This window comes from Ictidomys tridecemlineatus, chromosome 6, assembly GCF_052094955.1.
Source record: "Ictidomys tridecemlineatus isolate mIctTri1 chromosome 6, mIctTri1.hap1, whole genome shotgun sequence".
NCBI lineage: Eukaryota > Metazoa > Chordata > Mammalia > Rodentia > Sciuridae > Ictidomys > Ictidomys tridecemlineatus.
In genome coordinates, this window is record NC_135482.1 from 97,462,481 (window position 1) to 97,534,569 (window position 72,089).

The 72,089-nt window shown below is 34.9% G+C and overlaps 3 protein-coding genes across 3 annotated transcripts; 2 read left to right on the forward strand and 1 right to left on the reverse strand.

Annotated features, from left to right (window-relative positions):
- The first annotated feature begins 1,838 nt into the window (after positions 1-1,838).
- Clec12b (C-type lectin domain family 12 member B) lies at positions 1,839-9,878 on the forward strand. Its single transcript, XM_005341810.3, has 6 exons — positions 1,839-2,034; positions 3,749-3,847; positions 5,269-5,487; positions 5,963-6,117; positions 6,321-6,436; positions 9,149-9,878. The coding sequence occupies exons 1-6, from the start codon at positions 1,944-1,946 to the stop codon at positions 9,297-9,299; spliced, it is 831 nt and encodes a 276-aa protein (XP_005341867.1). The 5' UTR covers positions 1,839-1,943; the 3' UTR covers positions 9,300-9,878.
- Positions 9,879-21,777: 11,899 nt separating this feature from the next.
- Clec12a (C-type lectin domain family 12 member A) lies at positions 21,778-37,295 on the reverse strand. Its single transcript, XM_005341811.5, has 6 exons — positions 37,040-37,295; positions 33,837-33,935; positions 33,360-33,548; positions 32,314-32,465; positions 30,959-31,065; positions 21,778-24,956 (listed from the first exon to the last, which is right to left on the reverse strand). Exons 1-6 carry the CDS (start codon positions 37,128-37,130, stop codon positions 24,785-24,787), a joined length of 810 nt encoding a protein of 269 aa, XP_005341868.1. The 5' UTR covers positions 37,131-37,295; the 3' UTR covers positions 21,778-24,784.
- A 22,782-nt stretch (positions 37,296-60,077) lies between these two features.
- On the forward strand, positions 60,078-68,088 carry Clec2a (C-type lectin domain family 2 member A). The gene is made up of 4 exons (XM_005341815.2): positions 60,078-60,102; positions 64,980-65,140; positions 66,630-66,733; positions 67,977-68,088. The coding sequence occupies exons 1-4, from the start codon at positions 60,078-60,080 to the stop codon at positions 68,086-68,088; spliced, it is 402 nt and encodes a 133-aa protein (XP_005341872.2).
- Positions 68,089-72,089: the final 4,001 nt, after the last annotated feature.

Below are 72,089 nucleotides of genomic sequence, written 5' to 3' on the forward strand. Positions count from 1 at the left end.
TTGTATGAAAAATTGTGGTGAGATTAGAAATAGATGCAGTCATTCAAAAAGACCCCTGTGAGTCTTATGGCTGTTGTGACTAAATAACCCAAGACATGTCCATTGTGCTATCTTTTCTTGCTTTCTTCCAAATTACAGTCACAACACCTTCTATAAGATTTCTCAACTCATTATCATTCATGTCATGTTGTTGAAATATTTAGTATTGCAGTATAAATTCTTATGTAGAGATTTTAATTCAATTTTACTGGGAACATGGTTTTCAGCAATTTTAGACTTAAGAAATAGAAAATAAAAGTAGGTTATTTTATCAAATATTTTTAAATGAAATATAGGTAAATCGTAGCTCAATAGGCTTCAAAGCCCAAAACACTCTTGACATTTCCCATAGTAAGTGTTCCATATGGGTATCCAGTTATTCTAGCAGTATTTATGGGTGTAGTTGCCCCAAGCTCCATTTTCTGATATTTCAAATCCAAAAGACAGAATGTATTTTATAAGAGTTTTAGCTGCAGACTGCCATCGTACTGAAAAAAAAAATCATACTGAATGAAATAAGCCAGACTCAGAAAGTCCAAAATCAATTGCTTTCTCCCATATTTGGAAACTAGAAAAAAATAAGAAGAGTGGGAAGGAAAACAAGGGAGATCTGTAGAGTAGAGGAAGGAGATTGACAGGGAGTGAGGAGGGATGGGACAAGAAAGGAACCATGGAATGAAACTGACCAAATATTACAAGGTACATTATATGAATATATCACAGTGAATAAAGCAACAGTTAAAAAAAAAACAATAACTAAATAGAAGGAAGACCAGTAGAGGAAGAGGAATAGGGGGAGGGAGGCAAGAGGAAAAGGGGCAGCCCTGGGGACTGAATTGGAGAAAATTGTATTTCATGCATGTATCATTGTGTCAAAAGGAACTCCATTATTATGTGTAACTATAATGTACTAATAAAAATATTAAGAAAAGACAATAGAACAAATTAAAAAATAAAAACACTTTACCATGTACCAGTCTGCTTTCTGGAACCTGCCAGCTTTTTTCACTCTCCTGAAAATTCAGGTAGTTATTTCAACAATCTTGTTCTAGAGAATTGGTTACCTGCAGGAAGATTTTTCTAGATTATACTGTTAAAGATCATTCCAGAAGGAATAATTAATTTTTAAGAATATGCACTCCATATTTTATTCATGTCCAATTTTAATAGCTATTAATTTCACATATATAATATATATTATACATAATTGACACATTAATTATACAGGTTAATGAGTTACACTGTGACATTTCCATACACGTATATTTTGTGCCTTGATCATGTTCACCAATAGCTATTAATCTCCTTCTATGTCACATAACCCCTATTACCGAAACCATCTCTCTCTCCCTCCCTCTTTTCTTTGTCTCCCATGTGAGCAGGCATGTGCGCACGTGTGGGACACACACACACACACACACACACACACACACACACACACACACACACGTTTGGATTACTTATAACAGTAGATAGGTATGCATGTGACATGGCCCTTCTGGTTTAGTATGTGTACCTTTGCTTGCTATGTTATATGGTCTCCATACAGGATGAGCTAGCCTTAGATGTCTGTAAATTAGAAAACTTGGATATTTTTTCAAATATTCAGAGCAGCCTCAGGATGAAACCACCATTCCTGCTCTGCCTCCAGGCATCTCCTTTTGTGTTTCCAACAAAGAACAATGGTGCTACAGTTTGCAATCTGTAACATTTCAATGTCTAAGGAGAATATTTGACTTCTCTCAATTTTACTGCAGAGAAACTGTTATTCTGTTCTAACAAAGGGCCAGTAGGGTCAGTTGAGTGTCTATGGAGAAGTTTCCAGCTTTGAAAAGAACACTCTGTCACAGACCTGAAGATATTGAAACATTAGTTACATAATTGGGGTAGTGCTTTCTTCTATAATGTCCGACGAAGTGACCTACGCGACACTCACATTTCAGGATTCTTCTGGAGCAAGAAATAATCAAGATGGAAATAACCTGAGAAAAAGAGGTAGGAGTTTAAGAAAAAGCAAGCTGAGACCGTGGAATGACAGGTGTTAAAAGCTTTGAGGTGCTGATTTTGACATGGGCAGTGGCATCTTCAGGATGGAAACAGTCATGGAATTGATTCATGGAGTGAGTGTTCCTAATGTTGAAGAGAAAATATGTGCCTTTAGGGAACTGTTTTAAGTTGTGTGATAACTGTATGTGTCAAGAAGCTGTACCTCTTAGAGAGACGTTTTTGTTGGATGTTTCAGAGATAGATATTGGAAACGGAGACGTTTCTATTTTATAAATGTCCTTGATAATTATACTTTATAAGGTTGCTGGAAGAATATTCTTTTAAAAGTCAAATCGGAGGCTTCTAAACAGAGAACATGGCATTTTTCTTACATGGTGTAAGTAACTGAAGGCGAAAAGTAGAGGACGGCCAGATCAGGCATGAGCAAGTGTTAGTTTCACATTTATAAGTTTTTTTTTCAATTAAGATAGTTGAAATCCCAAGTATAATTAGTAGTACTGAATCATTAATAACAATACTTGTATAGTATTATATATTCATCATCATATTTTTATTGAGATATAATTATAAAGTAAACAAAATGATATTACTGGTTTCAGACAGGAGGAAACTGAGACTGAAATAAATTAAATGTCTGAACAAAGTCCATACAATTGCTAAGGAGAAAGCCCAGTCTCAGTTCTGGTCTTCAGCTTATTCCCTTGTAACCAACTGGAGGAAATGGAAGTTTCTGGTTAATGTATAAGGCGACATCCCTATCCCTTAACTTCAGGAGGTCTTCTCACTGTTCACGCCATTGTCTTAAATCATTTGAATCTTATGAATTACTTTCTCATGCACTAATTTAGACTTATTTTTAGTTTATGAATATGTGTACGTGTGTGAGTGAGGTTTGAGGGGAGGATATACCAAAAAGATGATTATAATGGGCTTTTTACATGTGTGAAATGAAGGTGATTATATGTTTTTGGCTTTTTTAAAATTTACTCTAATGCTTGAGGGAAAAGGAGGTCTGGATATAGTGCATGTGATAGTGCATCTGGAGATTGTATCAATCTATCAAAACATTGGACTTGACACCTTAGGACCTGAATCAAAGAGAAGGTGAGAGAAATAGGAGAACATTTTCATTAAAAAATAAAGATAAGATGCTGAAATTTGAAGAACTAGACACAGACTTCCTGGCCTATTCTGCTGTTTGCAGTTTAAACTGTGCATTATTTTTTTCTATATTAATTCATAATTTACTGGGTGATAAATAGCATGGATAATATATAAACATTATATTTTAGTAGATAAAAGTTGCTTTTAAAAGTAGAATTCATTTTTATATGAAGTAGAGAATAACCTGCCTTTTGAAGATTTGTAATCCTACTGTCAGCATCAGTCCAGGAAAAATTTTCATAGTATGTTATTTGTGAAATCAGTGAACTTAAAGATTAAAGGTGGATGATGATATTAAAACAAAAACTAAGAATTAGGAGGCATTTACTCTTGGAGGAAAGATAGTGGTGAATCAATGGAAGAGAACTGGTGATGGACCCTTAGTAGGCTTCATGGTAGAAATTTTCTAAATAATGTCATTGAAGAAACAAGAGAGAAATTTTAGTACCTGCAAGATTCTTAAGTCGGAAGAATAAACAACCGAAGTGTACAACCCACATAGCAGTTCTACTTGCTCACTCCTCTGTTGACTTTACAGGGCATCCAGCTCCATCCCCCATATGGCGTCAGGCTGCCCAAGGTCTGCTAACTCTTTGCCTGATGCTGTTGATTGGGCTGGTGACCTTGGGGATTATGTGTAAGTATATTTGCGTAAAACACAAGAAAGGTAATTAAGTATAACTTTTAAACTATGTAAATTCAATTTGTGGACAGGTGCCAGCATTCTGAATCCTTTAATAACTTTGCCATCTCATAAGTGTCCCATCTTCATGTTGTCAAAACAAATTATTTTGGGACATACTTTCATATGGAGGTTTAGTCCCAACTCATTATTTTCTCTTGACTAGCAAAATAGACTTATTTTTATAATTGTTAGAGCAAGGAGCCCTTGTTTCCAGATACACATCCACTTACTATGCCAGTGGTAACAAAAAGGAATCAGGGGATTGTGTTTAAGAAATGGCATGCTGTTCATTTACCTTGAAGACTAGCTCCCTCTGTTTACCCAAGACCTTTCTAGTGTAGAGAAAACATCTAAGTGGCAGTACAAGCAAGGAGGGAGTGCTCTACTACACCACACCCAGCAGACAGAATTGAGCCATCTCTGCAGGACAGTGGAAGCTCTGCTCCCCAGCACCAGAGCCAAAAAGGAATATTTTCTTGATTCTGACCTATTATTGTAATCTTAGAAAGTTGGGGTCGCTTTTATCCTCCATTGGGAGTGGGAATTCAGGACTAATAAAGTGGAAAAACATCCTGAGAATATGTATTTTATAGAATGTTGTTCAGTACGTGGAATAAAGTAGTGATTTGGTACAGCATTGAGTTTCAGGGAACTTAAAGTAAAAAACTGTTATTTGTTGAATGATACTAACATCTCTATTTTTAAAATTCCTATCTATATATTTAAAACCTAATGGATAATTAGGATTTCTACACATCTATTTGGACAAACAAATAAAGGATAATTATGTAGCTTGCTCTTTTGTAAAGAAATGTTCTAGCAGAGATAACATATTCAGTAGCTCAATATTGTGAGAATTAGAAGCTAATCTTCTGCAATGATGTACTCTTTGAAAATGAATAAACTTGCCATGATACATGCTCAATTATTTACCATAAAAGGGCAGTTAGCATACTATACTTTGAGATATCCCTTGTCTCAAAGAATTTCATTTCTATTAAACTATAATTCTATCCAAAAACTCCAATTAGAAAAAAAATACCAAAATAAGGGGCAAAATTACTGACACCAATTTTGGTGAAATAACAGATATATAATCATTAATTCATTATTTTAACACAAGTACTATAATACTTAATTCATTATTTAACACAAGTACAATAGTCAAAACATGAATAAAATTATAAAGGTAAACTCTAAACAATTTGGGGTTGAAAAGTATCTGGTATGTTTCTTTCATGAAATCTCAATTATTAGGAGTTACTAATAAATATTAAGCAATAAGAAATGTTTCTGAATCAAGAGAATTATGGATGGCTATTATGAGAATGGAAGGATATTTGAGTTTGTCTCCTGTCATGTTATTCTTGGAGTTTTGCAGATGTCTAACAAAATTAACTCAGATTCAGAGACATTGAATCGACTTCAGAAAATTATCCACCACCAGCAGGAAAATTTATCCCAGCAACTGAGCAACCACAGGAACTTACCCATGGAAGAAGAATTTCTCAAATCACAGATATCTAATCTACTAAAGAGACAGGGGCAAATAGCTATCAAACTCTGCAGAGAACTAATCATTCACACTTCAGGTAATTAGATCTGCTGACCAGTCACAATATATCAGTTGCTCTGATTTAAGCTGACCGTGTGTGGCACCTCAGAGTATGAGACAGTTATGTCATTCAATGATGTTTTGAGGATGTCACTCTAAATTTAGGAAAAGATAGAATTTAGGAAAAGATATAGATTTATTTAATAATTTTGAAGATGCAGAAGTAAGTATGGGAATCATTTTAGAATATCAATTGGAAACTTTATCTCCTTGTTTTATTAACTATTTGTAAGCGATCCCATTATTATATGAAGTTAAAAGCATAGCTATAAATTCTGAGACCAGAACACCAAACCCTGAAAAGAGTATCTCCAGTGTTGCAAACCATAACCAGAGTGACGTCATTTTCAAAGGCTCCCAAAAAAGCATGTTTTCAGGGTGTTGGACCTCACATTCTATTGTCCAATGTAGTTTTCATTGTTCCTGCTGTTGAGTATAATTTCCTTTTTCAGATCATAAATGTAATCCTTGTCCTAAGACATGGCAGTGGTACCAAGAAAGTTGCTATTATTTCACAATAAATAAAGAGAAAACCTGGAGTAACAGTAGAGAGGACTGCATAGAAAAGAACTCCACGTTGCTGAAGATTGACAGCTTGGAAGAAAAGGTATGACTGAATCTCCTTCCTTGGTTATAGAAATTATCCCATACAAGGAAAGGCATATGAATGAAATTTCTGATTCACATGATAGAAATTCAGTGGATTCTGAATAAGAACCAGCAGATGAATTTAGTAAATTTTTCTGTCTTATTTCTGTAACCCAGAATGTGACTTTCTCTTAAAGATTTCCCCTCTGTTTTTTCCCTCAGAATTTTCTAACGTCACAGCCATTACCCATGATTTCTTTTTTTTGGCTGGGATTATCATGGCACCCATCTGATGGAAATTGGCTATGGGAAGATGGCTCAGTTCCCTCTCCATACTTGTAAGTCTATTGGGAACGGAAAACCAAGATTTCCTTAGAATCCTGAGAGTGAATTATGAGAATTATAAATCTAGATTTTAAAAAGGAGTACAAAGTACAAAGAAAAGAGTAGCAAATATTGTTTGGTGGTATATCTAATTTCATCTGCATGATCAAGTCAGGGCAAGTCACTAGACTTTGCCTATTAAACTTTTTTTTTAATTTAACATATAAATATAATGCTTAGTATCTTCAGAGAACTCTATATAAATACAAACCCTTGTATGGAGCATTGTTATATTCCCATTTTATAGATAAATATTGTCAAAAAGAGACTAAATTAAAGATGAATCAGCTCAAATGTGATCAGGACTTTAGTGCTTTTGTGTGTTTAGTCACTTAGCTATTCTGCTCTCCAGCACTTAGAATCCAGGATGGTGTTTGTCACAAGAACACAAATTAACATATCTATTTGGATCAAATAATAGTCAGTCACTTTCTAACAGAAAGTAATTTTGAAATAATTTCATGATGAAGACTTTCCAATTAGGTTATATGGCAAACGTCTTTCATAAACTAAACTGAGCTAAATCTGCCATTGCAAAATTTTGATGAAAATATTTAAAGTACATTTAGGATACAGCAATTGAAAATTACATTTATTCAACTATCTAAAGTTATGGAAAAAAATAGATGTCTGCCATTTTCTGTATCTACTGTGAGAAAACCTTGGAAAGAGACTCCATCTCCATGCAATTCCCCTTTTCTCTCCCTTTCCTCTCCTAGTACCTGGAAGTCCAGGTGCTGCTTCTGATCATCAGTATGGGGCCAAAAATAGGCAGCCACTTGGAAGCAGGGGTGTGCTGGTGTTTGTTCTATCTGTAGGACATGTCACAGATGAAAGTTTCTTCAGAAAAATATTTTTTAAAAAATGTCTGTGTAAGACCAGTTGGCGCACACCTGTAATCCCAGTGGCTCCGGAGGCTGAGATAGGAGGATTATTCTTTCAAAGCTAGCCTCAGCAATGGCGAAGTGCTAAGCAACTCAGTGAGACACTGTCTCTACATAAAATACAAAATAGGGCTAGAGATGTGGCTCAGTGGTTGAGTGCCCCTGAGTTTGATCCAGAGTACCAAAAAAAAAAAAAAATGTGTAAGGGAGCACATAGCTTTGAAAGATTCTAACAAATACAAAACCCCAAAATTTTGGTGAACATTTCATTCATAACTATGTTTAAATGGCATAATGTTTTTCATATTTTAAATGTAATATATAGTATTTTTTGTATTAGATGAAATTGAAGATCATTGACATCAGTTTGGGTATAGTTTTTTCTCCACAGCCCTCTCCCAACAAGTACCTAATGCATCCAACTTACTCCTATTTTACTCATTGAAGCATGTTGTCAAAGTTTTCTTAAACTGACTTATGCTATTCATTTTTTTGTCAAAGATGTTGTGCTTCAGCTCTTATACATCAAACTCCTTGAACAACAATATGCCTATTGTTTTCTTCCCAGAGACACTTTATTTTCATTCATTCCCTCAAGTTTTGCCATGGCTATTTCTACTCAAATACCAATCTCTAATACTCTCTAATCACCATTACCAGTCATATTAAATTGATTAGTCTGGTTTCACATAAGCAATAATGGCAAAAAGCATGTGCTGAATAACACATTAGCAAACAAAATTACAGCAACTTTTTGGTACCTGGAGTAATATTGGTCACGCACTGATTAAAATTAATCTGGGGCACGTATTGCTACTAGACTAAGAATTTCTAAGAGGTGGTGCCAGGACGTCATGTAAATGCAATTCAGCTTTCATTTTGGAATCTAAGATGTTTCCCTCACCCAAAGGGATTTTAATCATCCTTAGTCCCTCCTTTAACTCCTAATCAAAATATGGAAGAGGGTCCCAGAGCAGGGTTCAGAGCCTGCAGACACTGACCCCAGAGAACATGCAGCTTCAGGTAAACCACTCATCATACTCAAGTTAGAGTAATCTTCGGGATTACATAGCCATTTCCTTGGCTCCCGAGGCCTTAACTGCTGAGCTAGTGTTTAGCTAAGACTAAGATTTAAGAAGCCTACCCTGAAGCAAGAAAAGAACATGGTAGTAGTAATGCAGGTCATTTGAACAAGAGCAATACTGATCACATAGAGTATTTAGTTGTCAAGCTTAATTTTATGATGACATTATTTGGGAGTTATCATCAATTTCCTAGAAGAGAAATTGAGAATTATTATCAGAACCACATCTATATTTTAATTCATTTCTTTTCTTAACCTCAGCCGTGTTCTCTTGTTAACCCCACATATAAGTAAACACAAGTAAAATTAGGCTTTTGCATAGTAGAATGTAATGAAATTTTGTAGAGAATGTGATTCATTTTTCTTTTACTTTTCTTTTTACAGTCCCAAAGTACAATTATTCTAGCACTTCTAATTTAATCTGGATCAAGGGAATTCCATCAGTGGAATCCCATACTAGAGAAGGAAATACAAATTCTCGGCATAGAATTGAAGAGTTCTTAAATAATAATTCTACCTAGAAAAACAATTAACTAGAAATAAAGAATTTGGATGTGTCAGGTTAAGGATTTTGATACTATAAGGCGAAAGTATCAGAATATTCCAGTTGTTGACTGCAAAGGTACCTAGGAATACTGAATGGTGATCAAATTCCAAATACAGTATTTATTACTAATTTTAAATCAATTAATTTTCAGATTTAGTAATAATGAACTTTCCCAGATCAATGGATCCAAAGGATGTGCTTATTTTCAAAGAGGAAATATTTATGTTTCCCGCTGTAGTGCTGAAATTTCTTGGATATGTGAGAAGACAGCTAAACTAGTGAAGATTGAAGATTTATATTAATATGTTTCTTTCAAATTCACCAAGAAACAAGGGACTTGCAATTGCAAGCTCATGTGATGAAGAAAAAAGCTACAGTCGTAGAGTCATAAAAAGATTAAAAAAGTGACTGTATCTAAACTCTCAGGCAAATGAACTTGCTTCACAGAACAGTCTCCACTTCTTGTCTGATGCCTTCTGATCTGATGTTCTAATTATTCAGGTCTTAAAATTATCCTTTGGACCCAGGAGAATACTTTTCTATGCTTCTATCTCAGCATTCTCTCACTGATTTTTTTCTCTCTCAAATAAAAGACTCTTTTCTTGCTTTATTATAACATATTTAGATGTGCACTCTGGTGATATTTAAATACGAATAACCAGAAGGGACAAAGGTCAGGACTGGAACAAGTTTAAGGAAACTCCTGTTGTGAAGGTTACTAAATCACATGAAGGTCTGAGAGATCCCAAGATAAGGGTCCTGGTAGGTGGAGCAGTAGCAATGTACCAGCTTAGCAAATGTTTGTCTGTACTACTGTCTACCATAGCCTTCATGTGCATAACCACTCTTCCTCCATTTTCCTATGAAAATATATTCTTATTAATCTTTAAAATTTAGACAATTCATAATCTAGTGATATAGCATAATAACTTCACTTTTACAACTTTATCATTGATTCAAATTAATAATATTGAAGTTATTGTTTTGGTAATCTAGGCATTAGTATATTTAGAAAACTTTAGTCTTTTAAAATTCATATTTTATTTCCTTCAGAAACATTCTAATAAATTGTTTGAAGATATTAAGATATAAGAATCCTTACTTTTTACACCTTTCTTAAAACAGTTTGTCAGTATTGGCACACTCAAAGCTAAAAGCAAATGATTTCAAGACTTTTTCCAGAACAAAATTGCTGATTGCAGAATTTTTTCAAAAGATAAAGATTTCATCTTCTCCCTCATATAACTGCATTGTTATGTATAGTCTAAAAACTAAAGTAACCTGTGATATTAATTTTACTAGGACAGTGATCTATAATTTACTGGGAAATGGATATGATTCAAGTTCAAAGCCAGTTGCATTGTGGAATACTTTAATAGTTCTTTGAAACAACTTTATGTATACTATCTAGTAGTTTATTATTCTTTAAAGATTTAAAACTATCAGCTAATTGATTTTCCTCTATATATGGAAAGAAACTTTAGAACTAAGGAATAATGTTCAACATAAATATTTAGTAAAATTTATAAACAAAACATATTTAAACACACATTTTTAAATGTAGATCATTTTTTAAATCATAGCATAGGTGAGCAGAGTTTACTGTTTCTCATCCAGGACTGAAACACAAGTTACATATACATGGATTAAAAGAGAAATTTTATTCTTTCATTTCTCTTTAGTTGTTTATTGTCACTTCCACTCTCACATAAATAAATTTATTTATTAAAAATTAAAAACTCTGCACCAGACTCCCACACATTTGGTTTTCTCTGTTCCTAAAGGAAAAATAATCTCTTCTATTATTTATTTATTTCTAACCAAAGAATGATGTACTATTTGTAACTTAACTGTCTTTGTTATCTTTTTCCTGTAAAGAGGTTACAGTTTTTCTTCCCCTGGTATTCTGAATTCTTTTGTTCTTATCTTTTACTCTCATTAGAAGGGATTTCTGCATCTGACCTTGACCTCATTGTGGCTCTGGGTTTGGATCAGCTACTATTGTTCATAGCCCCCTCCCTGCTGTCCTGCTGTCATCACAGCTTCACGCTGTTCCCAGCAGCCTCTGAAGTTGGCAAGGAAATCCAAAGTTCTTTTGTTTGTCTAAAAACTTCACTCTTTGTGGCTTTCTCTTAGCTTGGTTTATGTGACAGGGTTAGATCCCAGAACTTCAGTTTTCTTTTCTCTCTCTTTCCCAATCTCTCCAATCAAAATCCTGGAAGACATTTTATACTTAGATGGATATATGGATAAAATGAACTTTAAGAAAAGCTGAGTCTCTAAGAAGGGCCCCAAATAAAATCTGGTAGCCAGTTGCTGAGTTGGGGGTCACACATGTACTCTTCCTGGAAGAACCATAAATTAAAATTTTGTGGCCCTTGCCCAAACCTGTTCTTGTTCTAGCTGCCAAGATAAATAGCTCCCAGAAAGCCCCATTTTGCCACTTGGTTTTACCAATGAATTCTAACCTGCAGTTCATCAGGACTGAGCAGGTTGCAGGCTGACATCTTTTTTTTTTTTTTGTATAAAGGAACAGAGTAGGAACCTGGACCTGCATTTTTTTCTGACTCCTCAGTTACATTTTCATATTTTACTGAAGATTACAACCCTCCACTTTGAAAACTGCTGTTTGTTTTCAAATAAAGCCTTCCATTTATCTTAAATCCTTTCCTAGTGAATTTCAACTGATGATAGACAGTAGACACATAGATAAATAGATAGATAGAAAGATAGATAGATAGATAGATTCATAGATAGATAGATATTATACACACACACTACATATACTTTCAACATTCCTGGGGAAAGATCACTGTTATGGTTTGAATGTGAGGTATCCCCCCAAAAGCTCATGTGTAGAGACAATGCAAGAAGGTTTGGAGGAGAAATGATTGGATTATAGCTTCAGCCTAACCTGTGATTTAATCCATGATGGGATTAACTGAGTTAAGGTAACTGGAGGCAGGTGGATGTGGCTGAAGGAAGTGGCTCATTTGGGGGCATGGCTATGGGGTATATATTTGTATCTGGTGAGAGAGGCCTCTTTCTCTGCTTCCATCATCATGTGAGCTGTTTCCCCTCTGCCACACTCTTCTGCCATGATATCCTACCTCACCTGGAGCCCTGAGGAATGGAGTCATCTGTCTATGGATTGAGACCTCTAAAACCATGAGCCCCTAAATAAACCTTTCCTCCTCTACAGTTGTTCTGGTCAGGTTTTTTTAGTCACAGCAGTGAAAAAGCTGACAAAAACAACCTTGTTTAGTATTTATTTTAGATAACTTGTTTTCCATCAAGGGTGGTTTCCAAACCTGTATTCACAACAGATTTAAAGCACAGAGTTTGGGGCTAAGTCTAAGATATACATAATCAGAAAAACTTAAGGGCAAAACTGGAAATTCTCAAGTTTCAGAAACTCTGCAGTGATTTTTAGTAACTTAGTGTAAGTATTTGGCAATGTTTGGAAAATGACCTTAATACCAGCTTCCTGAGCAAACAGGCCCAGAGACAAATGTGCTTGAAGCAACCTCCAGTTGGACAGACTCCTATTGTAACATTAGCAAAAAAATAGTTTGAGTTTTTGTAGGGATGTAGTGTGACATGAAAACAGCTACCTTAGTCATAACCAGCATCTTGGCTGTCATGTGACCCTTGCATTACAATCCTTAAATTGCTAAACAAAGTCTTTGAGATAAGAAGCCAAACTTTTCCTGCTGGCCACTAACGCCCAGACTGTTTCTTAACTGATGTTTAATATGTTCATAGTTTATGAGCAGTCACAAGTATATTCTAGTTGGTTAAGACCTGTCTTGGTCTATCTTACCATAAATTCCTTCCTTCTGCCTTGGGGTGCAGAGATTCTCCTATCTTACTGTAGCCTAAGATGTATCCATAAGTCCCAAATAAATTGTACTTTGTGCAATCCTGGGTCTGTTAGCTTCTGTCTCTGATTTCATGACACTCTCCAACTTTAGCGGTGGATTCTTGTATAATGAACTTTTCCCTGAATCAGACCAAGTTAGGTCAGGGCAAGTAAAAATTAGGACAGAAATAATGACAATGCTCAGCAATTTCTTTGCTGTAAACTTGGACAGAAATGACTGACTTACGAAAGCTATTGAAATGGTCAGGATAGACAGGTAATAGGTAATTAGATCTATGTCACTTTTTGAAAATAATTTTGTGAAACTTTGAAATTTTATTGGGGAGCTGTGAATAAATTCTGTTGTCTGAGATTGTTTCATACGTTAAGATTATGAATTAATTGATCTGAATATGACTGGACTGTTAAAAAAAATTAGTTTCCCATGTGATGATAATATGCAGCTAAGATTAAAAAATCATGGTACTGAGGTCACTCTGCTGCCAATTTTATCAGTAAAATAACCAAACCTCTATTACATATCAAGAAAGCAGGTAAACTAGTTCCATTGGTAAGAATTCCATGTGATTGACAGGGTTAGAAGATTGACTATTATCTGAATCTAGGGCTAATTGTATATCCCAGACTGCATATAAGCGTGTTCATTTGTGTTTGTACATATTTGTGTGGGCATATAGAAAAGTATGACACATCACTGATACTATTTTACTTGGGATAAGTATGATGGGAGAAAAACTGGACAAGAAGAGGAGATAATAAACTTTTTGAGTTGAGAATCCATTTTGAATCTAAAAATTGAAAGTGAGAGTCAGATGATCAGAATTAACAAGGTGGTCCTGAACAAACAAATATAAACTTCTTAGTTATGTTCATTTTACTAAACACTTAAAAAAAGTGTGTGTGTGTGTGTGTGTGTATATACATATATATATTATATATATGTATATACATATATATAATGTTTCAAGCATTCAGAAATGCCTCAGCCTTTTTTTTTTGGTAGTAGTATAAATTGATACTTAAGACAATTAATTATATGTGTGTGTGTGTGTGTTGCTGGGGATCATACTTAGGGCCTGTGTATGCTAAGGAAATGTTTTTCTATTGTGTTACACCCTAACCATATCTTTTTTTTAAAGAGAGAGAGAGAGAGAGAGAGAGAGAGAGAGAGAGAGAGAGAGAGAGAGAGAGAGAGAATTTTAATATTTATTTTTTAGTTTTCGCTGCTGAGGATTGAACCCGGGCCGCATGCATGCCAGGCGAGCTTGAGCCACATCCCCAGCCCACCTAACCATAATTTTTTGAGTTAAGACAGCCATGGGTTAAGAGCTGTGTGTTTTAGATAATGTCTCATCCATTCTGTGCTGTTAAAACAGAATATGGAGACTGAATAATTTATCAGAAGAATTGTATTTGTTCACATTCTGGAGGCTGGAAAGCTTAATGTGGAAGGTTTGGTGACTGGTAAAGTCAATCTCTTTTTTCGAGATGGCAACTCATGTGCTATGTCCTTTTTAAGAAGGAAGGCTGGATATTCTAACATGGCAGAAGACAGTGGGACCAAGAGGCAAACAAGGACTAAATTTGCTCTTTTATGATAACATTAATCCTACTCAGAGCCCTCAGGGACTGATCATATCTTTTTTTTAAAAAAAAATTTAATTGTATACGACTCAATGCCTTTATTTGTTTTTATGTGGTGCTAGGATTGAACCCAATGCCTTACACTTGCGAGACAAGTGCTCTCCCACTGAGCTACAACTCCAGCCCCTTGATCATATCTTAAAGATCATGATGCTTTATGCTGCTATACTTGTAATTAAATTTCAACATGAATCTTAAATAAACAGTGAAATCGTTGCAGACAGTATTCTTAAAATTATTCATCTCTAAGATATCTAGGAAAAAATTTAACATAGAAGGTAAATGATATATGAAATAAAAATTATAAAACACTGATATAGGAAATTAAAGAGGACAGACACAAAGAAGCAAAAGAGGGGAGGAGTATGAGAGACATGCCCTGTTTCTGAATTGGAAGAATCAATTATTAGAATGTCCATGCTACTCAAAACTATCTTCAGATTTAATGCAACTTCTATCAAAATACCAAAGACATTTTTCACAGAACTAGAAAGAAAAAAGAAAAAGACTCTTAATATTTTATAGAATCATAAAAGACTTCCAATAGTCAAAGCAATCCCTGACAAGAAAACAAAGGTGGTGCCTTTAACAATATGTTCTATGAAGCTCCACTAACCAAAACAGCATGGTACTGGCATAAAGACATACATATAGATAAAGGTAACAGAAAAGAGAACCAAGAAATAAATCTACATAGTTCCAGACAATTTATTTTTGACAAAGACAGTGAAAGAAGACAATGAGAAAACAGGGCTAGGAAAACTGGATATGCATATGCAGAAGAATAAAACAAGACCTCTATTTCTCATCATATTAAAAATCAACCAAAAATAAATGAAAGATGTAAAAATAAAAATGGAAACTGTGAAATTACTAGAAGAAAACATAAGGAAATACTATGGACTTTGGAAAAAGACTTTTTAGGTATGACCTCAAAAACATAGTCAACAAAACCAAACATTGAAAAATGGGTTTATGACAAATTTTAAAAAAAGTTAATAGAATGGAGAGTAGAATAGGAGACAATATTTGCAAACTATTCATTTGACAAAGGATTAGTATTGAGAATATATAAAGAACTCAACTCAACATAAAAACAAACAAATTATCTGATTAAAAAATGGACAAATGACCTTGATGGATATTTCTGGAAAGAACATATACAAATGGCAACAAGTTTATGAAAAAATAATCAACTTCATTAGCCATCAGGGAAGCAGAAGTTTAAAGCACAATGAGATATCATCCCACTCCACTAAAAATGACAATTATGAAAACAACAATAACAAATGTTGATGAGAACACAGAGAAAGGAGAAAGAGGCTGTTAAGTGGAGATGTAAATTAGTATAATCATTATGAAAAACAGAATAGAAGTATCCCCCCAAAAGAGAAATAGAGCTACTATATGATCCAGCAGTTCTGTTCTTCGATATATATCCAAAGGAAAGGTATCAATGTTTTGAAGATTGTTCTGTACTGAAGATCACTTGTACTCCTAAGTTTATTGTAGCACTATTCACAATAGTCAACATATAGACTAGACCGTGGTATTTATTTACAGATGGATATATTAAAATATACAAAAAATACACACACTCATGCACACAATGAAATATTATTCATCCATAAAATAGGAATATAATTCTGTCATTTTCAGTAGCATGCATGACAATCATGTTCAATGGAGAAGAGGAAATCATGTTCAATGGAGATAAATCAGGTACAGAGAAGACAGATCCCACATGTTTTATATGTGTGAGCTTAAAAGTTGATCTGATAGACTAACCAGTAGAATAGTGATTACCTACACCTGGGAAGAACATGGGGAGAAGGAATAGAAAAAGGATCATTAAAATATACAGAAATACAGTTGAATAGGAGGAACATTTTAATATTCAATAGTATATTGGGATAGCTATGGCTGACAACAATTAATTATATATTTTAAAAGAGCTAGCAGAGAGGATCATAAAAATTCCCAATACAAATAAGTGATAACTGTCTAAGGGAATTAATATGCCAGTTACTCTGATTTGATCATTATATATTATACAATGTATTGAAATGTCACATGGTGCCCCATAACCATATATAATTACAATGATGCCGATTACAAATAAAAAGCAGCATTTAAGTTTGCTTCATAAACAATAGGAGGTAACAAAAAATAACATCTATGCCCTGAGATATTTGTGAAGGAAAAAAGATATATGGGGGCAGCGGGTAAGATGCACGTGCTACTGCAAATGCCCAATTAGATTTAGTCATCATTTCTATCTTTATCTCCTGCTTCCTCTTGAGCAACAGATTCCTAAGGTCTATGCACACTGCTGCATGGAATGCTCCCTTGCTTCTCACCACCAATATTCTTGTTCTTGCACAGAGACGCTGAATGTCAACTTCTATATTGACCATTTATCTTAGGAAAATTATCTCAGCATAACTGAAAGGCAGCATTTTTCATACAAAAATAAATGAAAGTGGTTTCATGCAGCCAAGTGCCAGTACATCAAGGAAGAAAGAGCAGGGAGCATCAGTGGAAATAGTAGGTGAATGTTCACTCTAGGTATCTACCTGAGATGGGCACTATTGCCTATGGATTATTTTAATGATTTCTGTGCCTCCCAAGATATGGAAGCCAAACACAAGGTAGAAAAGTATAGGGTACAGGCCTTTTCCTCTTTTTGGTTCTTTATCAATCAGCACTGGAAATTATAGAGAATCAATAACTTTTGGAGTTACCAAATAAAAAGGCCATCATTTTTAATTTACCAGATTTCTGTGTTTTTAGACAGAATTTGTTTCTAAGAAAAGTTGTTCTTTATGGATGAACTAAATTTTGGAAATCCCTTCTACCTTTTAGTTCTTTTTTTTAAAATTTTTTTTTTAGTCATCAATGGACCTTTATTTTATTTATTTATATATGGTGCCAAGAATCAAACCAAGTGCTTCACACATGATAGGCAAGTGCTCTGCCACAATACCAGCCCTTAAAACAAACAAACAAACAAACAAAAAAACTGAACCAATCCTTTAGGTCTTGATTCAGTTTTTCATTCTACTTATGTTTTCCTAAATATAGGCCATGAGCACCCCTTAATTACCTCTGTATATATTAGCTTTGTATATATTCACACACACATTCTCTCTCTCTCTCTCTCTCTCTCTCTCTCTCTCTCTCTCTCTCTCTCTCGCTCTCTCTCTCTCTCTCACTCAGAAACAGGTCTATTATTTTTTTTATTATTGAACCACTCCTATATTCTTGTATCTATTCTCTGCTATCAGCTCTTAGGCATAATTTAATGGTCCAATTATTTAAATGGCAGTTTACCTTGAAGAAAAGAAAATAGGAAAAATAATCTTTACTAGAGTGAACATTAATACATAAGCAGAATATCAGACACAAAGTTTTTAAGGTTTTAAGAACATAGCAGGACTTGCTTGAGGGGTGTCGTAAAACAAAGGTAGTGTTGTGAAGTGGAAAAAAAAATTAGTTTGTGTTCAATTGGTTTGGTTCCCATTTCTTCTAGAGAATAGCTTTGTGGAGGCAACAAATAATCCTACTCTTTTAAATCTTAATGAGAGTGGTGTTCATTATCGTACCAGGTTTTTGTGTATAAGGTAGATTTGTGAAGTAAACCGTAGCTGAAATATGGTAGAACTTGAAAAGGATTTTCCATATAACCAGTAGCAAGAACTTTATTTTTGAAAGTGTAGAATTTTCTTCACTTGGGGTTAAAGAATATCAATCTCCAAAATAGCAAGAGTAATACTAGTTTCACTTCAAACATTCATTTCCTCTTTCTTTTTACTATGCTGAACTCTTTCATTTTTGCTTCCTTTTGTGATTTCAATACAGTTTCCCATTTTTACATAAATCTGTAAAGATCTACTCTTTATTTTCTAAACAACATTTTTAGAATTATGGCCAAAGATAAAGTAAAAATACATTAAAACCTATTTTAGATATGTGAGTACATGATGTTTTTATATGCATATTTTCACAGATATCAAAATGCCCCTAATCTTTTAGGCTGTTTTAAAATAAAAAGAATGTATGTTTGTTTTTGAGATTCAAGAATCAGAGATTGAATAAGTGATTTAATATTTTTTCTTTTTTACTTTCTCTTTTTTCTTCATTCACTTATTTTTGGTACCATCATTTCAACTGAATAAATTTAAATTGAATAAATAATAATTAGAATTATTAAATAAGCTGGGGAAATTGGAATAATTTATTAATTTGTAAACTGAGCATTATTTTCAATAACCTAAAAAGACCACTTTGGAGTTGAACCATGTTGGTACATATGATAAGCCATTTTCACTGGCCAAGCAGATAGTTTCTTGTATTCATTAACTTATGATCCTAAACCACTTTTCAGAATAATAGGGCCTATTTACCTTTAATTAATTTAGGTACATTGAGTGGTCAATTCTAACTTAATCTCATGTAGTAGCTGCCCAAGGACACAGGGTAACATGTTATATGAAAATGTACTTTGACTGAAGTAACAGAAAAATATCTTGGTCAGGATTTCTGTAGCATTGATATCCACCTTGCATCCTCTTCTGTGCATGTTAACTCCTTTTGCCTCACTTTTAAGAATGCATATGGTTAGATGAAAGGCCAACCTGGATTATTCAGGATAATCTTCCTTTGTCAAAACCCTCTACTGAATTGCATCTGCAAAGACCCTCTTTTCCTTGTAAATTGATTTGTATAAGTTCCATGAATTGGACATTGATATCTTTGGGTTGTCATTGTCATTCTACTGCAATCAGGAAGGAGAAAAATTCCAAGAAGCTATGTTCATCAGACCTTCAAATTGAGACTAGAAAGAAGGACCATTTGGAGAGGGCTGTAGAATCCACCCCTTTTGGTAGAACCCAGTCTCTACATGGAAACTTTTTCCTCTGTGGAAGCAATTGCCTCTGTGGAACACTACTTCTCTTCATCAATCATTGTCTTTATGGAATCATTGCTTCTGTGTAAAGAGCTCCTTTGCAAAACTACTATAGTGTATCTGTTGATAGAGCCAGGATTACTGCCCACTGACAGGCAAGAAGTCATCAAGATGAGCTGGATGAGAAGGAGAAGGATGTAGATGATGCTCTAAGGCCTAACAGGTACAACAGCATCTACCTGTCATCCTGCTTGACTGCAGCACTGTTTTGAGAATAAAGACCTCTCCTTTAATTTTGTCTTCCAGTTATTTCAAGAGTTCCCTTTATTGGCCAAATATGATTAGAAATCAAATAAGAAAAAGGATTCTAGGAAATATATTTAATTTAAGCCATTCTGACCAAATCAATGTAAACAACATTGATAGCCTAAACATTTATCATTTCTAGTTAGAAGGAATAAGTTCTAGTGATTTACAGGACAGTAGTGTGGCTATAATTTTTTATAACTTATAATTTTTATGATTTATTTTCATTTATAATAATATTTAGTGAATAACTAGAAGAATCAGAGGTCCCATTCACTGTATTTTGACTTTTTTTTCTTCTAGTGAACTACAACATTAAGTACCTTTCTTTTACTTTCAGGAATTTGAGTATCCTTTCTCATAAATTTTCTCTGTAGGTCTTTTTGCCTGCTTTTTAATAAGAATGTTTTATTATTGATTAGTAGGGGTTAATTACATATTGTGACAATAATGCCTATATAAATGTGCATATGCATATGTTATATTAGCACAAACCCAGCAGACATCCTTTCTAAGACCTGGTTGCATTTTTCCTCTGTTAATGGTGCTCTTATTTTTAATTAAGTCTAATTTTCCTGTATTTATTATTGATGTTTGTGAAGTCCTGTTGATGAACTATTAGTCCATCATAAAACCACAAAAATATCCTCCATGTTTTCTACTAGAAACTATATTTTGTATTTTTGTGCTTAGTTGTATAATGCATTTTCAACAAGCATTTATGTATAAGGTAGATAGCAAGCTCCTCTTTATTCTATGCAGATATCCAGTTGATTTGGCTCCATTAATTTAAAAGACCACTATTTTTCACTATAAGTAGCTTTTTTCAAAAATAAATCAGGTTATTTTATATGTGAGTCTCTTTGTGGACACTTGATTCTGTCCTCTCACTGTACATCTCAATGTACAACCCAAACTGTTTCTTATTCAAAGGGGAAATCCTAAGAAAAGTTTAAAATATTTTTAACTAGATGAAAATGAAAACACAACTTATCAAAATATGTAGGATGGATAGAAAGCAGTGCTTAGAGGAAAATTTATAACAATGAATGTGCATATTGGAAAATAAGACAGATCCCAAATAAATAATCTATTCTTCACCTTAGGAAACTAGAGAAGGAAGAGGAAAATAAATCCAAAATAAGCAGAAGAATATAAATAAATATTTAAACAGAAATAAATACAATTGAAAGTAGGAAATAAATAGAAAAATCCATGAAACCCAAAATTATTTGAAAAGATAAATAAAATCAATAAGCCTTTAGCCAGACTAAGAAAAAAGAGGACTCAAATTACTAATTTGATAACTGAGATAAAAATAAATCAATTTGAATCAATCCTTTAAAAGACAATCAGTCAAAATAAACAAGAAAAAATAGACAACCTAAGGAGGCCTACATCAATTTTTAAAAATGAACACATTTTTATAAGCTTCTGGAGCATAAACCACCAAGATCAGATGGATTTACAAATTATATCAATTTTCTATAATCTCTTTCAAAAGAGAAACTATTCTATTCTTTTCAAATTCATCCTAGCATTACTCTAATAGTAAATCAAAATGAAATCATGACAAGAGAACTATAAACCAATATATCTCATAAGCATAGATGAAAAGTCCTTAACAAAATATTAGCTAACAAAATCCAATAATGTACAAAGAGAATTAAACATCATGGCCAAGTGAGATTAGCTGAGGTTTGCAAGGCTGGTTCAATGTTCTAAAATCAATTAGTGTAATCCAGAACATAAACAGGCTAAAAAAACACAAATCATATGATTATATCAGTAGATGTAAAGGAATGTTACAAAATTCAACACCCATTCGTGATAAAAATATCTAATAAACTAGAAATGGGGGGAGCTTTTCCAATTTAATGGAGAATATCTACAGATAACATCATAATTAATGATGAGAAACTAGAAACTTTTCCACATAGATGTTATTTCTAATTATTCCTTTAAAACATTATACTGCAAATACTAGATAATAAAATAAGACAAGAAAAATAAATAAAAGATATATTTATTGGGAAGGAATAAATGAAAATGTCTGCAGATCACCTATTGTTTACATACAAAATCCAAAGAGAATCAAGAAAAGGAAACAAACAAATACAAAATAACTAATGGAACAAATAAGCAACAGTATTAAGGTTGCACAACACAAGGTTAATATATAAAAGTTAATTCCTTTCCAATATATCAGTAATGAACAAGTGGAAGAGTGAAATTTGAAACTGAGCACATCATTTATATGAGCATCCTCAAACAAAAAATAGTTAGTAATTAAATGTTATAAAATATATACAACATCTATAATGAGGAAAACAATGTTTCTGATGAATACAATGAAAATCTTATTAGTATGGCCTTATTAGTATGATGTCCTAGACTAGATGAACAATGATTTGCACTCTATAGTTTCAGTATACTATCAACAACTTTGCTATCAATTAACTCAGTTATGTAATTACTACTATTGTTACCATCACTGACAATTAAGGTGAGCTTCTTAAGGATGTTGTGACCCTCTTAACAGCATATATGTTATTGCTTCCTCAGGAATATTGTCCTTTGATTGGCTTAAGAAAACTACTATTTTATAATAGTACCCACTCTAATATTTCCACATCTTTGAAATTTTTATTTTCTTTTTTCCTACCAAAGCAAATATGGTACTTCTTAATCTAGTGTGGGCCATTTATTTCTCTACATTTTTTGAAAGCTTCCTGTCAGAGTGTTTGCACTATTTCTCAAAGTCTTTTTTTCAGTTACTAAATTCACTATTCCAAGAGAGTGGTCCTAAATTAACAAACTTCCCTAATTCAATTTTGCATCACTTTTCCCACCAACCTTGTATAGCATTTAGAAAGTCTCAACAGATGTATGCTCTCTATCTTGCCGGGACATAATAGATAGGTGCAAAATCTCTTTTTTTTTATGAGACAAGTCATGTCTTTAGCCAGGTTATCTTTTTATTTGCCCTGTGGACAGGAGAATGGGTGAATGAAGCTCTTGTTGGGAAGCATGCAATTTGACTTATAACTGGAAACCTATACAATATTTTAATCAAAAAGAGTGTGTTAGTCATTAATTGGGAGACATGGGTCACTTCTGAGGTCTCGTAAAAATATGTGAATCAAGATTTGGGGAGTTATCATCCAAAGATGTCTTCCTTTTATGCTTTCTCAATGAGGACCCTGATTCTGGCAAAACAGGCTTTCCCAGTTTAAATTTTTAACTTCCTTTGTATTTCTGTCCCCTTATTACTAAGTTCTAAGACTGGTTCCTATTTTCCTGCCTTCTAATTGATGAAATGGTAACCTTTCCATTTAATACCTATCAATATTCACACTTATATTTTTTTCCTTGATTATTCACTTTCAGATTTCCTTGTTATTTTTCTGAAAGGTCAGTTGAGATTGCCAACAAATGCCTAATTCCACTGTACTTATTGTTTTTATTCTACCCATATTTCTCAAGTATCTGATACATTTTCCTAATGCAATCTTGACTCCACTGGCTTGTCATTCCAGGTCTTCACAACTCCGAAGATTTTAACAATTACACCATAAGTTTTTGCCTTTGTGGTCTTTTCTTCTCTAACAGCAGTGATTTGTTTTTCATTGCTAGTGGGCAGCTGGTGATTCAAACCCCAAATCCCATATTAGCATCTGTTTTCTTAGATGTTTTTTGCTACCTACTATTGCAGGTTGTTTTCCGCAAAACACCCCTTGATGGAAGTTAGCTTGCAGGTTTAATATGGAGCATATGTGTCCGAACCCTACCTGTGCAGGAGAAGGAAAAGAACCAAAGTTTGACAAAAGGAGAAATTGATCAGTGATGTATTCTTAATAAAATAATTGACTGTCTCTGTAAACTTCTGAAACTGAAATGTACATGTTGGAGAATGTGTACAAAGTTTCTGTGCTGGAATGTAAAGATCTCTAGGAAAGGGAGACAAAGGGGGAAATTGCACAAAAGTTTTGCACATGAAGGTTTTCTACATTTTTACTAGATCTCTACATTTTTACTAGATACTTATTTTATAATTTTTTGTGTGCCATTATAAATTTTATTAAATTTAAAATTTTATCTCTAATACATACAAATCCATACAAATAATACATATAAATACATACATAGAATTCACAATACATAGAAATATGGTTGATTTTTGTATGGTGAGATTTTATCCACTGACCTTGATACATTATTTATTCTAATAGCTTATAAATCATTGTTTTTATGTGCATAGTTATATTATTTACAAATAAACATGTTTTATTTCTCTCTCTTCCATTTTTTAAATATTTCTTTTTTCTTGTTTTATTCCACTGAGGACCTCTAATAGACAACAGGATTTATTAAATGAAATTTTTGATAAAGATCATCCTCATCTTGTTCCAGAGCACTCAAAAGAAAACTTTCATTTTCTTATTAGAAGTATGATGTTAACTGTTAATTAAAACTTTAGAGTTTTTTGTTTGCTTAAAGTTTGGTTTTATTTCAACACTCTTTTATAATGTTACAGAAATATTCTTCTAGTTTTCTGAGAAGCTTTTTTATAATTGTGTATTGTATATCAACAAATACTTTTTGTACATCTATTAAAACTATATAGTTTTTTCTTTATCATTTTAAATGTTTAATTAATCTACATTACTAGAATAAATCAAAATTGTTCATATTGTATTATTACATTTATTCCTATATTAATTTTCTCTGATTTTCTAGAAGACAGATATTTTCTTGGTTTATTTCTGGAAAAGCAGGAAACTATTAGTTTCAAATTCCTATATTTACCAGAAACACTGTCTTTATGCTGAACAATATCTGGACTGTATGTAGGTGAGAACATAAGGTTTTAGATTACCTTACACTCAGCAAATAAGGCAAAAGAAGAAAGTCTGATAACATAAATATTAAGAGAGAGGCAGCAATTTAGTTATATCATTTTTATCCAACTTGTGTGATCTATGTGATGCATGCTGTCCAAAAGTCCTATCAATTTCAGGATATTAGCAAAATAATTGCATTGACTACATTCTTCCATCTAGATCTTCACTCATTAATATACTTTCAATCTTCACTGAATTTGCCATCTTCTCACACATAACTTTTTTTTTAGAAGAGCAAGAAACATAATAAACATAGAGTCCATATATATATCCACAATTCTTATTATTTAAGTCACTTATGTTACTTTTAAACCTGCAAAAAGGAAAGGAAAAAGAAATCACATTTGGCAAGTCAGATATTTAAAACACTTTCACAGAAATAAAAATGATTTTTAGAATATGACATTATTACTATTAGGTCAGCTTTGTCTCAGGTAAATCTATGTTAAAGTTCAGAATATCAAGTTAATCGTTTAATTGACACATACACAATATGAAACACTGCTTTATTTCTCTCTGCCTTCTCTACTTTCCCACATCTGGAATATTTGCTGTCATTTAATTCCAGACTTAGCACCCCTTCACATCTAATATGATTTAAAATAATGCCCTTCCATAAGATTCTCTAGTCTATCTAGACCAGTAGTAAATCTTTTCTCAAATGTTCTTTGTAATCATCTGTTGAGAGCCACAGCCGAAGGGGCCCCAGCAAACTTCCAGCTGCCAGCAAACTTCCAGCTGCTGGCTGATGATTGGCTCACAGCAGCCCCAGCAACATCTAGCTGATTGGCTCCTCTGTGGTGATGCTCATTGGAGATGCTCATTGAGCTGTTTCCCCGCCCTTTCAGACTGCCAGCTGATGATTGGCTCACAGCGGCCCCAGCAACATCTAGCTGATTGGCTCCTCTGCAGTGATGCTCATTGGGCTGTTTCCCTGCCCTTTCAGACCACGGAGCTGCTCAGTGGGGGACTTCTTTGGCTCCGCCCACGCGACCCAGCCAATCGGCCTCAAGAGTAGGAGGATTGTAGGAGTGGGAGAGGCTTGTGTGTTCGTGTGGGAGGCTTGTGGGAAGCCAGTGGTGGCAGTTGGGCTCTGAGGGTTTTTCCTGAGGAGCTGTTTTGTTTGGCCTGTGTGGTTCTAAAAATAAAGTTCGTTTCTTTTGACAAGTGGCTCCTGAATTGTGCCCAGCCAGACTGTGGCAATCATCAAACCCAGAAATTAACCTAACGTATAATACTTGAAGATCAACATCATCTCCATGTGACATTTCGTTTTAGGCAGTTTTAGAAATTTTACTCTAAAATTCCAATTCCAAATAATTAACAACTCATAAACACTGAATTAGTGATTGAGGACAATACATGAAAGACATATTTGTAAACTAAAAACATATTTTGAATAGATATAGCATCAGTCCTGGGGTCAATAAATAATGACCATCAAATAAGTTTATTGATAAATTTTTCAAGAACAAAATTTTGTTTGTGGTGACAAATTACCGATGCTAATCAGAACCCCTTCCAAATACAAGTCCCCAAATAACACCAAGAACAAAAATAAGAGAGAAAATGGCAGATCAGATGAAGGGTGCGCTTCCCAGGAGTTTCTCAGCTCCAGATTTACAAAGTGAGAAGACTGTTGTTCAGCAATGTGGATAACTAAGGGCACTCACTGAAATTCCATCCCAGATGGTCAAAGAAACCATTAGAGACACAGAAAGTCAGAAACTTTGAAGATAATATAAAAAACAATACATTAGAATCATGTTGGCTTGCTGGTGTCAATGGTGGTGGTAATGGCTGGGGTGGCTGAGAGGAGGGAGAGCACAGGCAGAAAGAGAGGAAAACACAGTTTTTTAAAAAAACTATATATATATGAATATATATATATATATCTGTATATATATATCGAGAGAGAGAGAGAGAGAGAGAGAGAGAGACAGACAGACAGACAGACAGACAGACAGACAGACTTGGGGAAACCTGTGGAATTGAGAGGCAGGATAATCCTAATGGACCTAGCATTGGTAGGTGAAATTGTTGAGCGAAAAACAACCAAAATTTTGGGGACAAGGGGCAGAGAGTCTGGGCGGAACCTGGGTAACCAGCCAGAAAGAACCATTAATAAATGGCCAAGTGGCATCAGGCAGAGGCAGGAAACCTGGAACTCATAAAAGAAGTTTCCAGCTTGACTGAACAGTTGTCTAATGTGGGGCCCCAGTGACTAATACAGGCACAAAGAGATTTGTGCCTAAGGCAATCCAGGCTTGGGGGATACCAAGGAGAGAGAGGGAGCTGTCTTGGTTGCTAGTGTCCCATATGAGCTGTTGGGAAGATGCTAATAACTGATCAGAAATGACCATCTGCACTCCTGGTCTGATCCTGGGTAACTCACATCCATGGTGAATGTAAGACCTATGGATGTTTAGACTTCACACCTTAAAAATGTAATATATGGAGGCCCCTGAGACCTAGATGTCCAGCACAGATAAGTGTCTTCATCAACAGAAGGTGTGGGTCAAATCTCAAATACTCATGGCTCAGTTCCAAAGGTCAGCCAAGACTAAGTCCCAACTACTGGAACTTCCAATTTAGAACTGTACTAGCCCTCCCACTAGTGGACACCCCTTGTTGGGACTCCCTAGTGTATCCAATCCAATACTGGGAGATGGGAAGCTGATAGCTACACAACCAGCTTTGGCTCCTGGTCACAATGACTGGAAGCTTGGTGAACACAAAGATGTTGGACTACACAACCCCAAACCATTGACCCAAGGGTTACAGAGCCCACAAATAAATGCAAAGAATGGCACAACAGCATAAGCAATGAAAATCCATCCTTGCCAACATTTTTACCACCACAGTGGGAAAAAGCCCTTTATTTCTCATTAAGAATTCTTATTCTTCTTTATTCTATTGCACTCATTTTTAAAATTGTTTTAAAAAATTTAATCTCATTTTATTTTTTTATTTCTTACTTTTTCCATTCTGCATGATTCTGTGTGCATATGTGGGTGTATATGGGTGTGTTTGTGTTCCCACTGCACAGAGGTGTGTGTATGTGTGTGTGTATTAACATCATTCTACTTGCTTTCCTTTTTTACCTGATTATTATTTAATCTCAGACTTTAGTGAGGTAAAATTTTATGTGAGTTTGAGTTGTCTTGATCTTTCATTTGTTTATGCCTTGGTTTTTATTCCTATAATTACCCCTTCTGAACTCTCTTCCCCTACTAATGGCCAAATCTTCCTGTTCCCTCTTCCTCTCTTTCATTAATTTGTTACTTTTAGTTATTTTTTATTCCTCTATGTTTACAGCCATCATCTGCTACTCATCTCCTGCTTCTCCTCTGCTCACTGTTTAAATATTTTAAAATTATCTTGCCTTCCTACCCTATTTTCTCTTTACTTAAGAATCTATAATTCTACTCTTTAACTGAATTATAAAGTTTATGTAATTCCTACCCTATAATAGAGTGGATGACATAGTAGACATCAGCTGTTTAATATCTGATCTAGTTCATGTTGTTTATTGTTGATGCTGGTGTTAAATGCTGATCTCATCATTCCTATATCGATGGTAATTAGTGTCATAGATGTCAAAGTAGACACAGGCATTTATTTTAAGGCTTGTACATCTGTTGCAAAGATTATTTCTATTCTAGGCTCCCCCTTCTTCTAAGACTGACTGGAAAGTGATTGTGCCACTCCAAGTTCACAGAGGATCCCGCTGCTGAACACTGCTCACAACTCAGGCAAGTAATAGCAAAACTCACCCCAAACATGAGCTGCCCTCACTCAAGCCTCAATAATACTCAAACATGTAGAATAGGGGAGACAAAAATCCCAAATCAATAACCAGGCCCCAAGTAGGAACAACTAGAGGGGATTCCAGTTCCTACTTTTGGACATCACCTTGTACATAAAAAAAAAAAAAAAAAACAAAGAAGTCCCTAGAACAAAAAGATAACACAAAAGGACACATGTATAAAAGAAAAAGATTGATGGATGGATGGATAGATGCATACATGCATGGATGGATCAATGGATGAGGAAAATCAAGACTCTGAAAACATGGGGAAATAGGCAAACAAATTTCCTCCCCAAATTCACAATCCCCTAACAAAGGAACTTACAGATATGGAAATGGGCAAAATTCCAGAGAAAGATTTATAAAAACTTATTAGTTAAATGTTTACTGAACTAAGGAATGAATTAAGAGAACAATTACAGATGAAAGACCATTTCAATAAAAAAATAAAGATCCTGCAAAGAAATCAAACTTCTGCACAGCAAAGGAAACAAGAGTGTGAAAAGACAGCCTAAGAAATGGGAGAAAATCTTTGCCAGCTCCTCCTCTGACAGGAGATTAATATCAAGAATATATAAAGAACTCAGAAAAGTTAACACCAAGAAAATAAATAACACAATCAGGAAATGAGAATGAGAACTAACCAGATATTTCTCAAAAGAAAAAACACAAATGGCCAGCAAATATATGAAAAATGTGCAACGTCTCTAGCAATCGGGAAAATGCAAATAAAAACTGCATTGAGATTTTACCTCACTCCAGTCAGAATGGCAGCTATCAAAAAATACAAAAACATAATAAATGCAGGTGATGAGGTGAGGATAAAAGTATACTCATACATTGTTGGTGGGACTGAAAATTAGTCACCACCCTGGAAAGATTTTTTTTGAGATTCCACAAAAATCTAGGAATAAAATTTCTCTATAATCCAGCTATTCCACTCCTTGGTGTTTATCCAAAAGAAACCAGTACAGCAGCAGAAGGAAATAGGATGAGGGAGGAGAGGAGGTAAAGAGGGCAACCAGGGACTAAAATGAGGTACTTTAAATTGCATGTATGTATGATTTTGTCAAAATGAATCCAATTATTATGTATAATATAATGCACTAATAAAAGAAAAGGAACAAAACAAAAAATAACATGTACATATATAAATCATATATATGATGATTATATACATTTTATTTCAGTGTTATTTCTTAATAATTTGAAATGTCCACCATGTATTCCATTCCATTGTAAATATCTTTCCATTTGCAAAAATTGCAAGCACACATATATTCTGATTTTTCAAAACAAGATTCCACCTCTCCTAACACACCTGTACATCTAGACCTTAAATGCCAAATGAGACCTTTCAGACATATATTTGTCTCCCCTTCATTTATGCAGATCTTATCTCCTATTCTTCCTGTCATTGCCAGCCACCAAAGAGAGAATCATCTCATCTTTCTGATCCACACTCCTATACTATTTATATTTGAAGGAAAAAAAACAAGAGCATAAAACAAAACAAAAATCTCTATTTGCTATGTGGCTGGGCTGATGAATATTCAGAAATCTCAGTATTGAGTCAGTGGGATCATTCCAGTGCAGTTGCTTGAACTGCCCCCACTTGATGTGTCCTCAGCTAAGAATTTGGGATAAATGTTGGCCTCCCAACAGTGTTCAGCACGTTAACACTCTGATTTCTTTCTTTAATGTGGCCAGCTTCCAAATTTCAGATATTATACAATACAAATTGTATTTTGACATGTTTTTATGTAAAACCTTGATGTTTTTCCCATTACAAGCAGAACAAATACAATGTATAATCCCATTTATAGTAGTGTAACTACTTTCTTAAATAGATTATGTAATTAATTATTTCATATACATATATGTGCATTACATATTGCATTATACACACACTTACACACATATTCAGTATACCATGCTAAAGTTCATGTTATTCTTTACAACGAAATGTTCTTCTGGTCAGTTTTTCCCTAAAATTTTCTAATTTATGTGTCAATTATAACTAAAAATCCAAAAATATTTTTGGATAATCTGTTTTTCTGACTGAAACATTTATCACATTATGGTCTTTTTAATCCCTAGAATTATTTAGTTAGTCTTCACATATGATTGATGTTTAAGTAACTTAAGGAATATATCGATCTTTCATACATCTATGAATCCCAGAATTTAGCATATTATTAAGTACTTGTTAGGGTCCAGTGAATTTTTTTGGCTTTCATAATTTCCTTAGGAAAAAATGATTATTTATATAGACACTTCCCTAAATTTGGCTACTATGACTTTGTTAGTGATTTGTCAATATAATGAGAATACATTTGTGGTAATTTTCTGTATGACCAAACACATCAAGTAAATATGACAGATCAGGGATCTTCAAGGATGCAATCACAATGAAAGCTTGCTAATTGCTACTTACAGTGCTCTTGGTAAAAATATCTAAACTTAAACCCAAATATAAAAATACAACAAGAATAGAGACTTACCAAGCAGAAGAGGCAATTATGTCATCCAGCTTTTCAACATTCATGTGATAATTTCCAGGAGATAATCCCAGCCAAAAGTCATATAATTGAAAGGATTTTATGGATTGCTATAGGGAATAGAAATAATCTGTTTTTTAAAAAATATATGTTCTGTTGTACTTTCCTTACAATGTAATTTCTGACAAATTACTTTCTTAGTATTTTTGATACTGTACTACTAATTTTCAATGCCATTTAAAAGAAGTTGAAAATGATTTTAACCTAAAGATTTCAGCAGTTTTACAGTATCACTTTCTGTCTAATAGGGAGTGAGTCAGTTCATGGCATAACTAACAAGGTTGGATATTTGAGCAGTAAATATTCAGTCAAGAGCAAAGGAAGTAGTTATTGAGTGTAATGGAGCATTAACAGAAAAGGCAGAGTAGGAAAATGGTGCAGCAGAATAGGAGAAAAATAGCCATAGAACAGAATTCAGAACCAGTCCAAATGTTGTAGTCAAAACAATGTGTCCTTTCATATTCGTGACTTTAAATTTTTCCTTGAGTAAAAAACTATGAATGGATTATCTAAGAATAATTTAATGAGAAAGAAATTATGATTGATATCCCCTCTTCTGTAAAGAATGCCAAATTGCCTTATAGTAAAGAAGCTGATATGCTTAGGAAATATAATTTTGCTGAGAAACATATGATTACTGAGGGACCAGAAATAGTAAGAAATGTGGAAAAAATTTTAGACCTGGATAAAAAGGAAAAAAGTAAATCAGAAAATAAATAAAGCACAGAGAAAACACTTATTCTGGGTCCCATAACTCAGTTCAGCAGATTTGCTTGGTACTTGCCCTTGTCATACCATTCAATTTCTACTTATTTATATATGTTTTGTGATAGCATAGTTAGCCAAACTTTTTCTTTTAATGAAAAAATACAACAAGGTATAAACAAGAAATATCCTCTTACATACTTTTTATGAAATTGGTAATTCTCAGGAATGATCTCCAGGTCCTGTGTTTTCAGATAAATGTTCAGATAAATATACTGAGGCCTGATTCCAGAGTACCAACTTGGTAATGGTCACAGGCCTGAAGATTCTGGGTACCCCTGATCTATTCTTGTACCCATAAATTCCTAAGATTCTATTAATTCTAAGATCCTAAGCTAAGGTTTTGTGTGTTTTACCTTGGCTGTGATTCCCTGAGAAAAATATACAAAGTCTCAATTACCTTGCACTTTGACTGAAATAAGCAAGAATCATGAATGGGTTGATACAGATCTTTTGGGAAATACCCCACTCCTATTTTATAATAGGAGAAGAGATTTCCTTTCTCACAGGCTGAGAGACTTGGGGAGTCTTACCGATTTTTTTTTGTTCCTAACTTGCAGCAGACTGGCATTCCGAGCAGAACAGAAAATTTCGCTGTTTTGCCATGTTTCAAAATGATTGAGTATGATGTAACAGCTATCCCCATACCATATCCATCCCTTTGGACAAGGTTTACATTTGTGCTCTGGAAGAAGAAATAGTTTTATTTTATTTTTTTGTGAATGCTCTTTGTTATTATGTCCTTACTTTATGTGACAATGAACAAATTTACAGTGTTTCTTCTTTTTAGGTGAAAGGAAGAGAAACAAAATGAATCTTGTATGTTACATTCCTACATATCACAAAAAATGTGTCTGACACATAATTTGAACAAAATTTTTAAAGTAAGAACTTAGATTCAAGTGTGTCTTACTATATCAGGAGACCTGGATAATTTTCATCATTTCTCGTATTTACTTATGGCAATAAAAACTAACCACAGGGAATATTCTGTATGGTCAGAATCAGTTTCACACACACACACCTGTAGAAATCCTCCCTTCTCCAACTAGTGCACCTGTAGCTCTCTGACTTGTTCACTATTGGAGAGACTACTCAGAGGCACAAGAAACTAAAACAAACAAAAAAACCTATACAAATTTATAGAAATGTTATAACACCAATTTCCCAAGGTAACACTTATAGTGCATCTCTTTTCTATGGCCTTTCATCATTTACTACAATTTGGAATGAGGTAATTCAAAAAGATGTACTTCCTTTCCTGTTGTCTAATGACCACAGAGCCTAAAATAATAGTAATAGCAGATTACAGAAATTACACGTTGTCTGTTTTATTACATAAATATCATTCCTTAATAATTTGGCAGCTTATAGTTATGATTATTTTTTTCTTCTAACTGCATAAAGATATCAATGAGAATTTCATCAACTAAATTTAATTCCTTTCTTTAAACAATGGTTAGTGATAAAATTATTCTTAAGTGACTTTAAGGTTTATTCTATTTATTTATTAAAATTTATTCTAATTATTCTTAAGTGACTTTAATGGCTAGTAACTCTGAGAACAACACAAGGTTACCTGGTTCTTTTCTATATAGCTCACGACACAATTTGGTGGCTACTATTTGCAGTGTGATAGAGAGGCTCCTGATATTTTCTGAGCTTCTGTTGTTATCCATGAGTTGGAGGGAAACATTTCTCTGAAGTTCTTCTTTGATATTTTGCAGTTTATTCAGTTTTTCCATTTCTAACTTCAAAGTTTTATAAACTCCAGTTGAAAAAAAAGGAGAAAGGAGAGAGAGATGATAAAAAATTGTAAACCCTCGATAGAATTATCACCTTTATAAATTCTTGTTTGTTTTGTTTTGCTTTGATTTTTTACCGTTTTTTGTTTTGCAGAAGTAATATTTAAAAGTCTATAAACCACATTAAGGTTCATTTGTGGGCACACACCTCTTATTATTACAAGCCCTTAATTCAAAGAATAAACTTAGGCTGTAAAATTCATAGCATTTTAGATGCCTTTCCTTTCAGTCAGGACAGTGTTAATACATACATACGCCTCCCAAGGCTCCCAGTCCAATGAGCAGCAGAAGGCAGAGGAGAGTCAGGATCAAGGCTGATTGACGCCATAGAGGGGAAGGAACAGAAGGTGCTGTAGAAAACAACATTAGCAAAATTTGATTCATTCATTTGTTAATTCATTCTGCCTTTATTTCTTTTCTAATATGTACCTGGAAAAGAAATGTGATTTGCTAAAAACTCAAGGACTTTAAAATATTTTTTTTCAATTGTAAATCAAGAATAAGTCAGATGAGTTAGTTTGCTGTTTGTCATGCAAAATGGTTCTCATAAGTGAAGAGGTAAACTTTTAGAGTGATTCAAAAAACCAAAAGGCAAAGACCAAGTTTATAAAAGAAAGAAGAGAAAGCAGTTAATCTTGATACTGTGTATCTTGGGTATAAATTTGGGGGAAATGAGTAGCTGGCAAATAGCAGAGAAGTCAATCTGAGTAACCTTTCTTTAAGGCATAGTTTACAGCTTATCAAAGGATATACTTTTAGTTGTTTATGTATTCCCCGTGTAACCCCTAGTTTGGTTGCAGAACATAACAAGATAGGCTGTTTCTTTGTAATATGTCCAGGTATTCCCTTATGAGAAATAGAAAATCCCAGTGGTCCATTTTTAAAATGCAGTATTTAGGGTGTTTTTTTAAAAATTTTTAAAAATTGTTTGAATTAGTTACACATGACAGTACAATGATCTTGACATGTCATACATTTGAATCAGATGGGGTATAATTTCTCATGTTTCTGAGTGTACAGATTGCAGAATCACATTAGTCATACAGTCACGTATTTAATTTTAAATGTAAAATGACTTGAGTTCTAAATAAGGCAGCTGGAGGGTAGAGCAGAATGCAAAGTTACAAGCAGTTAACAGGTGAATGTAAAATTCACAGACCCTTGACAAAAGGTGGTGAGAAGGAAGGGACCCACCAGACCAACAGAGATAAACTGTGCAGGTGCCAAAGCACTCAACCCAGGGGGACTTTCCCACAACAAGGGAACAAAGGGAGGTGGGGGACAACTAAAAGATACATCTCTTTAAATATCCCAGTAGGAGATAATGAATTCAGCTGACTAATGAGTATCTGTCAAGTACTCACTTTCCTTAATGGCTGTTCAAGCCAAAGATTGTGTGGTTAGCCCCGACTAATGGGCAACAACCCAGTGCCCTTGCATCAGGGATAAAAGCCTAGCAGACTGCCTATTCATTGCACCTGCCTTTCAGTTTTGATTGTTGTGCACCCATCTGTACCATGAAAGTAAAATTCTTGCCTTCTCAACAGAGCTAATCAATCTCCGAATGTTTATTTTAGCTCCTGGGGTACCCAGGACCCCTAATATTTTCGACATACTTATTGGCTCCATGCCTTCCTTAGTTTAGATCTATACCATATAATGATCAGAATTTTCAATTTTTTTAAATTTTTTTTTTAGCAAAAAACTTTTATCGAATGCTTCTTTTCTTTCTTTACTGAGTAGTAAAGCCCAGAATAGATCATTTCCCTACAAAAATCATAAAATTTATATTGTAAATTATCATTAAATAGCTATGTTATTTAAATTTGTCATCATATGTAAAGAAAATACAATTCAAGGATAATGTCATAATCTTACTGTGTTTGTGAAATATATCTTAACATCCCACAGTTGATAGTGCAAAAATGTGAAATCCAGAGAGAATTGAAAATAAAATGTAAAACTTAATTCCTTTAGACATTAGAAAATTGTTATTATAAAAAGAACTACATGGTCAGGATCATACCTAAAGTTAGAATTACAAATTTAAGTGCTAACTTTTGTAAAAATTATTTTCTAATTTGTCTATGCATTCCATTATTTGAAAGCTATCATGGAGTACATTCTATTTGCTAGACACTATTGTGATTGCCACTGATATAGAAGTGACAAGACTTGCAAGTCTATGTTCTCATGGAAACATATTTTATTATGAGAGGAACCAAATGAATAGATGGATAGATAAATCTCACATTGGACTATAGTGTACAGAAATTTGAAGCTGAGTTTGAAATTTGAAGTTTGAGTTATGAGTTAGAAAGTAAGTAGTTTAGAACTTGTGGAAAGTGGGAATCAGCATACAAAGTTAGTGGGAATAGAACTGCATACAGCAAAAATGTCTAGTTCAACAATCCTAATTTGGGGGAAAGCTTTCTATTTGAAAAACAGAAATAGAATGGTTGTAGCGTTCTGGTCAATGTGAAAAATGATATTTACTCAAGGAAATATAAATAAATAAATAAATAAATAAATAAAATAACTTCATATAAAATTGAGAAGCAGTCTTGAGATTTTCTAGTCTTGAGATCCTGGGGAAAGTCCTAAGAATATATTTTGAAGTCATTGTTTTTGAAACCAAATGACAGAATGAAGCAACTTACAAGAGCATATTGAGTGACATGAGAAAAGGGGACCCAGAACAGAGCCCTGGGGTACTCCATCGAATAAACATTGATACAGAGGGGAGGGAAAAGCAGAAACAGCAGTGCCTGTGACATCAGAAACCACGTCCAGAAGAATGTGCAGAGAAAATGTTTGCAAAAGAAGAAATGTTCAACTCTGTAAATGATGTAGGGAAGTGAAGCAACAAATAATAAAGACATGACTATTGGGAGGAAACGGGGAGCCATCAGTGACCTAGACAAGAACAGTTTCCATGAGACAGCAAGAAAAGAAGCCTCAAAAAGCTGGTCGAAAGGAAATTAGAGATGAATTGGGAGTCAAGTACCAAAGATAATACTTTCAAAAACAAAAATTATTTCTTTCTCTTTTAAATACATACATGCAATCATGTTCCTTCAAAAAAGAAACATAAAAATCTATGACTTTTATGAGCAAAATATTCTCCTTGTTCCACAGCTTTATCTAAAGAAGGGAAAAACACTTTAGACAACCCAGCCATTAGAAAATATCTTTTTTTTTAATGTATCTTGAGTGTAACATTAATAAGTAGACTTGTAAAAGATTAAGAATGTTCAGTGTATACATCACTGATTTTAGAAAAAGAAAAAGCCTATAGTCAGTTAATTTGGCTACTTTTGATACATTTGGTAAAAATGGGAGACTTGATTAAAAATTCAGATCAAATGATACCAATATCCATGCACTCATACCTGAAGTGGGAAGTATAACCACTTCTGCCACCTTACAACACATCCATAGCTGAAAATCTTACCTTTTTCCCCCAATTTTTGAAGATCCTGGGTAGTTTCTGTCTTATTGGAGTCCTGGAATTTTAGATTTGCATAAGTAATTTCTTCAGACATTGGTGAATATTCAAGGAAAATTTGAGAAAGTGTTTTTTAAAAAGGTGCAGGACAGCTAATCCTTGAATGTTAACTGAGATCTGTAACTAAACTTCTTCTAAACTGAGGCTTAAATTTAGAAGCGTAAGCTTCTGATCATAAACTTACTATACCAGTCTCTCATATGTCTGCATACAAGTCTGTCTCTGACCTCAGACGAAAGAGAGAGCTGTTGCAAGAGGAAATATCTTTCTTCCTCATATTTCTTCCTTTTTCTTATTTCTATATATTTACCAACAAAATAAAGTTTGGCTTTATTTTCTTTCAGAACTGCTGATTAAACCCAGGGGTACTCTATCAATGAGTAACATACATAACCCTTTATTTATTTATTTATTTTTATTTTGATACAGGATTAAGCTAAGCTGCTCAGGTTAGCCTTGAACTTGTGACCCACCTACCTTTGACTCCAAGAAGCTGGGATTACAGGTGTGCAACACTGCACCTGACTATAAACTATTTTTTGAAATTGTGTTTGTATATTATTATTATTATAGCACAAAAGTACACAAATTATTAGTTCCACATAATATGGCTATAAGTGGAATTTATTTTTAAGCAGAAATATAATAGAAAATATGCAGTTCACAAAACATTCTCTAATCCAAAGTAATGGACTAGTTTAAGTGTTCTGTCTGCATCATGGGCAAGATCCCAGTAGAAGGATTGGCTTGACTAGGAGACTGAATGCACACAAAAAGTGACTCCCAACTACAGTGAGAGAGCACAAAACATCCTTCACACTGCCGCATAGGTATAGCCTATGGGGAGCTTTAGAATGCCTTGTTTCTCTAAATTTCAAGAGACATAATAAGGGATCTTGGGCCTAGAAGCCACACTGGGAACTTTCATACTTATGGTAAAGGTCTGTGAGGGCTCTGTGATCAGCTCTGTAGGCTAGAAAAACTAAGATCAGCCTTGCTGTCTTTCTATAGACAGCCTCTATCAATATGACCCACTTAGCTAAGCTTCCAAAAGCAGAGAAAGAGTTCCTAAGATCATCCAGGTTTGTGTTCTGTTAATTTGACTCAACATTCTTAGTATTCTTGATCAGTATGAAAGTTAAGATGGGAAATGAGAAATGATTATTTTTTAATGTTTCTTGATTTTTGTTAGTAAATCTTTCTTAATTTTTGTTAGTAAATCTTACTCTGTTTGATGAACATAGCTGCACCATTGTTTGGGGCATATATAATTGTTATGTCTTGTTGGTGTATGGTTCCCTTGAGCAGTATGTAATGTCCATCTTTATCCCCTTTGATTAACTTTGGATTGAAGTCTACTTTATTTGATATGAGGATGGAAACCCATGCTTGTTTCTGCAGTCCATGTGAGTGGTGTGATTTTTCCCAAACTTTCACCTTTAGTCTGTGTGTGTCTTTTCATATCAGATGAGTATCCTGTAGGCAGCATATTGTTGAGTCTTTTTTAAAAATCCAATCTGCTAGCCTATGTCCTTTGATTAGTAGTTTATGCCATTAATATTTATGGTTATTTTTGAGACATGGTTTGTATTTCTAGCCATATTTGTTTATTTTTGTTATTTAACTTGACTTGATTTTCTTCCTTGATTAATTTTTCCTTTATGGTACTACCTCCCTCTGCCTATTTTCATTGTTTTTCGTTGCCTCGTTGTAGAATGTTTTGCCAAGGATATTTTGTAGTGCTGGTTTTCTAGCTATAAATTCTTTTAACTTTTGATTATCATGGAAAGTTTTTTATTTCATCTTAAAATATAAAGCTTATTTTTTCTGGATACAAGATTTGGCACTCATTTTCTTTCAGAGCTTGATGTATTTTATTCCAGGATCTTCTAGTTTTCAGGGCCTGGGTTGAAAAATCTGCTGTTATCCTAATTGGTTTTCCCCTATATGTAATCTGATTCCTTTCTCTCATGGCTTTTAAAATTCTCTTCTTATTCTGTACGTTGGGCATTTTTATTATAATGTGCCTTGGTGTAGATTGTTGTGATTTTAAACATTTGGCATCCTGTAGGCTTCTTGAATTTGGGTTTCCAATATATTCTTCATGTTTGGAAAGTTTTCTGATATTAATTGTTTATTCCTTTGGTTTGGATCTCAATGCCTTCCTCTATCCCATACTCTTAAATTTGGTCTTTTTATGCTATCCTATATTTCTTGAATGTTCTACTCATGGTTTCTTATTATTATCACTGTGTGGTCTATGTTCTTTTCAAGATTATATATTTTATCTTCATTGTCTGATGTTCTATCTTCCAAGCGATCTACTCTATTGGTAATGCTTTCATTTGAGTTTTTAATTTGGTTTATTTTTTCTTTCATTTCAAGGATTTCAGTTTTTTTGTTTGTTTTGTTTTTAGAACCTCTATCTCCCTGTTGAGGTGATCTTTTGCTTCTTGGATTTGTTTATGTAGCTCCTTGTTGAAGCGATCTTTCACTGCTTGTATTTGGTCTCTTATATCTTCCTTTAGTTCACAGAACATTTTAACCATGTACATCTTGAATTCTTTCTTTGTCATTTTTTTCTGCTGTGGCTGCCAATGATTCTAATGATTGGTGTCTTGATTTGTTTGTGGTACTTTCTTCCCTTTTCTTTTTGTGTTGCTCATGTGTCTTCCTTTCCAGCTCTGTGGGTCTAGATTGTTAGTGTTTTTACCTTATAGGTTTGTAGTGCTCTTGTAGGGATCTAAGACCTCTTCTTTGTGGGGAAGGACAATGTTAACAGATCCCAGTATCAACAATATATCACCTATGAATAACTTGTTGTTATTAAGACATTTACAGTTTAGTCTCAATGTCCAGAAATGTTGGATTCAATTTTTATCTAAGATATAAACAGTAGTTTCATAAAAAGGTTTACAGTTTCTGATGGTGAATATATCTTCCTAAGATAATATGTCTTAGGAAGTGTGAAAGAATTCTAATGAAGAGGGTTAGAAGCAAAAGAATAGACAGGAAGAAAATTAGGTTAGAAAATACATGGGAAGACAGTGGAGTACTTGAAACCACTAACATACTTATGTATTTGAAAAAACGCAGAATGTTAAAATAGTAAAATTTGGAGGGGAAATAAAATAAAACAAGAAAAAATAGGAAAAAATGGCATATACAATGCCTATATATTATATTATTCAAGTGACTCAGTTCTCAAAATCCTATTTCATGCAAAGTTCTTGGTTTTATATATGTTGGTGATGTGAGGGCTGGAGAATAGAGAGGTAGAAGAGAAAGAGGGGAAAAAAACTCAAAAGAAGAAACCAAGGTTGTTGCTAGTTTTAGAGATTCGTAACTTTTCTTTTCTCCTCATCCAACAGGCGGGATTGTCTGTTTTAAGATGGTATCTCTGCCTCAGGATGGTGTAGGTAACCAGGGTGGGAAGACTGGTCCTGGTGTAGGGCATCTGGAAGTGGGGAGTGCCACCTCCTGCCAGTCTCTGCAGGGAGACTACACCTCAAGGGTCTCTTTTTGGTACTGGTCGTCTGACTTGAACATGCGGTATTTTCTCCCTCTCTTGCCTGGAGATTTCCCAGCTCCTGGTCTCTCTGTTAGACTCCAAACTTTAGTCCCATCCCCTCTCAATTAGCAGTTCCCACCTGCAGGACCTCTCACCCCTAGGCTCACACCAGGTGGGCACTGCCTTGGTCGCACTGCACACCTGCCCAGCTAGGAGCTTTTTTGTGTTGAGTGGTCACTGTGCCGAGTTATCACAACTGGGGGGAGGGGGGAGCTGGATACCAGGTACCTGGCCAGATGGAGATCCGATCTGAGAGCTGCCCCTAACAAAGATGGCGAGAAAGGTTATCCAAGATGGAGTTGGTCTGCTTCTAGCACCAGGGTGTCTGGTGAGGTGGGGGGAGCCAGGTGATGGCATTGTGCTGTGTGTAGGTAGTAGCACAGTGACCTGTATGGGTGTGGAGCACAGTTCTGCAGAGATACTGATAGGTGATTCTCCTAAGCTACTTGAGAGCCGTGCGTGGGCTAGAACTGTGGGTTTTGGTTTCCAGCACCGGGGTTCGGAGTCCTGTTCAAACACTGAGGCTCTGAGCCTTGCTCGGGGGTCACAGTGCTGGTGATTCCTGTGAAAATCAGCTATATAGGAGTCCTCTTATACTCTCTGAGATGCAGTATTCTGACTAAGTGAGATCTGGGTCATGGAGTGACACAGAATGCTGCCTCCCTTTGGCCCGCCATCGTGGAAGTCTCATTTTATGAATTTTTTCCTACATTTGTAATTTGTAATTATTTCTTTGTAGGAGATTTCATCAGATATAAGCCCCAGTTCTGTGTCCAGAACTGGAAACTTCCCTTTTGTTCTTTGCATTACACATACTGAATATATAAATATACTGGATATTATATATATATATAATATCCAGTGTATGTATGTGTGTTTGTGTGTGCGTGTGTGTGTGTGTGTGTGTGTGTGTGTGTGTGTATAAAATCAACTAACTGATGCACATTATTTTCTGGAATGAGACTCATTAGAGGAAAATAGCACAAAGAAGTAATGGCAGTTGCTCATTTGTTCCCTCACCCATCACACTCTTGTGAAATTCTTGTGCAATGTGCAGGTATGTGGAAAGTCTGGGCAGACACTAGGGATTGGAGTCCAGAGTTTTCACATGGGTACTTTGGGTACAAAGCTGGTTAGTCATAAGTTCCTCTACTCTCATGACTAAGAAGTGCATTCTAAGCATTTTAGTAATGGCATAATAAAGAAAAATGTAGCTCCTTCCTTATTTTCTCTACCTCAGCATTTTTACTATAGAAAATGCAAGCCCCAACCTTTGTATCTATATCTGTAGAGTGCACCTAAAACAATCACATAAGTCATTACTGAAGGACTTTATGCCAATGAGTTGCCCTAAGTTCACTGTAGCCAGCTAATGTGGAAACTTACAGAGGCTAAATTGATACAGACCAGTATAACACAAGCTAATTCTTACCCATCATATGAGTTGTGATTTCAAAGTATCGCTATTTACTTATTCCCATTCCATAACCAAACACGTTCACCTATAAGGACTCCAGGACTGGATTACTGTAGCAGACAGCTGCCCAAGGGAAGACTCAGTTCAACCCAGCACTCCCACTTTTACAAGAACAAATTAAATCTAATAACCAGCAAATTCATTACATTTCCTGAATCTATCAGAGATCTCAGCTTATAAGGCAATTAATTCACCTGAAATCTAAGGAAAGATAAGAACCTCCAAGAAGAGACAGAATGTGAAGTCCTATACATGTGGTGTAGGCACTTAACCCATACACATATTTTAAAGCATTTAGGTAAATTAACAAGTCACAGGAGACGGAGAGTAAGTAAGATTGCATGAGAGAATAGAACCCTTGGCAACCACCTCCAAAAGAGTCACACTCATTGATAGCACTTTCTAGACTCTCCAGATGGTGAAGGGCTTAGAGTAGATTAGGGGATTTTAGAAAGTTTCCCTTATGTTATAGTTTTTGGAGAGATGAGCAGCAGCCATTGTACAAAAGACAAAAAGCTCCTCTTGGAAATGTCTTCCCTGTGGACCAAAAGCCTGGGGCCTGAGGATAAAGCAGCTAAGTCTCCATCTCAGGCTCCAGGTGAAAACCTGTTGCAGCTGGGGGAAAGAGACAGAAACCTCTCCACTCCTGATGGAGGAACAGGAAGACATCTGAATAGTATTTACATTGGCTTCTTTAAAGCACCATGATAAATTAAACTCTGGTTGTTCACAGTAGTAACTTGCTTAATAGTGTACCCTGTCCTAATTCTCCATTTCTTTTGTAGAACATTCTTTTCCTGTGGTCAGTACTTGGGTTGTATCGATACCTGACGCTTTTACAGATAAGTTTAATAGAGATTTAGTACATGAAAAAATCTAGACCAACCTTTGGAGTACTTAATAATTTAAAAGAAAAGAAAAACTGCTGTGACTTAAGTAGGGTGGACAAATAAAGTACAAGGTATCTCAATTAAAATTGCATTTTTGATAAAAAGAATCAATTTTAATGCAAATATTTCTCATACAATATTTGTATTTTGTGGTCTTTGCAATATTTGTTGTTGATCTGAAATTCAAAGAAACATGGAATCTTGTATATTAAGTTGCTAAATATGGCCACTCTCTATATAAGCTCAGTAGAGTGGGCTGACTACTCAGTAGAGTGGATTGAGAAATGAAGAAAAATTTATATAGAGAGAAAGATTATTTTAATGGTAAAGGAGGTTTATTCCCACTCCACAAAGTGTACTGACCCTGACCTTCCACTCATCTATCAGTCAACCTATCCATAACCCAATCCAATGCTTTTTACTGTATTTGTCAAATATGTATGTGAATTATGTCTAATTAATATTTTCTAAATGACTGCTGCCATTCTAGGTCCTAGACTTTATAAGCTTCAGAAAAGGTACTGAATATGGTAGTCATCTTTCTAATACTATAACCAAAAACCTGAGATAATCAACTTGTAAGGAGAAAAGTTCTATGAATTTGATTTTGGTTCATAGTTTTGGAGATTTCAGTCCTTGAATGACTGGCCCCATAGTTTTGGGACTATGGCAAGGTAGTACATCATGGCAAGAATGTGTGTGGTGAAAACACAAAAATAAACAACACTCACTTCATGACCAGCAAGAGAAAAGAGAAAGAAGGGCCTAGAATCCACCAATCTCTTCCTTCAAGGGTCCCTCAGTGACCTAAAGACCTTCCAACTCACAGAAAGTACATCATTCTGACTAGCACCACCCTGGGGACTGAGCCTTCAACACCTGGGCCTTAACATGTCATTCAAGATCCAAACTATAAAACCAAAGGACATAGCTACTGTGGTTTCTGCACAGTCTTTTCATGTAAAAGAAACTTTAAACCAAAGTTCTAAATTGAGACTACCAGAACAATAACACAAAAGGGAAGCATAGGTACTTATACATAAGATGCTTGGTCTGGTAGCACCTACCTCTCCCTTCCCTTATATCATCCAGAAAGTAGAGATATGGTGGGAAACAAGTGCCCCATAAGGTCTGTGCAGTAGTCCTGAGGGTCGAGGCCAGGCAAGTGAAGATGGTCAGGTAGCTAATTGGCCTTCATCCTACCTTCAGATCTTTACCTGCCAGCTACCGAGACCCTGCTAGGCCAGTATATTCCTTAGTTTTGGTTACTGCATCTCAAGGGAGTTGGATTCCAAGTCCCACTAAATGTAGCTCTGCATAATATTATTTTTTCTTCTTTGTGTCTAAAAAATTTAAATACACATTCTGAAAATCTAGTACTATAAAAACATGACCAAATGGGAAAAATCATGGGTATATGCAATGATTTCAAGGTTTAAAATATGTGGTACCTTTTGAGTATCAGCAAATATTTCCTTATGTAAGAATTAATGAAATAAATAGAGAAGAAAAACTCTTTAATACAAACTCGAGTGTCCAGAAAACATCATAATGTTAAAAATTAATTTGTACAACTGGAATATTTCTTAAGGTTCTGACTATTTTTCTTCTTACCTAACAGGAAATGACATTACCAAGTTTATGGTCATGGAAGAACCACTAACCCATAATCCTTAGCCACATTCATGAAGATGGAAGGACCGTATAAATGGGGGTCGAGGATAGGAAAATAGGTAAGTCTGAAGTTTTTAAAGAACTTTAGTTCTCTGTGAACACCTAGAAATTTACTGTATTCTTTCATTCCATTAAACTCATTCTGAGACTTAGATTTCTCCCCACATGAATAGTTTTAAGGTCAATCCCAAGTAATCATAGTGAGGGCCAATGGTTGGCAATTTTTATCATCCTGCACTAATGTGTAAAGTGAAGACTGCCTAGACCAAAAACAAACCTTAATTCAGTTACTACACAAACAAGGGCTATTTCCCCAAATTTAACTAAACAGGTAGGTAAAATTAGAACTCAGAATTTAAAAATAAATAAATAAATAAATAACCAAAAATCAAAACCAAAAAACGGAGCAGAAAAAAATATTTTAAAAAATAGAAAACACAACAATAAAACAATGGGGTGAGGGTAAGATCTAGAGTAGGGTGCAAAAGGATGTGTATTGTTAACATTACTAGCTCATGTCTTATATTACTATCAGATTTAAGATTTTAAGGAGACTGCATAAAGAAGTTTAAGGAAAAAGAGGGAAGAAAAAAAATGAGAATACCCATCCTCTGCTTGGACTAGTTATCAGGTGGGAGATAAGTGCCAATCAGAGATTGAATTCTCAGTGTTCACTGCGCTAAGCCAGCCAATCCCAGGCGCCTGAGCCATCGCTGCTGGGACAGGTGTACCTACCGTTGGTGCTGGCCCGCTGCCGTTACCGTCTCCGAAGTATTTTTCCCTGTGAGGATGGAACAAGTGAAATACCCGTGGGTCACTCTGACTAAAGTCCAGTGTGCAGGACTGAGCAGAGGTTACTAGACCGTAGCACTGTTTCCCATACATTCTTGCTGCGGCGCCACCCTCTGAGAAAACTAGGCCCTGTTTCTTGCATTTGTAATCACCAAATATAATTAGCAGTTATCAGTTTATTCCTAGGATTATTCCAGCCTCTGTGATCATGGAAACTTCAAATCGGTTGGAAGCAGGGGGAGAAGAGGCTGAGAATAAGAAAGCTGAGGAGCCCAAGACCGACCAGATGGGTAAGAGAGTTAACAGTTTGTCCACCGGCTCAGAAATGTACGTTCTGTGATTATCCCCAGCATCCTTTCCGTATTTTGCCTGGAACCTCAGCATTTGGGGTGGGGGTAGCACCTTGAAATAAAATGAAAGCAGTCTCCATTAATAAAACAAATACTTTTTTTTTAAAAGGGGGAATACATCTCACTTTACCCCTGTCCCCCTTGGAAAAAAAACAGCATTTCATTAAATTGCCTCAGGATGAAACTCCAGTTTTGTCCTAGAATCTAGGCAGGAGAATGAATAGCATAACTTCACAAAATGACACCAAAAAGTAGAGCCAAAGCACTTTTGAGTTTGCTGCTGCTGAGGAGTTGTAACATCTTACCCTTTTGCATTTTCTAATATTTTATTTACTGGGCTGTGGACAGGAGAACATACTGAGGAGAGATTAGCTTGTGTTTCTCCAAAACATAATGACATTTGTTTCCCTTATGTACAGTAAGAAAGAAAATGATAATCCTTTCAAGTTTGGCATGTGGAACCCTTGCTTTCCTTCTTTGGGGGATTTTAAGATTTCCTAGAAAATGTAAGTTAACAATTTCTGCTAAAAAATGTCAATTGTATGATTATTGATCCAGTTTGAAACCAATGACTATATTTTTTCTTCCCTAATTTTAAATAGCTGAAATCAGAAACTGTTCTATAAGCCAGGATATTTAATTGCTTTTCAAATTTAGTCCCCAGCTCTACCTTCTAGAATAACCAGTCATTTGATAAATATTTATAAAGCTTAGGTATAGCACTAGTTGCTCTCCTTTTTCTTCTGTTCTTTTCACCTCTCCTTCTCCTCCTATATTTGGGCTGGGGATTGAATCTAATGCCCCGTTCATGCTTAAAACACACTTGGCCATTGGGCTACACACTGAGCCCTTATCATTTTCTATTAAACTCACTCTGATCAGGCTTCCACTCCCCATCCACTTCCCCCCACCAAACTTGTCTTTCAAGTTTGCCAATAATTTCAGTATAGCTAAATCTCGTGGGCCACTGTCAGTCTTTATCTTACTGAACCTATCCAAGTCTTTGGCACTCCTTCTTCCTAAAAATAATGTCTTCATTTGGCTTACAAAATAAGATATTCTCCGCATTTGCTTCCTACCCACTTTATTGTTCTTTATTCATTTCCTTAACTTGTTCTCTCTTTTCTTCCTGACCTTTTACCTTTGGAACGGCTCAGGGCTCAGTCCTTGAAGAGAATCCCCTCTTTTCCAACCCTTGTACCTTGGTGTTCTCAACTAGAACTTTACCACACAAATAACCCCAGTATACATCTCCAATCTGGAATTCTTGCCAAACTTTTTAAGTCCAACTGCCTACTTGGCTTTCAAGATATCTAAAACTCAACGTTGTCTAAGCTGAAATATTAATCTCTCTCTCTTCCATAACCTCCTCTATCTGTGATCTTCCTTATCCCAGAAAATAGTAAATATATCCTTCTAATTTTAAAGCCCAAAACCCTTACAATCATTTTAAACTCATGTTCCAAATATAATCAGCAAAATCTGCCTAGTCTTTCAAACTATAAACAGAGTTTGAGCACTTTTTGCTCAGCACTTAGCCATCATTTCTTTTCTAATGTTCTTCCCTCTTCCAACCTTGGTCTCCTTGAATAACACAGTCCAGTACAAAAATAATGCAAGTCATTACATGTACATATGTAATTTACAATTCTAGAAGCAACACTAAGAACGAAAAGGAAATTAGTAAAAGTCATTGAAATTATATTTTCTTTTAGCCTTATATAGCATTTCACCATGTAACAGTATAAACATTATTTATGAGACTTTTACCTTTTCTTTTTTTTCTGAGTTTATTCAGTATAAATTTTATGCTTGCAGGACATCTGAATTAGGACCAGACACATTTTAAGTACTCAATAACAACATGTGACTAGAAGCTTCCATACTGGAAAATACAGTTCTGGAGTCTGTTTTTATTTTGTTTTATTTTTTTGGTACCACGGATTGACTCTGGGGCATGTTTCCTCTGAGCCACTTCCACAGCCCTTTTTATTTTTTGTTTTGAGACAGGGTCTTGCTAAGTTTCTGAGGGCCTCCTTAAGTTGCTGAGGTTGGCTTTGAACTCAAAATCCTCCTGCCTCAGCCTCCTGAGTTGCTGGGATTATAGGCATGCACTACCACAACAGCTCTAGAGTTTGTTTTTAATAAAATTTTAAACATCCTAATTAGATATGTTCAAAACTCTGCAGTAGGTTTTCATTCACTTGGAGTAAAGCCAAATTCCTTCAAAGGCTCTGTTGTGCTCTTATTGGATCCAGTCACCACCTTACTCCTCAAATACCATTTGCTTCTCTTCACTCAGTCCACAGGGACATGGATATTCTCACTATTTGGTGAACCAGCCAGGCACATTTACTTCAGTTCTTTGTTCTAGAAAGATGATTTTCTTTTATATATGCATTTGCCCCTCTAGCCTACCTGCTTCAAGCCTTTACTGCTTATCACCTTCCCATTTAACCCTATCCTGACGTCTGCACTAAAATTGTAACTATTTCTACCAACAATCCTGATCCTCTTTTAGGACAAGGCATATAATTTCAGATACGTAAATTTTATAAAAGCAAGGATGTTTTAAAGTTATATTTGTCATTGCATTCTTAGAGCTACAAAAAGGGTCCATGGTATTGTGGATTCTCAAGTGGTATTTGTTGAATGTATAAATGGAAGTTTAAATAAATTAGTGAATGAATGAGACAACTGCTCTCTGGTGATCCAGATTTTGGATCAAATACACAATTTTTATTAGTTGTCAATTTAAACTTGGCATTTAAAAAATGATTTTTAATCAAATACTTTTAAATAATTTCAATGACCATAATATTTTCACTTGGCTTTCATGCCAGGTATCCAGAAGTAGGACCTCACTGCTAGTTGATCCTTCCATTTGAGGATCCTCCTATTCATAGTTTTTAGTATGAGCCATTCATTTTTTTTCAGCTGTGTGTAAGCGAAGCTTTAAATCTTGTTTCTCTGAGTTATATCTTAAGTAACTTCATCTATCTATTACAGTAAAGAGTAAAAGTAAGCAGTAAAAATTTAATAAAATTTCAGCATATTTTTTCCTTCTAATGCATTTTGTTTAAGGACAAAAGACAAAGAAACATCTTCAACTTTGGAAAAATGTTGTCTTTGAAAGACAATTGAGTCTCAGTTAATTCACTGATAGAAAACAAGCTCTTTGAGGTTATAAATATAGAGGAACTTATTTACAGTGAAACTTGTTCCAGACAGCACAGTAATATTTAAGAAATGAAATGAATGGATAAGGGAAATACCAGTAATATGAAAAAATGGGAGGGAAAGTTTCTGGATGTCGTTATTGCTGTTATAAGTTACACATAGATATTCGTTCTCCAGTGCAAATTTCTTTCATGCTCTGTTCTTGATGTTTAATTGTTCTCAGTACTCAAACATTAATCTGAGTTGATGTTTAAAGTTAGATCTTTCAAACTGAATGTAAAAGTAAAATATATTTTATCAGTCTGAAATATATAAGAATCTTTTATGATGAAGGTCAGATTTTTCCTCTTACACTTGTTTTTCATTTTTTTCCTTTATCGTCCTGTTAATTTTAGTTGGAATTTCAAAGATCTTTAAAGATAAGTCATGCTCACTGGACTTAAATAAATGTCCACAAGGCTGGAACCGAATCCATAAATATTGCTTCTTGTTATCTGAATATGAAACTTCTTGGAGCAACAGCCAGGAAAGCTGCAAAATATATTACGCATCTCTGGCTAAGTTCAACTTCCCAAAGGAAATGGTTAGATATCTCCTTTGTAAGATTAATCCGATTGAATGTATTGAGTGGCTGTTATATGGTAGGTGTATGGGTACAGTGTGTTATGTTGGTCCATAAAGCCAGCCAAAGATCTTTGCCCATTTGGAGGTTACATCCCAGTGGAAGACACAAGCAATGAAAAACAATGATGGCAAATATTTAAATTATATAGTATCCTGGAAAGTAGTAAGTTTTATGCAGAAAGTATACAAATTAACAGGTATGATGAGTTAGCTAATTGGGTAGATTGAAGGCAAAGTCAGAGCTCATTGAGGTGATGATGAAGTCAATATGTAAAGCAGGTAAGGAAGGTAGTTAAGGGAGTATCTGGTGGATAAGGTCTCCAGCAAAAGGAAACAGCTGAAGCACAGTTCTTCAGGTAGATGCATGCCCAGGTCATTCAAGGAACAGAGTGGTGACAGCCAGTCACCACTTCATTTTCCTGAAGAAGTCCATACAGCTAAAATGAGAGAGGGAATGAGAACATGGATCAGTAGGATTTTGTGAGTCACTGTAAAGACTTTGCTCCCAGGAAAATAAGGAGATATCGAATTACCAGGAAAAGTGTAATGTGCTCTGACTTCAATTTCACAAGAATTATTTTCTTTGCTGTGGTGAGACTGGCTACTGAATGACAAATACAAAAACAGGGAATTATGTCATCAGGCAATTGCAGTAACCCTGGTAAGGATATGGAGAGAGTCTATTAGACTCAGAAAAAAGACAATAGCATTTTATATAGTAAGAATAAGAAAATTAGGAGATATACATTACATTCTGTATTCTGTAACAGGAAACTTTGATGCAAATGCTGAAGCCCCCTTCTACCTATTGGATAGGACTGAACAAACTCAATGATAGTGAAACCTGGAAATGGGCAGATGGGAGTGTATACAAACAATGGTAAGCTTTAATAATATTTATTAATTGAATTACACTTGATAAGAATTCTGAGTTCATGGGCAGCTACCTCTATAGTTTCCTCCACAGCATTCCACAATAGACCTTCAAAAAATAGATGCCAAAGAGAAACCCCAGATACATTTCTGGCCTTTAAAACACCAATGTTCACATCTGTGTGTGGAACTGCATTGAATTCAACACCCAGATGTGAATATTGTATTGAATTGTACCCTACACATGGGTCATAATGTCATCGTATCCTAAACTAGATGGAAGTCTAAGTAGTTTGATCCTTACCTCTGTAAACTTGAAACTTTGCCTTTTGCTTTTTTTTTTTTTTTTTTTTTTTGGAGGAGGGACAGCATTTAAATGTGTTTGCCTGTTTACTTTTATTTAAAAGTCTAGAACTTTATATTCCTTATCCTGAAGAACCAAATATACCTTTAGATTCCATTTTTGTTTTGTAAACCTTTAAACATTTCTCCAACCTCAGACTGGAAGGACAAGGTGTTCTCCATAGAGGAACCACTAGTTACCATTTACTGAGCACCTACTTTGTGATAGGTACTTGTTCAGTAGCATTCACATAAAATGTCAGACATTATATTATGTATAAGACACAAAGAAGTTATGAGAAGTTTTAGAGAAACTTCTTTGATCATTATATTTACATCAAATTTGGGGTAAAAATACACAATAACTTGAGAGCAATAATATAACCAATAATAATGTTTATAGCTTTGAGAAAATATAAAAAAGTGTGACATAAACTTTCTGATTTAAAAAAATCTAATATTTATGACATTTTCCTGAAAAAAAAGACAATTTAACCTGATGTTATATAGTATATATAGTCCTATTTTTTAAATAAAAAAATCAAATTTATTAGTTGGTAAAATTTGGTGTGTTACTTTGCTAGGATTACTGTAATAAATGCCACAGGCTAGGCTTTTTACTAATTTTGGATGCTAAAAGTCCACAAGAAGTTGTGGGCAGTGTTGGTTTTCTGGGGCTTCTTACCTTGACTTTCATAAGGTAGCCTTCTCACTGGATCTCTTTCGCAGATTACCCTCTGTGTACACTCAAGTCTGTGTCAAAATTACATTATTTTATGAGATCATCAGACATACTGCCATATTTGGCCCACCCAAAATATCTCATTTTAAGTTATTTATCCCTTTAAAAACCTTATCACAAAATAAGGTTACCTTATCTAGGTACTGGAGGTTTGGGCTTCAATATATGAAATTTGGAGTTGGGGAGGAGATATAATTCAGCCATAACAAGGTGGCCAGCATCCTGACAGGGTAGGTTTCTGCTCAGAAGATGTGGGCCGCATGACAAATAAAAAGTCTAAAATAATCAGTAAGAAATAAATACAGATCTAGAAATTAGATATGGAAAGAGGAGTGTCTGATGGGACTTCCAGTCCTGATAGGAGCTGGAACCCAACAACTGAAAAAAGGCTCTGATTATTTAAGGGAGAGTACATCAATGCAGCTCTAAGGTTTCAAAGTGGGAGGAGTCTAGTTTGGTGTTTGCTTCTTGGTGTGGCAGGGGTCTTGTAGTGAAGAGGATTGTTGACATTTTGGTAAGCCACAACCATCCCCTGGAGGCTGGGCTAGAACTGGAGCCTTAAGCTAGGCAGGACACCTCCTGAACCAGGCATTCTCAAACCATTAGGTTCCCACTGGGAGTTCCTGATACCTAATGGCTCCAACATCACTTTAGTCCACACATGGTTCATGGATAGCTCCCTGCATCATCCCATAATATTTTGGTAAGTTCTCAGATGGCACTAGGGAACACATAGGAAGGGCAACACAGCTGATGCTCTGCATCTGCGGTTTCCACATCCATTGTTCAGCCAAAAAAAAAAAAAAAAAAAAAAGACCAAAAAATACTAGACAAAAAATTTTGTCTAGTATGAAGCATGAACAGGCATGTTTTTTGGTCATTATTCCCCAAAACAATACATTACAACAACTATTTACATGGCATTTATACCATATTAGATAGTATAACTGATATAAAGCTGATTTAAAGTCTGGGAAGATACACCTAGATTATAGGCAAATACTGCACCACTTTATATAATTAACTTGAACATCTGTGGATTTTGGAATTCATCATACTGGAGGTCCACAGCTTAGAGAAAACTGGTTTTTTTAAAATACATTATGAACTTTTAAAATATTTATGAGGCTATGGAGGGATGGATATACACATATTTTAGATTTAGGTACCAGTGAGAATTATAACCAGAAATTAAAGGGATAAATCATAATTCACCATTCTATATTTTAATTGTGAAGTTTAATATGTGTTTCTATGTGATCTAAAAATATGAATTTAGAAAACCCTCTGTAGATATTTTGCAATTGCTTCCACATCATACTGCATCAAGTGAAGAATACCTGTTTCACTGTGATGATGGTTGCAGAGTGGCCAAGTGAGCCTTTGTTTCAGCATTGGATATACTTTGGAGGTTTGTTCAGTGACATGTCAGTTACACTCTGCCTCTGCATCATCTCCAGATGGCTAGATTGACTTATTAGTATTCTAAAACATAAGGGAAAGAATTCAGGCTCTCAAAAAATGATGTGTACAGTGTTTTCTATGTTATTGACAACTTGAGGTACCTGCACTGTGTTGTTATGGAAGTGAAGTTAACAGTGTGGTTTTTTTTTACCATCAGCAGAGCCCTGAGGTAGTATCTGGAGGCTGATATGAGGAAATAAACTGCTGGTTCAACTTCCTCTATTCCTTCTGTAATGCACATTTGGAAACATGGTTACCAAAGTTTATATTCTGTGTTTGAGGCTGTGCTTGGTTATCTTTCCTAAGGTCCCATAAATAAAAATTTCTTTGTTTTGTTGCAGGTACAAAATTGAAGATAATGGTAATTGTGTCTACATAGATAAGAGAGTCATGAATAGTGCCAAATGTGAAAAAAACAAAAAATATATTTGCAGCAATAAAAGCTTCTGTCTTTAGAGTTCTTCCATATGGAAAATAAGAAAAACTATCCTCTTTATGCGTTATGAACTCATATAGATACATTTTATTTCCCACTAAACATATGTTTTAAGATGATTGATGAAAATTTAAATAAAAATTAATTTTTTTTCTAAATAACTGTTAAGAAGTCTAGAAATTAAGTTGAGTTTTAATGTGATGTGGATTAGACCAACACAGTTGGTGCTCTGGACTACAGGTATAATGGTGGTCTTGGTTGGCACTGACCCATTAGCAAAGCCTTAATGGAACGGATTGGAAAGTAAAGGGAAGGGAGTGAAAGATGGCTCTGCTTGCCTGAAATCCAATTAAATCTGCCTAGAAGAAATAACAGAGATGCAGCACTAGGAGGACATTAACAAAGTTTCACTCTGCCTTAATACTACATACCTTATTTAAGATTTGTAAAGAAGGCCCATGTAAGAAATATCCCAAGATTGAAAAGGGATTTTGTATTTCCAGATACCCTGGAAATAAAGGTCATGCTGAACCATGGACAACTCCTTGTAATTCTCTGGACCCTTAATCAAATTACTGAACTGAAGAATCACATTAACTGAATTTGTGCTGCTGTTTCTAAGAATAGTGAGGGAGTCAGGGTTTGTGATTTTTGAGTCCCAGCAAGAGGAATGTGAGCAGAGATGAAGATGAATGTGAGTAAAGAAGACCTCCTGACGTGAGTGAACTATGGAGTTTTCTCTGGATTCTTAGAAGCTCCAGTATTTAAATTCCAGGTAATACGTAAGCAGGTGTTTGAGGAATAGAGAGTAAGGGTTAGCCTCTGGCCATTGTTAAAAATCTCTGTTACATAATGCCATATTAGTAACTGTTGTATTGTGCTACCTTTCCTATCCCCTACTATCCCCCCTCCCCTCCACTCCCATCTTCTCTCTCTACCCCATCTACTGTAATTCATTTCCCTCCTTGTTTATTACCAATAAAAATAAAATAAAATATATAAGCAATAAAAAATCTCTGTTATCCTTTAATCTTTTGTTTTAACCTAACTTTATTTTCCTCCTTTTTTTGTTTACTAACATAATGAAAGATGCTCTTTTGAATATTACCTTATACCATAAACCATGCTAAATATTTTACCCCTCAATGCTGAATATTTCATATCAACTGTTCTTAAATAAACAAGCAAATTAAACCTTATCTAAGATTATATTAAATGATGGAACCACATTTGAAATTTAGTTCTCATGCACATTATAGATTTCTAATTAATATGGAAAAGAGGATAGAAAAAATAGAAGTTATGTTTAGCATCATCAAAACAAGTCTTGTCAGCATCTTTTCATTCTCTGTACCGACTGGGATTTAGTAATGTCTAAAATGTGTTAGTAGGCTAAATACAGGCTTTGTTGAAATGTAATTTTCACAAATATCATAAATCCTTATATGGAAAATACCAAAGAATCTACAAAATAGATAATAGAACTAAGGAATGACATTTTGGCCAAGTTTCAAGATGCAAAATCAGTACACAAAAATCAACTACTTTTCTATTTCCTGTAATAACTGAAAAAGTAAAACTGTCATTTGCACTGAAATAAAAATAGAAAATATTTAGAAATATAATTAACAATGTATGTGCAAAACTTACTACAAACTGCGAAACATTGTTCAGTACAAATTGGTGTGGTCCGAATAAATGAAAGGAAAAACCCTGCTTGTGGTGGAGACTGAATGTCACTAAAATGTCAATTTTTACCAAATTGAGCTATAAATTCAAAGCATCCTGAAAAAATATCTTGGCAGGCTTTTTTTTTTTAACATTGATTTAAAGCTTATAAAATAGGACAATGCCTTAGGATAGTAAAAATAAAATATCTTGAAAAAGATTCAAGTTTTAACATAAATCTATAACAAGATCATGTGGCATTGACATAGGAACTGAAAAGGTATTAATGAAACCCACATAGAGCCAAGAAATGGCTTCAGATTCCTCAACAAATGATTGAGTGAATGAAATAGGCTTTTTGGCATATAGTCTTGAAATCATTGGATGTTCATATTTTTAAAAAGTTAACATTGTTATTTATCTCATGTGTAGAACATTTCTCAAGTTGAATCAAAAAATCTAGATGGAAGAGCTGAAACTTTAAAATTTCTCAGAAAACAAAAAACGACAAAGGGGAAAGTCTTTCTGCCTTGAGATAGGTAAAGATTAGATGGAGAAGTCCTCAAATTTCAAACTTTGGGGGATAAAAGTGATTGATTTGTCTTTATGAAAATGAAGAGCTTTTTATATTCAAAAATTAAAGCAGTGAGAAATGAAGAAGAGTGAAGCCATGGGTTGGGAAAGAAACTTTGTAAAACATGTATAGAATGGGTAACTCATATCCACAATTCCTGAAGAACTCTTGCAACTGAATGTTAGTCAACCTTATTAAAAATGGATAAGTATCGAATGAGCATGTCACCAAAAAAGATATCTGAATGATAAATACATTAAAAATATGCACAACATGATTAATAATTAGAGGATATAAACTAAAAGAAGCACAAAAGTGAAAAAACATTTGTTAAAATATCTAAAATTAAGAGATTGACAAGAACAAACGTTGGTGAAGGTGTGCAACATTTGGAATCTTACACATTGTTAAAGAACTGAAAATTATGTACCTATTGTGGAAAACAGTTTGACAGATTTTATAAAGCAAACACCATATGACACAGTGATTGTATAAATGAATTTATCCTAAAGAAAGTATACTCTGACAAAATAATATGAAATGTGCATAGCAGCTTCTTATGTGATAGTCAAATACTAGAAATAAGAAATATTTCACTGTCAGATATAAACATACAATGGGAATACCATTAAAAATTAAAAAGGGATTAACTACTTACATGTACAATGATTTCTGTAAATCTTAAAAGCATTATCATCCATGAAATAAACCAGAGATAGACACCACACACTCTCTAATTCATTTAGGTGAAATTCTAGGATATGTCAAACTATTGACATAAAGCCAGGGATCAAAGTCAAGTAGGAAAATGAATGTAAAAGGAAATAAGGAAATTTGAGAAATGATGGAAATGTTTTAAATGACAATTCAGTGGTGTTTACATGATTCACTTCATGATGTTCGTGTTATGAATGCGTCAATATTTTTCTGATTGCTTCCCTAAGCTAGCAAATCTGCCTACCTTTATCTGAAATTAGTCTCAGTATTTTTTCCTGGACTGGGAAAGTGCTTTGATTAGTTTTTTATCCTATTTAACATAAAAGGTTGCTCAATACTGTGCTAAGTGAGGCACATAAGTAACTTTCTAGTCCACTCCTCTTGATCTGAGCCAATTACCACATTTGCCATGATTAGACCAGAGCTACAAGGTGATGCGTATAAAAGCTGGACACAGAACAAGTAAGTTTTGGGGGGTGATAAGAAAGAAGTAGAGAAAGGAAAAACTGGAATCCAAGGCAGTTTAGAAGTGTTGAAGCCTTTACTTAAGTGGAAGTCTTTTGTAAGTTGGGGAAGACTTGCAAGTGCACAAGTGTAAACAGTTATTTGGGACAAATTTTATGGTATGGGTGTTATATTGCAATAAAGATGTCTTCAAAAGGTACTTTTATAGATTAAAACGGTTGATGACCATAATTTCATGCAGAATAGAACACAAATTCCCCATTTTGGATTTAGTCAATTTCTGGCTGAATTAAACAAATGTATTCCCAAATCATCTCGATTAGTGTCTTCAGCTTGACATAAAGCCAGGGATCACAGTCAGGTAGGAAAATGAATGTTAAAGGAAATAAGGAAATTTGAGAAGTGATGGAAATGTTTTAAATGATAGTTCTGTGGTGTTTGCATGAAATGTGCATAGCAGCTTGTTATGAATGAGTCAATATTTTTATGTTTGCTTCCCTAAGCTAGAGAGTCTGCCTACTTTTATCTGAAATTAGTCTGTTGCCCCAACAACAGTTTTATTGTTTGTTTGTTCATTTGTTTGTTGTGGTGCTGGGGATTGAACTCGGGGAGTTTTTATCACTGGATATGTCCCCAGCCTTTCTGACTGGACTTCATAGTGTCATTTTTTCTATTTCTTCTTTGGCTGCAATTAGTGGATTTTGACATAGTGTATACTGTGTCAGAGCCCAAGGGTCCCACTTTTACTGAAGCTCTTACTAGAGTGGCGTCCCTCTGACAGATCAGGCAGTTTTATTGTAGATAGCAGAGTATGTAGAAGATACCCTCTGTGGCTACTCTTCCATTCTTATCATTATTGTGTGGTCTGAAAGGGCAAATACCAAGTTCCCTAGTAGATGATGTGTTTACAATCTTTTTGTTGCTCTTTTTACTGTTACTATACAGGTGAATTTTTAGAACAGGTCTCCAGCCTTCCTCCCTTGACCCCTACCAATGTCTACACATGGCCAGGTTATCTGCTGGTCTTTTATCTCCCCCACTCTTTAAGCACAGACAACAACAAATGCCTGTTGCATAGGACAAATCAGGAGCTGGGATAGAGGGAAGCCCTCTTGTGTTTTTAGCAGCTGTCACCACCTACTCCCTTTTTCTTCCAGGTCAGGGGGTGTGTCCATAAGAAAGGAGGAAGGATCCTGCCTGCGTTTCCCTAGCAGGGCCTTTAGTTTTTCCTCGGAGTCTCTTGTTCCCAGAATTGCTTCTTTAGGAAATCATTTAATCTTTGGCTTCATTATTCTCACATCCTTTTCCTAACTAGTTTCCTGCACTTCTGGAGACTGAAAAAGACCGCAGAGAGGTGGTGTTGGCCGTGGGGGTGGAGAAGCAAGCAAAGCTTCCCTCCCAGGGGCTCTCCTGAAGAAGAGAAATCAACTGCTTTCTTAAGTCGACTACCTAAATCAAGTGTTTTGATTCCAAGCCCAGAGTGTCAGTGCTCTTTCACTTCCCAATTCCATAAGAACAGTGGGCGACCAAGAGCTCTGGAGAAACGCCTGCAGGAGGAGGCTTAGCCCTGCCAGGAAGAAGGGAACCAACATGACTGGCAGGGGAAGTACTGTGATGTAGCTGGAGCTCTGCTTCAGCTGTGGGGTCTGGATCCAAGTCTTCGCTCCGGGATACCTAATCTAGGACCTCAGGGCCCGGCTGTCACACCTGGAGAAAACATCCTGCACAGGACCCAGACAGACTGCTACAACAATCTAGTTGCCTGTCTTCTTCAGATGGAGCTAGTGCACTACCAAGGAGTGACAGTGCAGTCAGAAAGTTTCACAGAGTTCCATCAGGTGCTTTTAAGACATCAAGTGTCTTTAAAGGACAGCCTGATAATGCGAAGGCCTTGTATCAGGCTGGGGTAGCTCTCTTTCATCTGCAGGACTATGACCAGGCTCAGCACTATCTACTGGCTGCTGTCAAATAGGCAGCCTAAAGATGCCAATGTCCGGAGGTACCTTCAGCTAATGCAGTCAGAACTCAGAAGCTACCAGAGGAAAGAGAAACAGCTGTACCTTGGCATGTTTGGTTAACAAAGAAGAAAGGTTCTTCTCCAATTGAACTTAGGTGAACCATTAAAGACCCATCAAGAGGAAACCTGAGCCTGAGCAAGAGAAATTAACTGTATACCTCTGACCCAGGTGGATTTCTGTTTTGTTTCCTATTCTGCATAAACTCTGTACTACTTAGACCTTCTATGTCTGGTTTTTTTTTTTTTTTTTTTTTTTGGTCTATCCATCTGTTTATTTGCATAACTTTCAATATATATTATTGTTGGTGATGTTTGCCTTGAAAAATACACCAGAAAACATTCATCAGCTACAGGTGGAATTAATCATATTTCTAGCATAGATTAAATGATAGATGTTGCTAGGTGTATTCATATTCAGAGGAGAATGCTAACAGAGGATGAAATGGTAAGGATAGGTAGAAAGCAGTTTCTTCTATTGTTTTCTCAGATATCCGAAGCCAAATAGGAAAACATATATGGTGGAACTAGACATTATAAATTAGACCAAAATGTATTAAAATGAAAAATTTGAAATTAATCATTTTGATTTAAATTAATTCCTTTTTCTCCTCCATATTTCACGAACATTCAGATTCTTTTTCCCCTACAAAAATACATCTAGTTTATCTTTTTCCTCTGGTAATTCTAGTTCTTACTTTTGCTTATATTCTTAAAAACTTTGGAGTCATGTATTTAAGTATTTATTTAATAACCCTTCGGCCCTTGTATCTCCCACCAAAAAAATGCCTGAGTAAATGTTTTAATTTTTAATATATGCACACTTATAGTATGCTTGTTTCTCTAAAAAACTTAAGTTATATTACCAAGTCTTCTAGAAACAATACCATAATGGAGCAGGATAAAAACTTTAATGCCTTCTTTACCTGTCCCTATATTTTGTAAGAGCACAGGTCTTCATAGAGGAGAGAAACAATAAGGAAGAGCTGTTATTGCTTGGTGTCTTTAAAGCACCTGATGGAACTCTCTGGAAGCTGCTAGGCAGTTGTTCAGAATGCAGATCTAGTGCTGGCCTACCTCAGTAGAAGGCTCCATCAACCAGGAGCTCCTTTGTCATTCTATTTACTCATTATGAATAATGTCTATGATGATGCAGGTGAGACCATACATCACAAATAGTAGGTGAGACCATACATCACACATTCCACTTTTATAAGCAGAGGTAATAAGCATGTGCCATTAGCCAGTATAAAACCATAAAACAAAACAGATTTCAGAAAAGAAAAACTAAACACTTTAGTTCCTTATCAATAATACCCCTCTCCCAGTGCATTTAACTCCTCTTTGTTCCTCTATAGACTTTAAATAACATGACCATCAGTTACAGCAGAAAGTTTTCCTACCAAAGTATCATATGAAGTCCAAAGTTTAGGGTTATTGATGAAATTTTGTCATGGTGAATCTTATCAAGTCTGTTTAGCCAGTTTATCCTTGATTTCTATAGTTCCCTATAAAATTACTATAGTAATTTTATATCCACTGATTCCCACCCTTCCCCTTGATTATAAATCCCTACCTGTCCTTGTTGGAGTAGGAATTAAGTCCAGTTTCTGTCATCTCCCACTGGAAGACCTGGTTACAGTGATTCCTATACCATTGACATGACCTTGTGAATACAGTATACCTTACTATGCTTTATTGTTTTTTAAAAAATTTTATCGTGTTTTGTTTGGGGTTTTATTTTATGATGTTCTGTTGTATTTTTCCTCCTTTAATTCTCTTAATGTTATACTTAGGATTTCTTATCTTTTTGGTGGTTTTTTTTTTGCATTTTTAAATACCAGTTTTATTTTTTTCTCATTGATCCAGAAAAGTTTACTGTAACTTTTTTTTTTTTTGAGAAAATTTAAAAGGAAGGCCAAAGAACATTTTGAAAATTCAAAAAGAGAAAAGAAAGGAAACAGGGAAAAATAGATAAATAAAATAAACATTAAAAGGAGAAGAGAGTAAAGAAAAAGTACATATACAAATCAGCAAATAATGAAGATAAGAAAATCTTGATAAAAAGCAAAAGTATTTGTTTCTGCCAAAGTGCCCACTCACATGGGCAAGAGAGGTTGTTCCCTATCTATGCTGATCAGAATTTCTTTCTGTGTCCTCAACAAGCAACCAGTGGAAGTAGTTTGGGACTGGAACCAGTTGGAATATCTCTCAACTGCCCTGCTCACCAGGATAAGATAATACAAACTGCAAAGTTTCAGAAATTTACTCTGAAAAGATTACTCAAGGCAATCTCAGGGTTGGCTGACACCAGGCTCTGAGTCAGAGTCTGTGTCTTGTGCCTATTGTGAAACCCACTTGGAAGGAAGGGCAAGTGAGTACACTGGGAAGAAGGAGTCCAGCAGGCCTCCACAATCCATAGCACCAGTGTCACCTTCTAAGATACAGCTTCTACTATAACCATGTATGCCTGCTCAGTCCCCAGAACTCCTTCAGCTAGTCACCTAGTATGTCTGTCCTAAACAGGAAGCAAGTTCTGCTTCATCCCATGTCACTTACTGGTTTCCCACTACATAGATTTTTCAATCGGTTTGTTTCAGTGGGACTACCCTGGGGCTAAACTGGGTCTCAAGGTAGATGTTCACTGGGACAGTGTAGTGATGTTTGCTGTAGGTTCCCAGGGACAGGAAAATGCAGAGGCTTTTGATTTGCACAACAACAAGTTCAGATGCAACCTTCTCAAAATGGCTCATTTCTACAGAACAATGAGCATAGATTGGGAAGTGCAAAGGACTTTTCTAGTGCCAGCCGTTATGCACATCCCAGATCCAGCTGTGTTCACTCTTCCCATCTGCACTGTGTTGAATTCTGTGCCAGCTGTGCTTACTGGGTCTCCTTCTTTCTCTGCTGTTCCTGTCCTTTGCCATGCTGGCACAAGTGTGGCACTGTAGCTCTTTCTTGATTTCTCTATTTTTTGGATTTGTTCTTTTTTAGTCATACATGACAGTAGAATGTATTTTGACATACACACATGTAGTATGACTTCCCATTCTTGTGGTTGTACATGATGTGGAGTTACACTGGTCATGTATTCATATATGAACATAGGAAAGTTATGTCTGATGATTCATTCTATTGTCTTTCTCATTCCCTTCCCCACCTCTCCCTTCCTGCTACTCTGCTCTGTCCAATCTGGTGAAAACAAACCCCACCCCTGCATCCCTCACCTATTGTGAGTCAGCATCTGCATTAACAGAGAGAACATTCAGCCTTTGGATTTTTGGTATTGGCTTATTTCACTTAGCATCATAATCTCCAGTTTCATCTATTTAACTAAAAACCATGATTACATTCTTCTTTATGGCTGAGTAATATTCGTGTATATGTACCATATTTTCCTTATCCATTCATCTGTTGAAGAGCACCTATGTTGGTTCCATAGTTTAGCTATTGTGAATTGAGCTGCTATAACCATTGATGTGGCTGCATTACTGTAGTATGCTGATTTTTAAGTCCTTTGCATGTACACTGAGGAGTGGGATAACTGGCTCAAATGGTGGTTCCATTCCAAATTTCCTGAGGAATCTTCATATGGCTTTCCACAGTGTTGCACCAATTTTCAGTCCCACCAACAGTGTATGAGTGGACATTTTCCCCCACATCCTTCCCAATATTTATTGTTACTTGTATTCTTTATAACTGCCATTCTGACTGGAAGAAGATGAAATCTTAGCATAGTTTGAATTTGCATTTCTCTACTGCTAGTGATGTTGAACATATTTTCTTATATTTGTTGATTGATTGTATTTCTTCTTCTGTGAAGTACTTGTTCAATTCCTTAGCCCATTTATTGATTGAGCTTTATTTAATTATTTTTTGGGTGTTAAGTTCTTTGAGTTCTTTATGTATCCTGGAGGTTAATGCTATATCTGAGGTAAAGGTAGCAAAGATTTTCTCCCATTCTGTAGGCTCTCTCTTCACATTCTTGATTGTTTCCTTTGCTTTGAAGAAGCTTCTCAGTTTGATACCATCCCATTTATTGATTCTTGATATATTACTTATTATGCTTTTTGAAGTCTTGTTGAAGAAATAGGTTCCTAAACCAACATGATGAGCCTATTTATTTTTTCTAGTAGGTGCAGGGTCTCTGGTCTAATTCCTAGATCCTTGATCCACTTTGAGTTGTGTTTTGTGCAGGGTGAGATAGGGGTTAAATTTTATTCTACTACATGTGTATTTTCAGTTTTCACAACATCATTTGTGGAAGAGGCTAACATTTCTCCCATGTATGTTTATGGCTCCTCCGTCTAGCATGAGATAACAGTATTTATGTGGGTCTGTCTCTGTGTCTTCTATTCTGTTCCACTGGTCTATGTGTCTGTAATGGTACCAGTACCATGCCATTGTTTTTACTGTAGCCCCATAGTATAATTTAAGATCTTGCATCATCTCCACCTTCTCTTCCACTATTCAGAGTCTGGATTTCTCCAAGGCTCTGTATGTCCACTATTGTACTTCAGCATTTTCCCATAGGCATGTGCCTCAATGAATAGTTGCTTTCCAATTGTTTTGATTCCAATGCACAGAAAAGCGGGCAAGTGCTGGTTGCTTCTGATTTGCTGTCTTCAAAACTTTTTCTTAATTTAATTCAAGTTTTATCATATTCTTTGCCTTTTTCAAAAAAAATGTTCTCAGTTTAAGTGTAGAATCATGTTCTTAACTTTATTGGAGTCCTTGGTCTTAAATTCTCAGATGACCAACAGATTAAAAAAAAAGCAATATTTTTTTCATTGAGAGTGAGTTAATGTTAAATACACTATGTTCTATATATTTATGTTTAATTCTCACAAAATTGGGAGAAAGATGTAATTATGAAATCCATTTATAGACAGATATAATGATTAGAGTAAATTGATTCTCACACATAATAACTTCCAGAATCAGGATCAAGACTTGTCTAGTGCTGATGCCTCATAAATTGTAATCACCTTATGCAATGATATCATTTATTTGTTTTAATTTCTTTTGGATGGAGAGTAAGTTATATTACTTATAGTTGTTTGTTGATATCTTCCTCCTTCCTTCCCTCTCTCCCTTTTTTCCTTTCTTCTCTCTTTCCATTGTGGGAATATCAAAAGTTTTTCTCTACCATCTTAGGATTTTTCTGCTGAGTATGAGAATTAAGTTGACATGGAGATAGACAGGAGAAAAGCATCCACTTTTATATCATACAAATTTTATGCAGAAAAGAAATCTTCATAAAAAAGAAGACTCAAAGACTCAGAATTGAACATGCATATTTAATTGGGAAAATTAATATATTGTGAACATATGATAAGGTAAAAGTTTTGGATATGGTAGGGAAGTAACCAGGAGGTTTAATGAGGTTTGTTTACACAAATTTCCTTTAGTCTCAACTCTCCACTCTTGATGTAAGAGTGTTACTTTTCCTTCTGGTATAGAAAGAACACTTTTCACATGGGAATCCATTTGACCCAGGATATTTCTTCTTGCATCTTCTACTTTTCAGATTCTTTAATTTAATATAATAGGTATGTCAAGTTCTGAGTGTCACCCTCTGAACTCCTTCACTCTCATATCATGTTAAAGGGGAAAAAAAAGAACAAAAGCATCAGTAATCTGTTGGAAGATTTATAAAAATAAAATGCTAATATTCTTCTGGATATCATAGGCTCAACACACACATAAGCATGTGTGTGCATACACACACAAAGAGAATCTAAAGGCAGAATTTGATTCCTGATCCATGGCCTAATATTTCCTAGAACCTGATTTTTCATATGCACTCTTTACTAAATTTAGCACTTAAAATCAATTATGTCAGTGTTTAGCAGTTCTGATTTTTGTTTTCCTTGTCATTCTCAAGAATGCTGATGTTCCTTTGAAAATCTTCATGCTTAAGCGTTCATTTGATTAAACAGAGAGGGAAAAGTAAAAAGCAAAACTGATTCACTACAGTGAGTGGAAATAGTTTTTGATTTATTTTATCTGATAATTTTTTTCTTTTTTCAGTAATATCAAAATGTTCTAAAACTGTGGCATGTGGAGGGGAATGGATTGCAGTAGGAGAGAAGTGTTTCTACTTTTCTGATATCAGAAACTGGACAGCCAGTGACAGAGACTACAGATCACAGGGGTCAAAACCGGCTCAGATTGATACACAAAGGGATATGGTAAGGAAAATTTTTAAATAATTTCAAAAGTTATATTTCTGCAAGGAGAGAATAAAAACAATAACAGATGATATTATGTAACAATACATGTCAGACAGTGTTCTGAGGACAATACTTATAAAAACTCAGGTAATCTTCAACCAGTGCCATGTGCTTGCACACACACACACACACACACACACACACACCACATGCACAGAGGCATGAGCTGGGATTTGAATGCAGGCAAATTACCTAGTGATATCATGTCTTAACATCAGTGCCTACTGTGTAGATAGATAAATGTCTTTATTGGATGTTTTTAGATTGCGATATTATTTCTTAGTTACATTTGCCTTCCACCAAAACTTTTCTGGCAATTAGAATAAAAAAAATGATTTAGCTCTTGGAGTTTAGGAACTTAGAGGTGAGAATATGAAGGAGATATGTGCACTTGTAGTAAGTGAATTAATAAGTGGAAGAGGTGGGAGAAGGCAGACAGACATGGACTTTAGGGACACAGTAAGAAATGAGGTTGGTTGGTTTGTAAAGAAAAGCTGACAAAAATGATTAAGGTCCTATAGTAAGGATATTATGGAGGAAACCCTGAAACTCCCACTTAATATCTCCCATTGTAATAAATCATATTTACTCAGGAGTTAGTTTGATCTCAGATTGTATGAGAAAACATATAGCACGAATGACATTCTTATGATGGGATCTACTCAAAGCAGTTTCCCACTGAGTTTTTCCTTCTTAACAGTACTGCCACTTTCCTTTACTCCTTTGCCCTTTAATATGTTGTGAACATATGATAAGGTAAAAGTTTTGGATATGGTAGGGAAGTAACCAGGAGGTTTAATGAGGTTTGTTTACACAAATTTCCCTTAGCCTCAACTCTCCACTCATGATGTAAGAGTATTACTTTTCCTTCTGGTATAGAAAGAACACTTTTCACATGGGAATTTCAGGCCCTTCTTCTTTAAATGGTGGAAGAGCACCCACACTTAAAAAATACAGAAGCATTGGTTCCTGTCATCCTTGAGGAATAGGCTATACCAGTTCCTGTAGAAACCATTGAGACCCCTAGCTTGTCATCCAGGTAGTTTTAACATCATTGCAGTTCATGGTCTTCGTCATTCACCTAGTGACTAGAACATACCAACGACTTAGACTTTGAACTTAAAAGAAAAAAGTCAAATATGCTTTTCTCACAATTTCTGAAGAGCTGGAAATTGCCTTTGAAGATAATTAGAGGCCGTGTAGATTATAGAATTTCAATAACATGATTAAAATATAACTTCTTAGACATGTCTAACTGATAGAGTGAAATAAAAATTGTTCTGATGATATTATCTCAAAGATATCTGTGCTGTTTGTTCTAGAAAAAAAATGAAGACATCAGAATTTAGAATGTGAATTTTAAAGGTGAAATGATTTGGTTGAAAAGCATATTCCACAATGTGCTCTAACATATTAACTAATGGATGACACCTTGTGCTTGTGAAAGGAATTTTTGAAGAAATATACAGGAACTTCCATGCATTGGATTGGGTTGAACAGGAATGTGGGAGAGTCTTGGAAATGGGCAAATGGTACCACATTCAATGCTATGTAAGCTTCAAATTTAGTATGAAAAATTTTATTATTGTGTTGTAGAAAAATTTAAATAATTTGAATGGTGATATTAAAAATAAATCTTTTTTTCTGTGTTAAAGAGACCTTCATATGAAAACTTTCAATCTCCAATCTGACATATGCCTCTTAACAAAACTCATAATTTTTTTTTAAAATTCATCCAATGTCCACTATAAGCAATTTACTTATTTTAAACTTTAATTTAATTTTAAGTATTTTTAATTTCTGTAACAGTTCCTTGTGTGAAAGTTGCCTCCTCACTTATATACCATTTTTTCTAATAACCAGGGGTATAAGACTCTTCTTTCAATCCATGTATTCCTCTCTAATTGTCTAAGTTAGTGCTAGACAGAAAAGTGACAGCCAATTAGACAAATATTGAAAGCTTGGTTATATCATACTTATTATAAAAAATATTTAAATATCAACAGAGCTAATTAACAAAAACTATATTACATGTGTTCTTTTGGTTTTACTCTCTGTATTTCAACAACACCAAATAAATATGAGCCTTATTCTTTACTTTTAGTAAAATAAAAATATTCATTAAATTTATGCCTGGAAGCTACTTTTTTTTTATTTACAGAGATCTTTTGATTTAGCAAACATTCTTTTTCTAAATAGAAAAATGATAGATAACATAGAAGAATGAAAGAAAAAGAAGGAAAGAAGCAAGACAGATAGAGTGGGCAGTAGGAGGAAAGGGAAAGGTAAGAAAAGGGCCAAGCATGGCAGAGCACACCTGTAGTCCCAACTACCTAGGAGTCTGAGGCAGGAGGACTGCAAGTTTGAGGCCAGCCTCAGAAATTTAGCAAGATCCTCAGCAATTTAGCAAGACCCTGTCTCAAAATAAAATTTAAAAGGACTGAGAATGTAGCTCACAGCTAAAGCACCCCTGGATTCAATCCAACAGTCTAAAAACAAACAAACAAAAAAAAACAAACAAAAAAAAAAACAAAGAAAGAAATGTCTTCATCTGCCTGTACACTTTTTCTCCACATTGTTCTGAATAGAGGTACAGATTATAACTCCAAAAAATACCAAATTCAGTGTTATTTTCTTTTATTGAATCAATTTTTGTGAAAACATATGATATCAGGTAATATATTTTCTGGGAACTTGGTGTTTTTAAATATGTTTCAAATCACTGTGTTCTTAATTTTCTTTTTGATTATAGATGTATAAAGCTCCCAAACTGACTTAGATTATTTCTTTTCAGGTATGAAATAAAAGGGGATGGATTCTTTGTATTCCTGAATGCTGATGGAGTCCATAGTTCCAGGGGATTAATTGATATCAAGTGGATTTGTAGCATATCTAAGTATTTGTAGAGTATAGAAAACTAGAAAATGACTATCTTACTTCTGAGGTAAAGGAAAGAACTAGTTAAGCAGAAATTGTTTTTTTTTATTTATTATGTTTTGAAGCAGATAGCTTTTCAAGTATTAAACAGAAGAAACCAAATTTTATGAATAAATGGAAAATTATACATAGAACCTCATAAATTCATAATACGTAAGTTCCCAATATGTGCAAATTTCAAAATATTTTAACTCTAGTACATAAGAGATCAGATCAAAGCAATAATAAATAATTAGATGAACTGTGACTACAATGATGGTTATGAAAAATGAATTTAAAAGTATCTATATTGACAGGCCGACTAAGGATTATAGCTTAATAGTTAAAGAAATTTATGAGCTCTCTACATGTGAATGTTAAAACAAAATACTAACCATACTGTCCTTGGCTTAAATGTTACCAGACAGTCACCCATGAATGGCTATTTACTTCAATAATATCCTGAAAACAAGGGAATGCGTACCAGGAAAGATGTTGACTCTGTCTTAGTTTGTTTGGTCTGCTATAACAAAATACTTTTACTTTTACTTTTATTTATAAAAATACTTTTATTTCTTATAGTTGTAGAGGCTATAAGTCCAAGATCCAGGCATTCAGATTCAATGTCTGGTAAGGGCTCCCTTTTTGTTTCAGAGTTGTTATCTTCTTGCTGTGTCCTCATGGTTGAAGGGTCAAAGCAGCTCACAAAGACTTCTTTTGTAAAGGTACAATCCTGTTCATGAAGGCTCCACTCTTATGACATAATTGGCTCCCAATGTTATCACCTCCAGATATTATCACAGTAGTGGTTAAATTTTAACTAATGAATTTTGTGGGAACACAAACATTCAGACCATGGTACCTATAAAGAATAAACACTGATAAATGACCGAGATTATATATTAAAATTATAACACTTAGATTATGAAATGAAAATTAGAATTTAAATATAAGAAGTGACCAAATCATTGACAGGTAAAAAACTTGATCTTCCAAGTAATAAAAAGTAAATAAGATGTTAATGACACATTCATGGGCACATCCTAAAACTCAAATTCTGTAAAATATAAAAAAATTATATCAAAACTGCTTTATTACCTTGGTTTAAGTTTAATTTTCTGCCTAGGTAAATGTAATCTGTAAATGCAAGAAGGTAAATGTAGTCTATAAATGCAATGAGTATAGGCAAATAGAGTGCAGAAGTAGAGGAAAACAGCATCTAGGATACAGTGTAAATAAATAGGAACACACAGACAAGCCCATTCCTCACATTAATAGAGGGTGACTTCACGACATACTAACAGGTAAAACCTAATTTCCAGATAAGTCCCACCTTTAAATGTTTTCCAGGCAGTATATGCTAATTTAAATGACTGAGTAATCTTGGCAAATACTATCATGTAATGAAGTATGGGCAAGTTACATTAGAGTACCATGTTGTTACCAAGAAAACTGGAAAAGTACTGGTATGGTGAACTGTTTTAATGTATAAACTATTGGCTCAGTTTAAGTTCCAGTTTTACCTAATTCTATATAATAGCTTTTATTTTTCTTGTTCATTAATGATTAACAAGTTAATTTGATTAACTGTTTAGTAATTAAGAGTAACAGTAACTCCTTCCCTTTCCCTATTTCTTCTTTGACTCACAGTTATTAGGGCATAAATTTCTGATGGCTTAGAAGGAAATTTCTTGAAGAAATTAATTACCTCTCTTATAGAATGGATAGGTACTGCTGGATTTATTTTGAAATATGAATGTGTTTTGAAGAAATGAGAGGAAAAATAAGAAACTCTATGTAGAATTTCTGTTAGAAAACTGTGGGAGTTAAGACAATTTTCAATTTAATCATGTTTATACATAACATTGATGAAAGAAGAATAAATTGTGGAATTATTAAAAGGAAATAAATTGTGTTTCAGCCAGCCTTTTGTCTCTGTGATTGATATACTTAACAAGAACAACTTGGAGAGGGAAATTTACTTTGGCCCAGAATTGCGAGGTTCCATCCATAATCGGCCAACTTCATTACTCATAACTTCATAAGTCTGGGCTCCAGATGAGGCAGAACATAATGGTGGAAAAGCATGGCAGATGAAAGCTGCTCATTTTATAACAGCTAGGAAACAGAGAGTGTTCCACTCACCAGGAAAAAAAATAATTTCAAAGTCATGCAACAAGTGGCCCACTTCCTCCAGCCACAACCTACCTACCACTCAGTTAATCAGTGTCAGTGGATTAATTGACTAGTAGGTTAAAACTCTTAGAATCTAATAATTTCACTGCTGAACATTTTTACACAATTAGCTTTGGGAGATACCTCATATCTAAACCCAAACAGAATGCATGAAACTTCAAATAGTCATCCATGCTGATAGCATTTAGTACTTTATTATCAGTTGTACAAGTTTGATTTCTTATAACTGGTAATAAAGATAGATGAAAGAACAATTAACACAAGGGAAAAGCCAGTGAAGAAAGAAATTACATACTTATATGTATGTGCCTAGTCTGCTATTTCACCAAATGCTCAAAAGCAATTATAATTCAAGAACTAGACTATACATGGACAGGAAATGAAGCAGGGTTAGAAGATTAAGTGGAATTATTTTTTCAACAATCAATTGACAAGATTGGAGAATTGTTTTCCTGTTTAAAAATACAACTAATAGAAGCAGAGAATAGAATGGTGGTTTTCAGGAAATGATGGAATGGAGAGTAAGGAATTATTTCTTAAGGGGCAGAAAGTTTCACTTATATAAAATGAAGTTAATCTAGCGATAGGCTATATAATCTGCAGTTCACAATACAGTATTGTTCAATTTAAAATATGAAATATCCACTTAGGTTAGAGTGGATCTGAAATGTTTCCAAAAGATCCATGGTGTTAAAGCTTTTGTCCCCAGTGTTGGAAGGTGATGGACCCTTCAGGAGGTGGGGCTTACTGAGAGTTCTTCAAGTACTTGGGGCCATGCCTCAATGGAGATTATGGGACCCCAGCCCCTTCCTCTCTTCCTCTTCCTCTTCCTCTGTTTTGGTTCTCTCCTATTAGGTAAGTGGTTTTGCTTCTCTACACATTCCCACCATAATGGGTCGCCTTATCAAAAGAAATCAACTGAAATCTCTAACATTTGAGCTGAAATAAACATTTCTTCTTTATGTTGATTATATCAGGCATTCATTATAATGATAGGAAGGTGACTAACACAATATGTTGAGAATAGATCTCCTGTTAAGTGTTCTAACCAAACAACAACAAAGCAAACAGAAGACAAGAAGGCACACATGAAAGAATATGCTGACATTTTTGGAGGTGATAGATAAGTTTAGTACCTCAATGTAATGACAACATCACAGGTAATGACAACATTATATATATATATATATATATATATATATATATATATATATATATATATATATATCCATGAATGGGCTCTCTCTCGTCCAGTGAGGAGGTCCATGGAACAGGAACAGGATAGAGGAGAGTGTGGCTACAGAGTTGCTAATCAAGACCTCCAGAGACCAAGCAGGAAACAGGTCTGATTTTATTGTGCAGTTACCATGTATATACTCAGGCAGTAGGTAGGCAGATTACAAGCAGCCACCAATGCAGTTTCTGCTAACTGCTCTTGCAGCGACCAACTGAGGAGTGGTCTCTGGAGCAAGCACAGGGACTGCAGCACATGGCCTCATGCCCAGAGCTGTGCCTATGGGATAAGTGGCCTGCTGCTCATACGCCTAGCATAAGGGAGTGGCCTGGCACTCAGACGCCCTTACATGGCCAGGAAATGCAGTACTCCATGCACTTGTCCCCACATCTCCCCCCTCTGACTGTGTTGCAAGAACTTCAGGCAGCATTGCTGTTTTTTGTTTGGTGGCTTTACATGGTTGCATAAACATCTCATAACACAAGAAAAAATTATCACTATTATGAACAGTAAGGCCAGGGTAATAGCATCATAAGAATTAGTTAATTTGGCTATCAGGTT

Coding starts and splice junctions, on each gene's coding strand:
- Clec12b (XM_005341810.3), top strand. CDS start 1,944: ATGTCCGACGAAGTGACCTACGCGACACTCACATTTCAGGATTCTTCT. Junction 2,035..3,748: donor AAATAACCTGAGAAAAAGAG/GTAGGAGTTTAA, acceptor TTGACTTTACAG/GGCATCCAGCTCCATCCCCC. Junction 6,118..6,320: donor TTGACAGCTTGGAAGAAAAG/GTATGACTGAAT, acceptor TTTTTCCCTCAG/AATTTTCTAACGTCACAGCC.
- Clec12a (XM_005341811.5), bottom strand. CDS start 37,130: ATGTCTGAAGAAATTACTTATGCAAATCTAAAATTCCAGGACTCCAAT. Junction 33,936..37,039: donor TCAAAAATTGGGGGAAAAAG/GTAAGATTTTCA, acceptor TGTTTTCTACAG/CACCTTCTGTTCCTTCCCCT. Junction 32,466..33,359: donor GCTATATAGAAAAGAACCAG/GTAACCTTGTGT, acceptor TTCTTCTTCCAG/AGCACAAATGTAAACCTTGT.
- Clec2a (XM_005341815.2), top strand. CDS start 60,078: ATGAATAATGTCTATGATGATGCAG. Junction 60,103..64,979: donor TAATGTCTATGATGATGCAG/GTGAGACCATAC, acceptor TTCTTTTTTCAG/TAATATCAAAATGTTCTAAA. Junction 65,141..66,629: donor TTGATACACAAAGGGATATG/GTAAGGAAAATT, acceptor TGCTTGTGAAAG/GAATTTTTGAAGAAATATAC.